This window comes from Rutidosis leptorrhynchoides, chromosome 2 (assembly GCF_046630445.1).
Source record: "Rutidosis leptorrhynchoides isolate AG116_Rl617_1_P2 chromosome 2, CSIRO_AGI_Rlap_v1, whole genome shotgun sequence".
Taxonomy (NCBI): domain Eukaryota; kingdom Viridiplantae; phylum Streptophyta; class Magnoliopsida; order Asterales; family Asteraceae; genus Rutidosis; species Rutidosis leptorrhynchoides.
In genome coordinates, this window is record NC_092334.1 from 456,851,299 (window position 1) to 456,923,387 (window position 72,089).

General features: G+C 31.3%; 1 protein-coding gene across 1 annotated transcript; it reads left to right on the top strand.

The window, feature by feature from the left end:
* The first annotated feature begins 31,137 nt into the window (after positions 1-31,137).
* Positions 31,138-31,590, top strand: LOC139889305 (uncharacterized). The gene has a single exon (XM_071872264.1). The coding sequence runs from the start codon at positions 31,138-31,140 to the stop codon at positions 31,588-31,590; it is 453 nt and encodes a 150-aa protein (XP_071728365.1).
* The last annotated feature ends 40,499 nt before the right edge of the window (positions 31,591-72,089 follow it).

The following is a 72,089-nucleotide window of genomic DNA, read 5'->3' on the forward strand; positions in this document are numbered from 1 at the left end:
TTCTAGTTCTAACGGTAAACCAAATGAGTGTAATATCATATTAACTCAATAAATCCATGATTACATCTGAAGAAAATATATATGTATATATGTTTTCATAAAGATTGTAATTAAAAATTCTTTCGTACAAAGTGTTAATGGTGAAAATATTTTAACGGGTAGGTAATACCCGAGGAATATTTAGATTTCACATTAATAAGTTACACTGTACATTCTTCAAATCTAATTCAACAGTCATTTACTATCCTATTTACAACCACCGATATACGTATCCGTTCACCGCAGAAAAACCATGTTCACTCAATTTTATATTTGGATTTTGATCTATCAGAATCCAACAAGTGGCATAATGAAGAAAATATTGGACAAAATAAAATTTGTTAGAAACAAACAAATTAACTATGAGAAATTTTGTTAAGAAACCACGCTAACAAAATCCTAGCTAACTGTTCCTAGCTAGCTGTTAATTCCTTATTACATTTTATTTATCGCAATTTTAATTCTCGCAATTTTATTTATCGTCATTTAATTTCTGTTATTTATTTTACGCACTTTAAATATCGGGACACGTATACAAGGTTTTGACATATCATATCGACGCATCAATATATATTATTTGGAATAACCATAGACACTCTATATGCAGTAATGCTGGAGTTAGCTATACAGGGTTGAGGTTGATTCTACAATAATATATATACTTTGAGTTGTGATCGAGTCTGAGACATGTACACGGGTCACGATACGTATTAATTAATTCAAATATTATATATTAAACTATATATGAATTATTGGACTATTAGCTGTGGACTATCGACTGTGGACTAATAACATTGGACAATTAAAATGAATTAAAATATTGATTATAACATATGAAACTAAATATTTCTTCAAGTTTGCCACTTGATTTCAACTTAAACCTCATTTGTATCTTGACGATTACAATCTGCGTTCAAACTTTTCATAATTCTTGAAAACACATCAATCGAGAGGATGATCCAACCACACGTTATCTACGAAAGGGAGAACTTATGCATATGGGCATGCACCTGGAAAACTCTCGGAACCTGAGTAAACTTTTAACATGTATATGTGCTAGATCCTTTAGCATTATTATTACCCAAAATAACTTTACAATCCCTTTTCAAGGTAACCAATTTTGTCACAGCTCCAGCAAGTCAACTTCGACTTTTCATTCGAGACAACCATATTATAATCTTGATATATATGCGTACTCTTTTATTTTTACCGGGGAACCTTTATTATTCCACCATATTACCAGCAGACGTATCAGCAACCTCGTTGCTCCTTGGCTTGAATCTCTCCAACGAATCACTATAATTATCTATTGAAGTCTTATTATGAACTCATCGACATCTTGTAACAATAATTACCCTACCAAATACCGGGAAGCATCAATCGATAATCTCAAATTTCTCAGCGATTCTACGATAACAATTATATATATATATATATATATATATATATAAGTTCTATCTCCTGGATTTACGAACTTCAATTCTGAATTTCTGAAAAGCGCTTTAGCTTATGAATCAGTTTTTCTGAGTTTTGAAAAGCTGATGAAGCAGTGATAACTAAAGACTGCCTTAACAGTCAAAAGTTTGACGATAAAGAATAGAGTGTTGAAAAAGCTCAAAGATTTTGATATAGAAAAATGAATTGAGCAAACCGTGAAGGAGACTCTGAACAAATCACAAGGGCTAAACTTGTACATAAAGAATCCAGATGATTTTGTCTCTGATGAAATTTTTAGCGAATACTTTGCTCCTTACTCTAGACCCTTGTGGACGATATTCTTCATCATCCACTGATCTTAGAAATTCTAAGATATTATCTTATCTTTCATTATAAATATCCTCGATATTTCTGAAAATATTTTCATGACTATTCTTATCTGAAATCATTTATCTCTCCGCGTTATCTATATTACATCATAAAGGAAACTACTTTAGTTTCTAAATTTCTTCAAAATTCGAGTTTGAATTATGAATGATTTTGAAGTAGTGTTGGAAACTGATGCATGACTTAGTATAATATAATAACACTTGATCAACGTGATTATATTACAGTAAGTCATGCTGAGTTTCTAATGGAACTTGATGATTCACAGACCATAACATCATCAGGTACCATGTTACACGACTCTTACATTCTACCTAATCTCCAAACATATCGAGAATATATCTTCCTTTTCTCTTGAATTCTGATAACTTAACCAATCAAGATCATGCTATTACAATCTCTCCCTTGGAACATTAGTCGTGTTCATTCGAAACTTCATACCTACGAATTCTGGACTATTATTCACTTGACTTAAAGTCGGGAAGAGAAAACAAAAGTATGGAACTCCAAAATAGCAAAGAAAGGAAGGAAATGGATATATAGTGAAATATCTGACAGAACAATTAAAACAGATTATCACATTTAACCAAAGAGGATCCTAATTTCCTTAATTACCGAAGAACCAAATCATATTACGAAGATTTTCTTTAAATCCCTTGAATTCCGGAATTCATTCAGGACAACGTCAAAAGTTAAGACGCACCTTATTTTCTAAAATCAACCGTGACTACGTCATCGGTTAAGTCGAATCTACATTTATCCATTTCACTCTTTTGTGATAGCTTCATTCGTGCTTTTCGAGTAATCGAATTGTTTTATCCATATTATTCAATGATGATAAAACTCTATTTACCAAATCATATTCGTCATGAAAACATTTTTATTGTTAACCATGACAACCACGTTCAAATTTTGAGACGAAATTTCTTTAACGGGTAGGTACTGTGACGACCCGGGAATTTTCCACCAAATTTAAACTTAATCTTATTATGATTCCGACACGATAAGCAGAGTCTGTAATATTAAGTCTTGAAAACACTTGAACAATTTACATGAATGCAATTGCCCTTTTGACCACTCCCGACGATTCACGAACTATTGTTTATATATATATATATATATATATATATATATATATATATATATATATATATATATATATATATATATATATATATATATATATATATATATATATATATATATATATATATATATATATATATATATATATATATAAGTATATATGATAAGTTGAAATAGTAAGGTACAACTAAATCAATTGGAAGAGAAAATGTAAAATAATAATAATTAAGTTACAATTAAAATGAATATATGTATAAATATATATATGATATTATTATGAATCCGTATGTGACTCCTATTAATAATTATTAATATATTATAATATATAAAAAATGTATAAATAATAAATTTCAATAAAAGTTGTTATATAATATATCACATGATAAAAATTGTTGTAGTAATATTATTTCTTTCACTATATATATTAAAATACATAACAATATTAATAATATGATGATATAAATATAAAAATTTGACACATACAAATTGTTATATTATTATTAGTATTAATATTATTATTATCATATTAATATTATTATAATTAGTATTAGTATTAATATTAATAATATTATTGATATAAATCTTATAACTAATATTATCAGCAATATTATTTATTTGTATTCTTATTAATAAAATCATATACTTAGTATTATTATGAAATTATTTAATTATTAGTTATTAATTATTAATTATTAAAATTATGGATATCGTTATCATTATTATTAATTTTATAATTATTATTACTTATCTGCTTATTATTAGTATCAATACAAGTATATCTATTAAAACAGATATATATAGATTCAATGATATAAATACAATTATATAAAGAGATATATATAAATAGATATACAATCCTGATATATATATACACGAATATATCACAGGTAATTTTTTCTACTTAAGGATTCTGTTTCATGTCGTTATACTACTGTTTAATTTGTCCACTTAATTTAATAATAGGTCGACCTTAAGTCAAGAAATCGTACTAGTTGTTAGCAGTCTCTATCGTTTTTTATTTTTAATTTATTTATCTTCAAACATTATTCTTAATGACAACAGAATCAATATATAAAAATCATCTTGTGTTGTGGAGAGAAGCATTCGAGTCTTTCTTAAACACAATCATTTATCAAGCTTAATTATTTCAAACCAGTTGAATTAAACAGAGATATGAGCGAAACCAAGAACAGACACCCTGTTCTTGAACCTTTGTATCAATACTTTGAATTTCAAATCAATTTAAAAACCATTAATGTAGGATTGTTAGAAATCTTTTATTGAAACAATCTGTGAAATCTAAGCTTTTAATTCCTTCTTTTACTTACGAATTTTGGAGTCAAAGTTATCTTCTAAAAACTAAACCTTATGTTCATCACAAAATTGGAACTCGTTTTTATGTTTTAAGTCTAATTAAGATTACAGAAAGTTTCTAGGAGGGATTTGAAAGATATTTCATGTTGATATTGTGAGCTATAACACTCTAATTTATCGATTATGATTTGGAGTTTGAAGACGGGTTTCAGGTCTGGTAAAAAACAAATTTTTTTATTTTTTTTCTTTAATTAATCTAATACATTCTTTAAATGTTTGAGTCTTAAAATTAACTAGATATGATGTTATAATTATAGGCATAAATGTCCTAAAATTTTAAATTGATTTACACTCATATTTTTTATTTCGAAGGCTGTTACAGCCATTATATAAATATATATATAAATATATATGTATATATATTTTTTGCTATCCTAGTTAAACAAATTAATTACAAATGGTATTTTAGTTTCAATTAAAAGCCATAAAAAGTTGTTGATTTGTATTTGAATGGGGATTTAACCCTGTCCATTAAGTTTGGAGTGAAGAAGAAGGGGGAACAGAATTATAGGATATATGGATTTAGATTGATATTAAAACAGAAAAACAGATATAGCAAAGTGGTTAATGTGTGATTTGGGTTAGCGGGAGGTCAAGGGTTCGAGTCTTGGCAATGACGTTCTATTCTTTTTGAAGCCTAATTCGTATGAGGAAGTAATTTTGTTATTTTATTTTTATTTTTAATATTATTATTATTATTAGTATTATTATTGTTATTAATTATTGTTACTATGTTAGGAATTGTTAGTACAAACGATAATAGAAATAATTATGTTATCATTAATCAAATTAATAATAATATCATTATTGTTATTATTATTATTATTATTATTTAATATTATAATTATTATTAATGTTATTAAGACAAGTATTAGTTATCAGTTATTATTATTAAGATTAAGACTATTATTATTATTTTTATTATTTTTATTACGATGAATACATGTATCATTTTATGATTATTAGTATTATTATTATTACTAGTATCTAGTTATTATTAGTATTATCATCATACTCACAACCATTATTATCATTATCACTAATATCAGTAGTAGTAAAATTATCATAGTTATTATTAATATCGGTATTGGTATTCTTATTATTACCTTTATTACTAAAAGTAACATTGTTTGTAAATCTGTCGATTTGTTAAAACTAGTAATATCTTTAAAATTATCATATTTAGTATCATTATTATTATTATTATTATTATTATCAAAAACTATCTTTCCAAATAGATAAATATTTTGTACATAAATATACTTATTACATATATACTATAATTATAATAAAATTTCATATAACTATATATATCAAACCTATTAATATTATTTATATAGATACATACAAATAACAAACTATCGATTTCTAAATATAACATTAAACAATTATGTATATAAGTATGGATATATTAAAATAACTATATAAATATTAACCATTATGAATATATACACAAAATAAACATATATAAAATATAAATTAAAGATATAATAAATAAATTTGTTCAATTTTGATTATATATTTTAATATATATATACAAATGATATTGGTTCGTGAATCCAAGGCCAACTCTGCATTGTTCAGTTGTTTAATGTCGTCATATGTATTTTTACTACAAAATACAGTTGGTGAGTTTATTTGCTCCCTTTTACTCTTTATATTTTTGAGACTGAGAATACATGCGCTACTTTTACAACTACTTTATTAAATGATTTTGAAATACATTTTGAACTGTGAATACATGAAATGCTTTCATAAATGTTTGACGAGATAGACACAAGCAAAACATTCCTCGAATGAATTATGTGGACGTGATAATTGCCACCATTGAATTATGTGGATGTGATAATTGCCACAATTGATATGAATATTTTTCCCCTGATTATTATTGCTTGGTAACCTAAGAATTAGGGAACATCACTAATTTTAAGAATTAGTGCACGCCTAATTGACACGAATCTTAAAGGTAGCTACCGGGTTTAACACCCCCACCCAGAATGTTCACTAGACGGAAGGGCTAGTGGGCGTGGTGTTTAGTACTTCGAATTTTATATGATTATTATACAGACGAGATGTTCTGTTTTGGGGATATTATTATGCGCATTATATGTTAAGGTCGGTTACCAAGCCAAGCTATGAAAGTAATGAAAAGTGAATGTTATGTATCGAGAGAATGATTTTATACACAGGTTATGTGTATGTTATTTTTGTGCACGAGATATGTGTACGGTTACTAAGATTTATGAAAGATGATTTCGTACACGAGAAAGGTGTACTTATTTAAAAGATATCGCATGTACATTACAGGTGGGTATAGGATTCGGGCCCATTTGTACCATGCAGCATTTAAATCTTGTGGTCTATCAAAATAATGAATTTTTTTGTTTTATGATAAACTTATGAACTCACCAACCTTTTGGTTGACACTTGAAAGCATGTTTATTCTCAGGTATTAAAGAAATTTTCCGTTGTGCATTTGCTCATATTAGAGATAATACTTGGATTCATTTATGGCATATTTCAAAAGACGTTGCATTTGAGTCATTAAGTTCATCAAGATTGATAAGAAGTCATTGATAGTTTGATATATTAGGAAATGATATGCATGCCTGTTAACTTTCATTGTAAAGCAAGTTTGTCTTTTAAAAAAAACGAATGCAATGTTTGTAAATGTATCATATAGAGGTCAAATACCTCGCGATGAAATCAACTATTGTGAATCGTTTATATTGTATATGAACGGGGCATTTCAGTTTTTCCCCCCAAGCAGAGGGAAACACTCGAAGATTTGAGGTTCGACCTCAACTTATTTCTATTTTTCCAACCTACCGAGGTATGGCTAATGAAGAACCCTATGAGCACATCACCGAGTTCAACAAAATTTGTGCTACAAAACCAGGTAAACGGATTCACCGACGATGAGGTACACCTTCGTTTATTCCCTTATTCATTAAAAGACAAGGCAAAATGTTGGTTCCTATCCTTACCCGCCCGGAGTATCAATAGTTGGGCGGAAATGAAAAAACGTTTTTAGAAGAGTTTTACCCGATAAGTAAGACCTCGGATATGTGTGCGCAAATAAAATCTTTTAGACAATTGCCTGGTGAACTATTTCATGAAGCGTACAAGTGTCTCAAGGAATTACTTAGGGCATGTCCACACCATGAAATACCAAAATGGGAATTAGTCAAGGTTTTTTTTATGATAGTTTGGATTCTCAAAATAGATAATTCCTTTTGGCAGCTAGTGGTGGGGCATTCCCGAACTAGTGATGATGAGTGGACCTTCTTTGAACAGTTAAGTAAGGGTTCGAAAACCCAAGATTCGGTCAATAGGAAGCAGCCTAGTACGTCCCGAGTGAATCATGTGTCCAACTCGGGCGGTTCATCAAGGAACCTTGAGCAAGAATTAGATGATTTGAAAATGCTTATATTTAACAACCCAAACCAGGGTATTTCTTGTAATGTTTCGCAAGTTCAGAAAGTTTGTAAAATCTGTGGATATCCTTCTCATTTGGCACACGGGTGTAGGAATGGGATTCCACCAGTAAATCAGCAAATGATGGAAGAACGGGTTAATGAGGCCCAAGGGAGGAGATATGATCCATTCTCCAACACTTACAATCCGGTTTGGAGAAATAATCCGAACTTTAGTTGGAGCAACAACAATGCTCTAAATTCTAATAATAAAGGAACCCAACCGAGTCCTCAAAATAACTTCCAAAACCAGGGAAACTTCCAAAACCAAGGAAACTACCAAAGAAACTACCAAAACCCCTATCCCAATAACCGAAACCAAAATCAAAACAATTACCAAAATCAAAACCAAAACCAAAACCAAAACCAAAACCAAAGCAATACTCCACCAACTTAACCATCGAGTTCGGATGCAAAGATAGATGCGTTTATTTCCGAAATGCGAAATATAGTGGAGGTGCAAAATAAGTTTATTGGTGCATTGGCTAAAGAAACTGGTAATGTAGCAGAAAGTAAGGGAACGCGGAAACCGGGTACTATTCTAAGTTATACGGTGTTAAACCCAAATCACAAGGATCCCGAGAAAGGACATAGTGTAAACATGGTAGGGACCTTGCGTAATGGAAAGAAGTACAACAATAAAGTCGGTGAGAAAGAGGAAAGTCAACGTGACTCAGGTAAGTCTCTGTAACGACCCGTCAAAATTGCTATTGACGCGGTACGTTATTCATTGATTTCTTAGTGAGGTTTTGACCTCTATATGATACGTTTTGTAAACATTGCATTCTTTTGAAAAGGTACATCATAAATGAATATATAAATCCAAGGTTTTCTACATCTGATGATTTCTACGTATAGATAATTACCGTAAACAATAGTTTACAATACTACATCCGTTGGCAATACAGTCAAGATAAGTAACATGGTGATGATTTTGTGAATGCAAAGTTTTCTCGAATAAAGCAAGTATGACTCCATGCACATAGCTTGTATAACGTATAAGCAAACAGCGGAAGACTTCTAGGAACCTGGGAATAAACATGCTTTAAAGTGTCAACACAAAGATTGGTGAGTTCATAGTTTTAATGTTGCGCATAATCTGTATATAAAGGTGGATCACAAGATTTCAGTTGTTTCATCCAGAAACGTTTATCAAAATATTCTACGAAATTGAGCACCCTGGTAACTAAACTTAACGTATATATAATAAGTACCTCTGTTTTAACATACATGAAACCAACATGTACAATACACGCAAACCAACGTGTACTAAACTTAAATAGCATACATCCGTTTTATAGTTCAGGCTAGGGTCTCTATACCTGGAATGGACGGGGATGTCAAGCCCTATGGATCCATATACAACTACTCGTGCCCACCAGTTCTTATAACCGACAGTTACTAGTTACCAAAGCTAAGGGATTTTCGGTTCAAACTCAGTGTAGAATTTAGTATGTACTTGTATCCATTGCGTTTAAAATAAAGTGCATGTATTCTCAGCCCAAAAATATAGATTGCAAAAGCATTTAAAAAGGGAGCAAATGAAACTCACGTATCAATATTGTAGTTCAATATTATCGGAAAAGTATGCAGACGCAAAAGAGATGATAAATGCAAAGTTGTCCTTTGATTCACGAACAATACCCCCGAACAATACCCATAACATCCTTAGATAAACTATTTGAAAAACCCGTTTTGAAATCACTTGAACATAACCCAGTTGTAGTATTTTATGTATATTACTAATAATAATAATAATAATAATAATATTAATTAATAATCTTCATAATAATAATATTAATATAGAGAATATGAATATGTATATATGTTTGTTTTAGAAATGAAATTATGCAGAGTGTTCAGTAAAATGATCTTCGAATATATAAGCTAGTATGACCATGATGAAGCATTAAAATAATAAAAAAATTAAAACGTGTGAATTATTAGCAGCCATCGAATTTGTATGTTTCTCTGCCGACAACATTTTATATATATATATATAATAATAAAATAATAATATAATAATATATTATAATCGAATGAATTCAATCGAATGAATTTAAATTTTAAAAAGTCGTATTTTTTAAATACTTTAGGGGTATGTTATGTAACTTATAATTAATAATTTATATCATGTCGTTTTAATGTGAATAGTAAATTAATTAATTTCGTTTTATTTACTATTCATATGAATAGTAAATGAATTAATTTCGATTCAACTATTTAAGTTACATTGTTGTACGTTGTGCTTTACAGCTTGTACATCTTTGATTTAATTGCGTTTTTCTTATAAATTAAGAAAAATTACATCATAAAAATAAAACGATTAAATACGTAAAAATTTTAATTTGAAAATTGCATCATTCAATAGTAAATTTTTATCATTTCATATATAAATATTATTCGCATGTTTTCGTGTGTATATATATATATATATATATATATATATATACACACACACACACAATTATATAATTATCACAAGTTATGATGTTCGTGAATCGTTGGACAAACAAGGTGGTCAACCGTTATATAAAACTCATTTACAAAAGTTTTAAAACTTGTCAAAATGCATTGCTTATCATGATGAAAATATTAAATCATATAGAGAATTGGTTTAAGTTGAAATTTTTCGGGTCATCACAGTACCTCCCCGTTAAAGAAATTTCGTCCCGAAATTTGATTGGGATCGTCATGGCTGACAATAAGTATGTTTTCATGATGAATACGAGTTGAAGATTTGAGCTTTATCATCAGTGAGTAGTATGGATAAAATAATTCATTTATGTGAAGAGTATGAGTGAAGCTATCACAAAATAGTGAAATGATGAAATCAAAGGTTCGTCTTAATTCTTGACTTAGTCACGGTTGATTTTTGGAATTCAAGAAAATTAAAGAAGATCTTTGTAATCTATATATGATTTGATTCTTCGGTGATTAAGGAAATTATGATTTTCTTTGATTAAATGCGTAATCTGCCTCGATTGCTATGTCCGTTATTTCGCTATAAATCAACCTCTTCCGTTCCATTATTTTCATCACTCGTGCACCTTCTTCCTCATTTCATACCTTTAAAAGATTGTGAAAATGCTTCATCCAGTTCTGATCCTTGATCTCATTCTGACTATCATCACAATCATCCTTCTATTTCAACTCCCACAGGAGGAATCTGTTTACTTCTACTTCGCTCTTGAGGTAGTGGTTTTCATAATCCTTCTTTGCATATGTCTTTCCATAATTATTGACATCTACGGTTAATGATCTCTCCTATTTGTTTTAATTTATACTCCCATTTTTAGTTCGAAGCTTCATGCTTTTGTTTTCTCTTCTTGCCATTAAGTACAGCAAGTAATGGTCCAGAATTCGTAGGTATGAAATTTGGAATGAACATAACTAATGTTCTGAGAGAGAAATTGTAATAACACGATCTTGATTGGTTAAATTACCAGAATTCAAGGGAAAAGATAGAACTATCAAGAGAATATGTTCTTGATGTGTTTAGAGATTAGATAGAATGTAAGAGTCGTGTAACATGGCACATGATGACGCTATAATCTGTGAATCATTACGTTCCATTACAAACTCAGCATGACTTACTGTAATATAATCACGTTGATCAAGTATTATTATATTATACTAACTCATGCTTCAATTCTCAACATTACTTTAAAAACATTCATATTTTAAATTCGAATTTTTCAGAATTTTATAAACTAAAACAGTTTTTTTATGATGTAATACAGATAGCACAAAGAGATAAGTAAATTCGGATAAGAATAGTTATGAAAATATCTTCAGAAATATCGAGGATATTTATAAAGAAAGACACGATGATGTCTTAGAATTTCTAAAATCGGAAGATAATGAAGAAGATTGGTCCGCAAAGGTTTATAGTAAGGAGTAAGGTATTCGCTAAAGACTTTAGCAGACACTGAATCATCTGGATTCTTTGAAGGTAGATTTAGTCTTTGTGATTTGTCCACAGCCTCCTTCATGGTTGCTCTATTCATTTTTCAGTACCAAATTTTCTTATTTTCTGAACTTCTTCAGCCCACTATTCTTTATCATCACACTTTTGACTGTTAAGGTCGTTTACAGTTTTTACTGCTTCATCAGCATTTTTTAAAATTCTGAGAACTGATTCGTAAATCCATGAGATAGACGTTATATGTATATATATTACTGTTGATGTAGAAACGCTGCGAAATTTGAAAATAATGATTGAAGCTTTTGGTATGGCAATTATCGTTACAAGATGCAGATGGATATATGATAGGGTTTCAATGAAGAGATTTAAGTCAAAGAGCAATGAAGTTGCTGGTAAGTTTACTGCTAATGTGGTGGGATATAAAAGGTTCCCTAGTAACGATGACAGAGGGCAAACTTATATATCAAAGTTATAATAAGGCTTATTTGAAGGAAAGGTCGATGTTGATTTGCTGGAGATGTGACAAAATTGGCTACTTTGGAGAGGGATTGTAAAGTTATTTTCGGTAATAACAACGCCAATGAATCATAGCTTTATTTTAAACTTCTACTTAGATTCTAAGAGTTTTCCAGGTGCATGCCTATATGCATAAGTTCTTCTTTTCGTAGATAACGTATGGTTGGATTATCCTCTCGATTGTTTCTTAATTGAGTGGTTTTCAAGAATCATGAAGGGTTTGAACGCAGATTGCAATCGTCAATATACATATGATGTTCTAGAATTTTGAATGATACGAATATTTTTCTGGGTTTTATGAATAAAAGTGATGTTCTAGTACAGTTTTGAAGTCAAAGTATAGTTTTGAAAGATGTAGGGATCTAAGAGTGATGATATCGGTTATATCTCGACTTGGATTCTGATATGTTAAAATCAGAATGTGTAATTGAATTTGAATGAGTATGGTTGTTTTGTTTTCTATGAAAGAATGTATATTGTTGTGAAAGTATTGAGTATAGTTGATGATTACTGAATCAAAATCGAAAAATGTAACATATTAATTGTGAATTTATATATCACTCGGGTATTACCTACCCGTTAAAAGTTTCACAAGTAATATTTTGTACAAGAGAATTTTTTATTACAGTCTTTATGAAAATATATATATATGTATATATTCTGCAGATGTAACATAGATTTAATGAGTTAATATTAAATTAAACTCATTTGATTTACGGTGAGAATTATAATTAAGAAATCTCTAAAACTTTAGAAATTACATAATCTTCGCGGATTATTTCTTCAACGTAAATGAAATTATGAATCAATACTTCATTATTCATTTTTATTGATTTTTCCTCGGTGAATGATTTTGGTGCCTGTGGAATTCTTGCGAACTTCGCAAGATACGAATGATGTTGTCTAGAAAGTTTCGAGTATATCGATGATGAAAGTGTAAAATCAAACATATAATTGAATAATATACTTGGTTTATTATGAAATGGAATTCATTGAATTGAAACAGAGATTGTAGTTAACGATGGTTAAGTTGTTAATGACGGATGTACATCATAGCATATTAGTAACATGAATTAACCGAGTAGTATCTACCCTTATTTAATTCATACATAATAGCTTAGTACGAAAAGTTATATTATATTTTCCAAAATTCTTTGAAAATAATAAGTTAATATTTCCATAACTCGTTATTTCAATATATCCATTGGTGATTGTGGTGTTGATATCGTTGGTGGTTATGTAACTGGTGGAGCTTGTAGTGTTACAGGTGTTGCTGGTGTTGGTGATACTGATGGTGATGCTGGTGATACTGACAATACTGCTAGTGCTGCTTGCATAACAAGTCTATTTTGTAACGCACGCATCATTCGTGTCAGGGTTTCTATTCTCCCTTATATCATCTCTATCCATCCACTCATCTTGATTTACGGTTATGATTCGAATAAATAATCTGTAACTTTAGAGATTACATAATCACCGTAGAATATTTCTCTGATGAAGTTATGAATCAATACTTCATCGTTTGTTGTTGTTGTTGTTGTTGTTGTTGTTATTCCTTGGTATTTACAGGGCGTATGACGTTGATGCTCGTGGGATAGATTGTGATGTTGAGGCTTGCGATATGGATGTTGTTGGTGGTGGTAATGGTACTATTGATGTTGATGCGGGTGGTGTAGTTAGTGTTTGTGGGGCTTGTGATGCTTGTAAGTTCTGCATCATATTCTCTAAAGCCACCATTCTAGTGCGAAGCTCGTTGACTTCTTCTAGTACACCAGAATGATCGGTGGTTCGAACGAGCAGGTGAATAAGATCTAGAATTTGAGATAGTATATAATCGTGGTGAGATACTCTGGAAATGAGAGAGAAAATGGTGTTTCAGACTGGTTCGCCGGTAAGCGCTTCAGGTTCTTCGCCAATAGGGCAATTTGGTGGATGAAATGGATCACCTTCTTCTTGTCTCCAATAATTAAGTAGATTACGAACCCATCCCCAATTCATCCAGAATAGGTGATGGCTGATTGGTTGATCCATTCCTGTCACACTGCTTTCGGAGCTCAGGTAGAATTCCATATCGAAAGAGCTATCGAAATCTAGGGAATTTAAACTAGATACGGGATCTATCTTGTAGATTTTTGATATGAAATAGATTATAGGATTTAGATTGGTATTCTTCAATACATAATTTACATATGTATATATAATACCAAAATTCCGTAAATCACGGAGGAATCTTTGGAAGATGTCAGGTAAAGTTTACAGTAACAGATATGCTAAGATATGAATTCATCTGTACACTATTTATTTATGCAATAAATATAGGAAAATGTGTCTATACTTAAGAATGATAAGCAAGTAATTTTCAACAAGAAATGATAAGCTAAAATTGGTAAAAACAAATACAGTCATAGTCCAGACTCACTAATGCATCCTAACAATTATCAGTTAAACACACTAATACAAATTCTGGTTCCCTATGACCTCAAGCTCTGATACCAACTGTAACGACCCGTCAAAATCACTATTAACGAGGTACGTTATTCATTGATTTCATAGTGAGGTTTTGACCTCTATATGATACGTTTTGTAAACATTGTATTCTTTTGAAAAGGTACACCATAAATGAATATATAAATCCAAGGTTTTCTACATCTGATGATTTCTACGTATAGATAATTACCGTAAACAATAGTTTACAATACTACATCCGTTGACAATACCGTCAAGATAAGTTACATGGTGATGATTTTGTGAATGCAAAGTTTTCTCGAATAAAGCATGTATGACTCCATGCATATAGCTTGTATAACGTATAAGCAAACAGTGAAAGACTTCTAGGAACCTAAGAATAAACATGCTTTAAAGTGTCAACACAAAGGTTGGTGAGTTCATAGTTTTATGTTGCGCATAATCTGTATATAAAGGTGGATCACAAGATTTCAGTTGTTTCATCCAGAAACGTTTATCAAAATATTCTATGAAATTGAGCACCCTGGTAACTAAACTTAACGTATATATAATAAGTACCCCTGTTTTAACATACATGCAACCAACATGTACAATACACGCAAACCAACGTGTACTAAACTCAAATAGCATACGTCCGTTTTATAGTTCAGGCTAGGGTCTCTATACCTGGAATGGACGGGGATGTCAAGCCCTATGGATCCATATACAACTACTCGCGCCCACCAGTTCTTATAACCGGCAGTTACTAGTTACCAAAGCTAAGGGATTTTCAGTTCAAACTCAGTGTAGAATTTAGTATGTACTTGTACCCATTGCGTTTAAAATAAAGTGCATGTATTCTCAGCCCAAAAATATAGATTGCAAAAGCATTTAAAAAGGGAGCAAATGAAACTCACGTATCAATATTGTGGTTCAATATTGTAGGAAAAGTATGCAGACGCAACGGAGATGATAAATGCAAAGTTGGCCTTTGATTCATGAACAATACCCCCGAACAATACCCATAACATCCTTAAATAAACCATTTGAAAAACCCATTTTGAAATCACTTGAACATAACCTAGTTGTAGTATTTTATGTATATCACTAATAATAATAATAATAATAATAATAATAATAATAATAATAATAATAATAATAATAATAATAATAATAATAATAATAATATTTATTAATAATCATCATAATAATCATCATAATAATAATATTAATATAGAGAATATGAATATGTATATATGTGTGTTTTTAAAATAAAATTATGCGGAGTGTTCAGTAAAATGATCTTCGAATATATAAGCCAGTATGACCATGATGAAGCATTAAAATAATAATAAAAAAATTAAAACGTGTGAATTATTAGCAGCCATCGAATTTGTATGTTTCTCTGCCGACATCATTTTTTATATATATATAATGATAAAATAATAATATAATATAATCGAATGAATTCAATCGAATGAATTTAAATTTTAAAAAGTCGTATTTTATAAATACTTTAAGGGTATGTTATGTAACTTATAATTAATAATTTCTATCATGTCGTTTTCATGTGAATAGTAAATTAATTAATTTTATTTCATGTACTATTCATATGAATAGTAAATGAATTAATTTCGATTCAACTATTTAAGTTACATTGTTGTACGTTGTGCTTTACAGCTTGTACATCTTTGATTTAATTGTGTTTTTCTTATAAATTAAGAAAAATTACATCATAAAAATAAAACGATTAAATACGTAAAATTTTTAATTTGAAAATTGCATCATTCAATAGTAAATTTTTATCATTTCATATATAAATATTATTCGCATGTTTCCGTATATATATATATATATATATATATATATATATATATATATACACACACACACACACACAATTATATAGTTATCACAAGTTATGACGTTCGTGAATCGTTGGACAAACAAGGTGGTCAATCGTTATATAAAACTCATTTACAAAAGTTTTAAAACTTGTCAAAATGCATTGCTTATCATGACGAAAATATTAAATCATATAGAGAATTGGTTTAAGTTGAAATTTTCTGGGTCATCACAGTCTCCTATCGTTATTGATGAGGGGGATGAGGTAAGTGCAAGTAATGACCAAGGGAATGGGGTAAAAACAAAAGAACCAATCGTTGATGAAATTGAGAAATCAGAAACGGGACCAAATCAATTCCCTTATGGGAAGAAGGGACCACAACCGGAGGATATGTGGGAAACGTTTAAGCAAGTTAAGAGTAATTTACCCCTTCTTGATGCTATTAAGCAATTCCCGTCCTAAGCTAAGTTTTTGAAAGACCTTTGCACTCAAAAGAGGAAGCAAAGGGCATCTTTACCCAAAAAGGTGGAGTTAACCGAGCACTTAAGTGCGGTTGTTTCCGGTACACTTCCACCTAAGTTTAAGGACCCAGGGACCCCATTAATAGCAGTGATTGTAGGTAATGTGAATGTAAATAAAGGTGTTGTTGGACCTAGGAGCGAGTATTAACATCCTACCTTTTTGTCTAGTTGACCGTTTTGAATTAGGTTTAATGAAAAGAACTGACATAATCATTCAACTAGCGGACCAGTCAATTAAAATGCCTAGAGGAATGTCTGAAGATGTGATTGTGAAAGTAGAAGATTTCTATTACCCGGTTGATTTTGTTGTGATGGATATCGAACCTAGGAATAGAGATGCCCAGCCCACCGTAATCTTGGGGCACCCGTTTTAGGCCACAATAAATGCCCATATAAATTGTAGAACGGGTTCCATGGACATATCATTTGAAAATAGGAAAATGAGGATTAATATCTTTAATTCTCTTCATGCCCCATGTGTCCATGAATGTTACCAAGTAGACGTAATTGATGAACAGGTTGAGAAACATGTTTCCCATTTGATAACAAATGATTTAGTGGAAGTATTTTGTCTAGGTGAAGAGGATGATACTGATTGTGAGGAAGTTAGGGCAGTTGAGTTGGCTATAGCAAGTACAATGGACTCTAGGTTACCACCTTGGACTCATAAATATGAACCATTGCCTAAGTCCATAGATACGAACACAAAGCCTTCATTAGAATCACCACCGACCCTTGAGCTTAAACCATTACCATCCCATTTAAAGTGTGCATTTTTGGGTACTAATGGCACCTTGCCAATTATTATTGCATCAGATTTGATAGGTTTGCAAGAACAAGCTTTAATGGAGGTGCTTAATAAGTACAAGGCTGCGATGGGATGGACAATAGCATATTTAAAAGGGATAAGTCCCTCTGTGTATATGCATCGTATTGTTACAAATCCTGAGGTTAAACCTACTCGTGACACTCAACGAAGGTTAAACCCGAATATGCAGGAGGTTGTAAAGAAAGAAGTTTTAAAGTGGTTGGATGCAGGGATCATTTTCTCTATTTCAAATAGTCAGTGGGTGAGTCCCACTCAAATGGTGCCAAAAAAGCGGGAATCACGGCTATGGAAACAGAGGAAGGAGAGAAGATTACAACTTGTCCCGTGACGGGTTGGAGGGTTAAGCATTATATTTGGGAGGACCCAGTTCTTTACCGAATTGGACCCAACCAAATCATACGGAGGTGTGTAGCGGAAGACGAGCATAACGACATTCTAGCTCATTGTCATACTTTTGCATGTGCAGGGCAATATGGAATAAAGAAGAGCGGGTACAAAGTACTCGACTCAGGTTTCTTTTGGCCTCCTATTTTCAAAGATGCATGTGAGTATGTTAAAAATTGTGCTAGGTGTCAACGGATGGGGGGAATTTATAGATGCAATGAAATGCCCATGAACCCAATTATGATTTGTGAAATTTTTGAAGTTTGGGGTCGAGATTTTCCATAATGCGCTTATTACCAAATTTTAGCTACAATGTGGTGCATTTACTAATTATCCTATTAGTTATAAAACTAAAAATTATATAAGTTATCAAATTAATAGACTTTTCTGATTTTGTCCACATTTCGAATAGCCAATAGATGCAGCAGGTAGCCAGGACCCTTTAAATCGGAAGCCCACAACTCGCCTCTAACAAATCCAACTATTACTACGAACCAGAAAATTTGGATGTATATCAATTTAACCGCTTAAAATAATTTTTCGTTTGGAATTTAAAGAAATTTTAGAGAAGAAATAGAAAATTCTATGTCCTAAAAACTAGAGCGGCGAAAAATAAGAAAGAAAAAGATCGCGTCGGAAAACGTCGAAAAATAATAAAAAGAACGTAGTGCGTCGAAACTTAAAAGTCTAAAACTAAGAATTAAAGGTTGCGTCTAAAGGTATTAAAGCTTAAAAGAAATTATATATCCAAAACGGCAATTACTTAAAAAGGTACTAAAATATTAAAACGGCGTCGTAAAATTCTAAAGCACCTAAATCTTAGTCTAAAGAAAAAGCACTTAAGAGATTTTACGATAAAGCCTAAAAATCTAGAAATAAAAATAACTATGGCAAAAACTATGACATAAAACTAATTACGAGCGAAAAATACAAATATTACGAATAAATGATAAAAATACAAATTGTAATTAAAATGATAAAAATACAAATTTTATAAAAATATTATTTTTATATTAAATATTTTAAAAAAGTATTAATTTTTTTATAATTATAAAACTAATTAAAACTTAAATTACAAATTAAATTAAAACTAAAACTAAATATTAAAATAAATAACCCTAAATAATAATAATAATAATAATAATAATAATGATAATAATAATAATAAATAATACCCTGTAATAAATGCTGAATAAGGGTTTCTGGCGTGTCAGATCAGGCCATGCGACCGCATGGTTTTAAGGCTCCCAGCTCATGCGACCGCATGGGCCTGGATTTCAGGTTTTTTTTTTATATTGTTTTTCTAAAAATTATATATAAATATATTTACACAAATATATATCAAAAATATAGCGTTTCGCCGAGTCCCCGGCAGCGACGCCAAAAACTTGGTGATGTAGCGTGGGGGTACGAAATATACTATATATTTTTATTACAAAATACGTTACGAATTACACAAGTTTTAATTATTTATTTACAGATGGGATATACCTAAACCTTGCTACAACACTATAGGCAGTGTACCTAATCGTAGAGTAGTATAGTTTTTAGTAAGTCCGGTTCGTTCCACAGGGAGACGACTTATTTTACACTATATTTTTAAACAATTATATTTGTACAAAATATATTATATATAGTAATAATATATAAAAGGGGGTTTACCGTTTAATGACCGGTTTGTCGATTTTAAAACTTAAGCGTAAATATAAATGACAATAATTAAAGTGCGTAAAATAAATAACAATATAATAATTATGCTTATTTAAACTTTCGTAACCATGATGTTTGACGTTTTGATTATTTATTACCCTGGGTTAATTGTCCTTTGTCCTGCATGTATTTGAAACCTATCTGGTTTTTGTCCATAATAGTTCATCGGTCATAATTATAAAATGCTCGGCAAATTTAACCTTATACCCGAAGTCAAATATTCCAACTAATTGGGGATTCGAACTGTAAAAAGGTCTTAATACTTTGTTTAATGAATACACCAGGTTATCGACTGTGTGTAAACCAAGGTTTTAATACTTTGTTAACAATTACACCAATTACCCTTGAATGTAATCCACCCCTGTTTTAATGAGTCCATTGACTATTAATCCATCCCCGTGTCCGGTTAAATGAACAATAATTTGTATTTATAAATATCCCGCCCATCGTATCCGATTAAGCGTATGTGGTTATATATAGATACGTAAAATTGTAACCTTTATATTAAATTAACGAGTAACGTTAATTTAATATAAAGCCCATTAATAGCCTATAGTCTAATTTCCGCAAGTGTCGTTCTTTTGTCCAAACCCCAATTATGGTCCAAAGCCCAATTACCCCATCTTAATATTTAGCCTAACATCACGATTACTTCGGCTAAAATAAGCATAATAATAACTTAAGTACGAGACATTAATTTAAAAAGGAGAACATAGCTTACATTGATTATTTATCACGTAGTGTTACATGGGCAGAGCTTTGACTTCAAAACCCGTAAAATAACCTTTACATAACCCAAACTAATCTAATATAAAACTAACCTATACTATATATATATATATATATATATATATATATATATATATATATATATATATATATATATATATATATATATATATATATATATATATATTATATATATTTATTATATTACAGAGGGAGTATGATAAAAATTGGTGTGTTTAAACTGGCCAAACTCGTTGCCTTTTATAGATGTGGCCTGATTTCTGAAGCCATGCGATCGCATGGAATTTACTCTTCCAGGCCATGCGATCGCATGGCCAGCTGGATCCAGCCACATTGCTTTGTTTTCTTCTTTGTCGACGTTATTTAATATAATATATAATATATAAATAATTTATATAATTATTTAAATATTATATTATATTCTTGTGCATAGTAGACTTGTAATTTTTGGTCCGTTGAGTCGGGCGTTGATAGTTGGCTCAGGTCCCTGTTCCGGATTTTCGAACGTCCTTTCGTATAATTTAATATCTTGTACTTTGCGTTCCGCAACTTGTACTCTTGTCATTTTTAGACGTTTCTCATCAATAATTTGAACCACTTGGATTGTATCTTGTACATTTGAGCTTTTTAGACGTTTGCGTCTTCAAATCTTCGTTTTTGCCTTTTGTCTTCGCACTTATTTATTTAAACGAATATTACTTGAAAATAGAACAATTGCAACTGAAAACTTTTCATATTGGAAGGATATTGCGCCTAAATATATGTTCATTTGGAGCACTATCAATTACATTACTAGTTCTTAGGGTTAGATGAGTGGGAAAAGGGTTCACAAAAACATCTGAACTAGGAAAGATAAATTTTCCAAGTCGGTACAGCGAATAGCAGACATGTAGCAAGAAACAGCATCAACAATAACCTAGGTAGTCTATTGCAGTACACAAAACTATAGTAGATAGTAGTGTCATGCAGTAGTATCTGGTAACCAGTAGCATGCAGTAGTAATAAGCAGTAACATGCAGTAATATATAACAGTAGCATACAGCAGTTTCGCAGAAACAAGTAAACGAGAAAGTTGTAGATTAGCCCTATTAGTGAATCCTACTCGACTCGGTCAAGACTCACTAATGCAACCTAATTCCCTAAAACCAATGCTCTGATACCAAATGTGACGCCCTGTACAATATCAACTGTACGGATCATCAACAACAGGATCATTACACGGTTACAACACTATATGCTGTTTAAAAACAATTTTTGCATTCATGAAAAGATAACGTCTTTACCAACGTCAAATGTTTTACAAAAGATAACGTGCTTCTACGAATAGAAAGCATTAACATAAGTACGTGACACAAAGGTCATTACAAAGCCATTGTTCAAATATAACATAAGTTGTGAATGCTAAATAAAAGTTCCATAATTGAGACAACTCTAAACAATGCAGCGGAAGTCTAACACAGCGAGTCTGTAACAGCAAGTCTATGTGTAACAACCCGACTTTTTCCGTAACTCGTTACTTGTCCGTTAAATATTTAACGGTGATTACTTAGAACCTTATGTGTTTAACAGAACTAAATGCATATTTGATCCTAGTGGATTACTTGAATTAAAATGTTATATTAGTTTATGAACTTATTTCGGATAGCGAAATAACTAGAAAACGTTACGATTAAGTTAATCGCCTAGAAAGCTTTTCAGTTTACGGAACTCGGAAAAATGACGAAATAATTATTTTCAATAATTATTGACTTTAAGAAAAACTTATTTAATTTATTATTTAATTAATGGATTAAATCCGGTGATTTCGTTTTAACGACAGTTAACGTTCCGGAGATCCGATACGGTTAACGGCACTCGAAACGGACCACGTGCACTTTTAATAATTATTTTATGCAATTATTATGTTTTAAACATACTTTCAATTTATTAGAATTTATATAGATTAAAAACGCGAGAAATTGACGTTTAACGTTTTGGTTTACGTATTCGGCTAATGACACCTAACGGGTTATACAAGGAATGCATCAACTAGTCAAGACAAGCCCATGGACTCCCTCTTGGACCCTCATGGCCTAAATTCCCCTAACCCCACCCATTTATGTGATTAATTTTAGCCCATGTGTGATTAAGTAGTGATTTAAGCCCTAACCTAATTAAGGAAATAAGTATAAAAGGTATTTAATCACATCTCTTTCACCCTAACCCTAAACCCACGACTCAAATCAGTCCCCAACACCCCCATCATCGAATTCATCATCATCATCATCCTCCATTCAATTTTGATTATTTGCTCTTGCGTTCTACACGAAAGTGCTTCCTTTGATCGTCCTCTACACGCTAGTACTAATTGATTTGTGTTTTAAGGTATAAACACTAAACCTAATCTTATTAGATCTGATTTTTATTCAATTACATAGTGTAATCAAGTCTAGTGCTCAATTGATGGTGTTATGTGATGTAATTTATCGTTTGGTTGCGTAATTAACGTTGTATGTACGAAAAATGAATTTGTATTTTAATGATCTAATTTAATTAACATGATATCTGAAGTTGTAATATGTTTAAATAGAAATATATCAAAAAGTTTTTAATTTTAGACTCCGATTTTGCGTGATTTCGTTATCGTATGCTTAAGATATGCTTAATCGAAGTTTTCGTTAGGGTTTGCATGATATCCGAATTTTCTGAGTTACATGTTTTGTGTTTTAGATTATATAAAGTGTACTATCGTATTCCTTGTGAAAAGTTATTCAATTTAGACTTAAGATTTCGTCAAAAGGTTATGTAATGTTACTGTTATGTCAAAACGAAGATTTGGTTTTTAAAGTGAGCTGAATCGTTTTTCAAAGTTACATAAAAATTTTTAGAGTGAACTAGGGATTGTTTGAGAATTTTATCTTCTAGAATATGTTAGTTTAAGTGTTCCTTGACATGTTTTATTTGTATGCAAACTTGCAACAACATGATTTGCCATGAGATATATGCTCGTCTAAATGATATGTATGTTTGATGAACAAAACTGGAAGGTCTGTAAATGTTTGCAAATCTGTACAAATTGACTTAAGAGATGTCTTTGGTTATTTTATCACCAATATTTTGAGATGTCTGGAGTAATCTCCAATTAGCCTTTCATCAAAATCTATTTTCTATATTTTTTTGAGAAATATTAAAAAACTGGTGCGCATGCTGAAACTGATTTGATAAACTATGACAAGACCCTTTCTGATATTGGACTTTTATTTATTGTATGAGGCTTTGGCCGGACTTTTTAGAATCTATTTTAAGTGTAGTTAAGATCTGAAGTTGTTCATGATTTAATGATTTATGTGCTATGAGCTATAGTTGGATCTTTCTACGACGTACGAATTTCTAAGACGTGCTTTAAAGTGTGAAAGTGCAATATGCTTAATTATGACTTGTAAAGTGATACTTGACCTAGGTTTGACTTGTTGACCATGTTTGCATGATGAACTGAGATGTTTGACTTTAGTTAACCACTTTGACCGAGTTGACTTTAGGGTTGACTTTGGTTGACTTGCTTGGATTAGTTGACTTTTACTTGTTCATTGAGTCAGTCTGAGCACTAAGACTTTCCGTACACTATGGGTTGACATGTTTTAACCTATAAGTGTATACTTAAGATGATTTACTTATTTAGGTTGCGTTTTTCAGTCGAGATTGTTCAACAATCGTACGTTTTGCTAAGAAATTACAAGTGCTTTTGTTAAGGTGAGTCTACAGTCCCTTTTTCTTTAACATTTTTGGGATGAAACTTGACATCTTACAAACAGTTTATTACTTAGCATTTGCTATACGCAAACTTTTGAGATTAAACCTTAGCGGTTTATTCAGATAAATGATTTTCATAAATGATTTTCGACAAACGATTTATGAAAACTGTTTTATGAAACATACGAGAACTATTTACTCAAACCTGCATATTCACTCAACTTTATGTTGATCCGTTTTGCAAGTTTTATATCAGGTATTAGTTGCTTCCGCTGTAGAACATTGCTGTTATGTAGAAGTCGAGCCAAGCATTGGGACCAGAGTTAATACGCCGTTTAATTAGAGAGATCCTAAATTCCTAATTTGCCGAAGAATCAAATCTTTTAGATTTCGAAGATTTTCTTTAAATCTCTTAAATTCCGGAATTCAACCCTGTTTACGTCAAAAGCTAAGGAAAATCTTATTTTCTTCAATTCACTCTTTTGTGATAGCTTCATTCGTATTCTTAGAATAATCTAATTATTTTATCATTATTATTCAATGATGATGAACCTCTAATTAGCAACTCATATTGGTCATGAAAACATTTTTATTGTTATCCATGACCACCTCACTCAAATTTCGGGACGAAATTTCTTTAACGGGTAGGTACTGTGACGACCCGGACATTTTCGAACAAATTTAAACTTAATCTTCATATGTGTTCGATACGATAAGCAAAGTCTGTGATGTTGAGTCTCAAAAATTCTGAACTCTTTTATATATTAAATTACCCTGTGACTATTTTCAATGATTCACGAATCTTTAATCGTAAATAAGAATGTACATATATAAATAACTATACCTATAACTAATTATATATTATAAATTAAATATATTAATGAACTATTATAGGATTTAGTTATTTGAGAGAAAACTTAAACTGATTAATCAAAACTATTTATTTAAATATAGAGAGTAGATTTGTCAATGATAACCAAGTATTAGATGATATATTCTAAGATTATTTGTTTCAATATATATATGAATAATATATTTATCTACTTGATAATTAAATTATGGTTATATATATAATAGTTAAAATATATATACATACACATATACATATGATATCCATACATAATTATTAATTATATGTACATTGTAAAATATTAAGATGAATAAATATTCAATATGTGTTAATATATAATATAATATATATTATATAAGTAGTAAATATTATAAAATTAATAATATGAAAAGTTAATATATTAATAAGTTAAAATATAGTTGTTATAGTAATATTATTATTACTTTCATTAATATTAATTATATTATTATAGATTAGATATAAATATGAAAGTTGATATACATAAATTGATATATTATTATTGTTATAAATATGATTTTTATTATTAATATGATTATTATTATTATTATTAGTATTATTTTGATATTATTAATTAATATCTTTATTATTGGTTCTATTAATATTTAAAAGTATTATAAATATTAAGAATTAATTACAAAAATTAAAAAAAAAATATATATAAACAGATAGAGATCGAATTAAGCTGGCAATCTCCATCAAACTGTATTTATCTCTTGTCATTGTCTCTAATTCCAGTACCAACTACGATTGAATTCACAATAACATCCAAGAATCAGTTAAGGGTACCTATCGATTTTATTTTTTTTATTTCATCCTTTACACAGTATTAGTACTTCTTGTCTGTTACAGCTAAGCATCCTAATCCAGCCAATGCAGACTAATTTGGAACTATTATAAATAATACAATTTAGTAAATGATTGAGAGTAATTCAAACATCACAGTAATTCATGAATTAAACAGAAAGAAACCCATATCGACCCTGTTCTTCATCCAATTTTTCAAAACAGCGAAATTGAATTTAACTTCAAAATCCTTTAATGCAGTTTCGTTACAAATCTTTCAATTAAACTTTCTGGAAAGTTACAAATCCCAATTTATCATATTGAATCCAAATTTTGAGGTCAAACATAATTTTTCAAAAGTCAAACGTTTCGTTTTAGAAGAAATTCGAGTTGTGTGTTATGATTTGAGTTAAATTGATAATTTGTAAAGTTTCTATGAATCAATTAGCACCTTTTTCATGTTTTAATAATTGTCTAAAACACACTTAAATTTCGAAATTGAAACTGAGTTTATATCGGGTTTTATGTTTCCTGTTACAGCAAAAGTTATTTTTTTTTGTGTTCTGTTGATCCCAAATCATTTTAATCGGGTCGTATCTGTTGTTTATTGAAGTCCAAAAACCGATCAAATAATTAAACGTATTGATTTTTGATTACGGGCAATTTTATAAATGAAGAAGAAGAAAAGGAATTAAATAAAATACGGGATATATATTAATCGGTTCTGTAAATATTCAGAAACTGGGCAACAGCCCAACTGGTGTGAGGTGCTTTCGGGTTTATGAGGCATCACGGGTTCGATCCTCACTTGGTTCAATTCTTTTTAATATGGCTCCTTTGATAAGGTAGCCTATCTCTTTTAATAATAATAATAATAATAATAATAATAATAATAATTATTATTATTATTATTATTATTATTATTATTATTATTATTATTATTATTATTATTATTGTTATTATTATCATCATCATTAATGTTATTATTACGATTATGAGTATTATTATTTTTGTTAGTATTATGATTATAATTATTATCTCATTCATATTTATAAGTATTATAATTAATATTAGTGTTAGTATTATAATTACCATGATTATTAATAATATCAAAATCATTATTGTTATTATTATTATTATTATTATCATTATCATTATTATTGCTATAAGTAATATTAATATGTTGATTATTGTTAAATTGTATCATTTATGAAATATAGATAGTGTTACTAATATATGTATTAATATTATTATGATTAGTGTTATTATTATTATTATTATGGAATATAATACAAGTTATCATTTTCTCATTAATATTAGTACTAGTAACACTTTTGTAACTTTTATTATTATTATTATTATTATTATTATTATTATTATTATTATTATTATTATTATTATTATTATTATTATTATTATTATTAAATCATTAATATCATAACTACCATAAACAGTAAAATTAATACTGTTACAAGTACCATTATTAATATCATTGTTATATTCACTAATAGGGTTATTATTAACATATGTATATTATTAATGTTATTATCATTATTTATTTTTACTAATATTAACTTAGTATAATAGAATTACTATTTTGATAAACAAATTAAATACATACATAAATATATATATTTAACACATAAAATATAACAAAATTTAATATTTTTATATATATATAAACATATAAAACCTATATATATATATATATATATATATATATATATATATATATATATATATATATATATATATATATATATATATATATATATATATATATATATATATATTATTAACATAAAAATGATATAACTAATACATTCATATATATGTATATATATATATGTACTCAATTACAATTATGAATATTAATAAATACACAAATGATATAGGTTCGTGAATCCAAGGCCAATCCTGCATTGTTCAGTTGTTTAATGTCGTTATATGTATTTTTACTACAAAATACATAAGGTGAGTTTCATTTGTCTTTTTACCCTTTATATTTTTGGGCTGAGAATACATGCGCAATTTTTATAAATGTTTTACGAAATAGACACAAGTTATCGAAACTACATTCTATGGTTGAATTATCGAAATCGAATATGCCCCTTTTTATTAAGTCTGGTAATCTAAGAATTAGGGAACAGACACCCTAATTGACGCGAATCCTAAAGATAGATCTATCGGGCCCAACAAGCCCCATCCAAAGTACCGGATGCTTTAGTACTTCGAAATTTATATCATGTCCGAAGGAGGATCCCGGAATGATGGGGATATTCTTATATGCATATTGTGAATATCGGTTACCAGGTGTTCAATCCATATGAATGATATTTTTGTCTCTATGCATGGGACGTATGTTTATGAGAAATGGAAATATGAAATCTTGTGGTCTATTAAAATGATGGAAATTATTATTTATGTTAAACTAATGAGCTCACCAACCTTTTGGTTGACACTTTAAAGCATGTTTATTCTCAGGTACGAAAGAAATCTTCTGCTGTGCATTTGCTCATCTTAGAGATATTACTTGGAGTCATTCATGACATATTTCAAAAGACATTTCATTCGAGTTGTTGAGTTCAACAAGATTATTATTAAGTCAATTATAGTAAGATATATTACGAAATGGTATGCATGTTGTCAACTTTCGATGTAATGAAAGATTGTCTTTTCAAAAATGAATGCAATGTTTGTAAAATGTATCATATAGAGGTCAAGTACCTCGCAATGTAATCAACTGTTGTGAATCGTTTATAATCGATATGGACTTCGTCCGGATGGATTAGGACGGGTCTCTACACCAGGAGTCTGATCAGACCCCGAAAAACATAAACAAGTGCTCCGGTGGGTTTCTTGGTGCTTGATACTTATCACGGTTCTCATCCTTGATGCGTATAAGCCTCAAGTGTACAACTCTTTGATGTTTTAGCATCATTATGACCAAGTTTTAACCATCAACACACAACTAAAAGTAAAAGCTAACTTACTACAAGTTTTGAACATCAAGGTTGTCTCTTTATTGTATAATCACAATAAAGCTTCAACCTTTGTCCTTTTGATACAAGTTTATACATCTTCATCATATGAGATGATGAAGACTTGATTTTTATCACCATAAAACTCATAAAAAGGTTCCAAGTAAGTGAGAACTACAATAATAACTTAGATCTCAAGTGTTAAGAAACCCTAAGCTAGAAAGCTTGGATCTTTACAAGATTAATGAGACCATAAGCTAGAAAGCTAAGATCTAGTAAAAGTAATGAGATCATAAACTTAAAAATCTTAGATCTAAACAAAATAATGAAATCCTAAGTTAGAAAGCTTGGATCTTTAATGTTCTTGAAGATCCTTAAAGCAAAAAGCTAGATCTACAAGTTACATGAAGATTATAAACACAAGTTTTGATCTTTTAACAAAATAAAGTGATCTTAATCTTCAAAACTTAGATCCAAAAAAATAATGAAGATTCAAGCTTTAAAATAATGAAGATTCAAAGCTAAAAAGCTTGAATCTTTCATGTTCTTGAAGATTTCAAATCAAAGTTTGAATCTACAAGATGTACAAGATCAAAAGGCTAAAAAGCTTGATCTCATGATGATGATGATGATGATGATGATGTCGAAATTAAAGAAGAAAAAGAAGAAGAAATAAAATTCAAGAACTTACAATTTTAGTGTGAGAAAGACTAGAGAGAAAATTAGAGAGCAAGTGTGTGTAAAATGAGAATGAGATCAAGTATGAAATGAGAGAATAAGGCTTGTATTTATAGTGGTGGAGGTGGGGGTTTGGCCGTGGGTTTAGGGGACAAGGGGGGAGACAAACTTTACTTTTTGCATGGTGGTGGTCTAAAGGTGGTGCTTGTTGTTGGGATCCCATGCAACATGTGTAGTAATGGTTAACAAAAATGCTAGTATGTTGGCTCATCTTAATGGGTTTTTGTCCTAGATCCTAATGGATTATAAATCTATTAATATTTGGCTAATTTAATGGTCCATTAACTAGAGTAGGGCGGGCCTAAGTTCATTAAGGTAAAAAGTCCATTAAGACTAATTAGTGTGCATTAGTAAATTACTAAGCATAATTAAGCAACCAATAGGCCAAGTAATTGTCATTAGAAAATAACAATTAGTATTACGTAGTCATAGTATTCCAATTATGACAAAAGTTTAACGTGTACAAAGTACATAGCTCGTTTTAAACGACAAGTGATGCTAACGGTCGTAAAAGCATTCGGGGATCAAATTAAGTGATTAAGCACTTAATAACACACTGTAAGGTATTAACGAAAGTAATTAATCATGAATAAAGATCCCAGAGCATAAACTAGCTCAGTACGTACATATACACAGATTCGTGAAAGTATAGAGCTCAAAAATATAAGTCGAAAAAGTCGGGTCGTTATAGTGGGATGTGGCTTTATTGCAATCGCGGGTGGTAAATTAGATCTGGTGGCGGGTGCTATCACTTTTGAAGGAGGAAATGGAATTTTCAGATTTTGTAATTCGGAGAACATGAGATTTCCTTCGGCATATATAGTTGAAAGAGAGTTCATTGATGATTATGCTATGATGCTCGGAGTGCAAGAGGGTGAAACGAATGAAGTGTTTGATGAAAAAGTGGTTAATAATACTATAGAAATGGAGGAGGTTTATCAAAGTGTTGAGTGTGGGGGAAATCTACCCTATCAACGCTTAAATTTTGAATTGAGTGAAGATGAAAAAGGTGAGATTTGTATGATTCAATGAAATGAAAATACAAAGAATTCAAGAAATCTAAAGGTGACCATAAGTTGACCGAGAGAATGTTGTTTGAATTAAAACTGGAGGAACGAGACGTGCTTCTAGAACTTATTGAAGAAGAAAAGTCGTTTCAATTTTGTTTGGAAAGACAATTAAAGCGGAAGAGTGATGGAAGTTCAAGCAAAGTTGAAACCGTTCGGGTGAAAACAATAGAAGAAGCACCTAAAGAAGAAAAGGAACCGGATATAAATGTGGATGAGATTTGAGAAACACTCGAGCATATGTGGGGAAAAGAACAAACGGACAAGTTTATGAAACCCGCTAAGACTTCTTTTGTCGATGATGAAGGGTGGACAATTGAAGAGGTTGAGTATACGAAGCCCGTACCGCAATGTCAATTTAAGCCTCGGAGAAGGTTGAGAGATCCGGGTGAGTTCTTGGTAGTATGTCGGTTTTGGAATGAAAATACTTACTCGAAATTGTTAGATTCGGGTGCAAGTGTTAATACTATGCCGGCTATAATTGCTAAGTCTTTGGGTATTCGGGAGTTAGTTCGTACCAACACGGGTATTCGTTTTGGGAATCAAACTGTTGATAAGCCAATCAGAATCGAGAAAGATGTTGCTCTTATTATTCACGGTGTCGGTTACAAAGAAGACTTTTTCATAATGGATTGTGCACCGGATGAGAAAACTCCAATTGTGTTGGGGCGCGTTTTCTTGGCAACTGCGTGAATGTCATTAGATTTCGATATGGGAACATTGGTGATAAAAGATGAAGACATGATGATCACTCTCAATGATCGATTTGGATATGGATTTGACTTTAGCAACATCGAAGTTGAGGAGTCGAAGATTGATAGCTAAGGAGGAAGAGTCGAGTGCACGACTCTTAAAATAAAGACCGCACACATTTGTAAAGTTTGTAAGTTGTAGGGTAGTTTATTTTGCTTTTGTACATGCGGGCGGGGCAAGGAATCATTTTCAAGGAAGTAATTCGGGTTGGTTTAATGACTATCTCTAATTTTGAGCATTGAGGACAATGCATTGCTCAAAGTGTGGGAGGGGGTCAGGTTTTTAGTCCCGAAAAACGAGTTTGTGCGAAAAGGCGAAAAAATAAAAAATTGAAATTTTCCATCAGGTCAGTAACAAAGGCGTAAATTAAGCCAGGCTGGCGTAATTTACGCCAGGCAAGTTTCAAAATCAGGAAAAAAGACATTTTTGGGCGTACAATTACGCCAGTACAAGTATGGGCGTAATTTACGCCAGCACAGCGTAAATTACGCCAGTGTAAATTCGCTGGCAGTCGGGTAGGGTATTTTAAATAGCCGAAAATTAAAACAATATATACTCCCTCCAAGTGTAGCCACTACCATGACCACCAATACCCAAAACCCTAATTTTACAAAGTCTAAACAACACATCGAAGCTTAAACATCATCAATTCGTCATTACACGTCCTTCAAACACCCTAATCTTTACAAAATCAAACAAATTGGGTGTTGATTTGTGTTCTTGAACAAAAACTTAAGTTTTAGGGTTTCGATTTTGGGGTTTAATTCTTCAAGCATTCATCTAAATCAAGTAATATAACATCAAGGTAGTCATCATTCTCATGTTTTCATTGTGTTTTGATTATTAATTTTGAGTTTTAGTGATTTTTCATGTTTATGTGTTAGGGTTAATCCGAATTAGTGATGTTTACGCATTGTTTATGTTTTAGTTAGTATTACTTATGCTTAAACATGTGAATAGAATATGTATGCATGATCAATTTGGGGATTGATGTCAAAGCTAAGGGGTATAAAATACTATTAAATTTTAGCAGGAAATACTATTAAATACGATACAATTTTACACAAGATATTTATTTATTTATAGAATGGATATACTTAAACCTTGCTACAACACTTATAGGCAGTGTACCTAATCGTACAGTAGTGTAGTTTTTAGTAAGTCCGGTTCGTTCCACAGGGAATCTTTTTAAACAAAGCTTAACGCTATATTAGTTTACTTTTATAAAAATACAAATATATATATATATATATATATATATATATATATATATATATATATATATATATATATATATATATATATATATATATATATATATATATATATATATAAGTAATATTATTATTATAAAGGGGGTTTTTACCGTTTAATGACCGGTTTGTCGATTTTAAAACTTTAGTCGCAGTTAAAACCAAATGTAAAATATTAAAAATAAATACAAGACTTAAATTAAAGCATAAAGTAAATAACGATAATGAAATTGCGAATAATAAAAGTGCGATGAAATAAACTTGCGATAATTAAAAAAGTACGATAATTTAAAGTGCAATTAAATACAATAACAATAAATAAAAATGCGATAATTAGAAGTGCAATTAAATATAAAATAAAGAAAATTAAATATGAAATAAAATAATTATGCTTAATTAAACTTCCGTAATCATGATGTTTGACGTGTTGATTTTAGTTTTATGCCCATGGGTTAATTGTCCTTTGTCCTGGATTATTTAATATGTCCATACGGATTTGTCCATAATAGTCCATCGGTCATAAATATAAAGAGCGAAAGCCTTCGTCAAATTATTCTTATTTCCGAAGTCAAATATTCCAACTAATTGGGGATTCGAATTGTAACAAGGTTTTAATACTTTGTTTAATGAATACACCAGGTTATCGACTGCGTGTAAACCAAGGTTTTACTACTTTGTTAACAATTACACCAATTACCCTTGAATGTAATTCACCCCTGTTTCAACAAGTCTATTAACTATTAATCCAGTTCCGTATCCGGTAAAATGAATAATTATTGGTATTTATAGATATCCCCCCACCGTACCCAGTCAAGCGTATGTGGTTATATATAAATACGTCGAATTATAAGTTTGTATATTAAATTAACAAGGTATTGTTTAGTTAATATAAAACCCATTAATAGCCCATAGTCTAATTTCCACAAGTGTCGTTCTTTTGTCCAAACCCCAATTATGGTACAAAGCCCAATTACCCAATTTTAGTAATTAGCCCAACATCATGATTACTTCGGATTAAATAAGCATAATAATAACTTAGCTACGAGACATTAATGTAAAAAGGTTGAACATAACTTACAATGATTAAAAATAGCGTAGCGTTACACGGACAGAATTTCGACTTACACCCTTACAACATTCGCTAACATACCCTTATTATTAGGATTAAAATTAAAATTAAAATATAAATATAAATATATACGATATAGATAGAGAGATGGATATATTTTTGTAAATTTTTACGATCAGAATGCGCGAGCTTTATAGGGAGTTTCAGAAATTGGGGCTCCGCGACTCGCGGCCAATTTTGCCTTCAAACTCCGCGAGTCGCGGAGTTTACTTTTACAGCTCACCCATGTTTGGAGTCTTTCTTGCCGACGATTTATTTTATATATATAATATATATATAATTAATATAATTAATTATATATTATATTATATTTATATACATAGTTAACTTGTAATTTTTAGTCCGTTGCGTCGAGCGTTAAGAGTTGACTCTGGTCCCGGTTCCGGATTTTCGAACGTCCTTGCGTACAATTTAATATCTTGTACTTTGCGTTTTGAATCTTGTACTCTTGTAATTTCGAGACGTTTCTTATCAATAATTTGAATCTCTTTGATTGTCTTTTGTACTTTTGAGCTTTTTGGTCGTTTGCGTCTTCAATTCGTCGAATCTGTCTTTTGTCTTCACCTTTTATTATTTAAACGAATATCACTTGTAAATAGAACAATTGCAACTAAAAGCTTGTCTTTCTTGAGGAATAATGCTATGAAATATATGTTCGTTTTTAGCATTATCAAATATTCCCACACTTGAGCGTTGCTTGTCCTCAAGCAATATCGTCTTGAAATACTAGAATCACTTCTTTATTCTTCACACTTTGTACATCAGTGATTTCTATACGGCAGTATAAACAATGGTAGTAACGATATGGTTTACAGTCCCACATGACTATAAAATTTAGATCCATTAAGGAAATTGGATCTTTATGAAAACATTTGATCTTTTGAAAATTAAATCTAGTTTTTACCCTAGATAAGTTTTCCGGAATAACCCTTTACCGGTGTTTGCAAAATATTTTTGTGGGTTTGGTGGGTTTCAGTTTTGAAAATTTTAGCTCAAAACTTGCGGTTTTGTGTCACCCACTTGCTAACCTTGTATTTGGAAAGCAACACGTCCAGTTTACTTGTCCCGTATATTACCTTTCGGTAAACTACCGTCCGGTTGTAAAGGAAAGCGTTGAACAAGCAACTGTTAAGGCAATGTCCCCTGACATGCTTTTAATTATGGTCTATAACGTGTCGGATGCAATTACTATCCTTGGTAGGAGCAATAGTAAAGCTCACCCTTATAATTTTTCGGTCTGGCACAAGGTCCTGTCTTTGACCACTATACAACCACCGTTCTTACGGTTGACACCCGATTTAGTTCAGGTGACCTAATGAATTCCAGGTGAATTCCTAGGATTTTACGTTCAATGGTAATGAACGCATTGAAAATAGGGTTTTCAGAAAACAAATCGGTTTGTAATTTTGATCAAAATATTTTCTCGTTCAAGCTCGAGTTTAGATATCATTGAATTCCATGAGTTTGTAATTCTCAATCTTTAAGGTCAATCTCTAGGATTGAGTAATATCAGTCTTAAAAGATGATTTTTTGATCTTTTAAGGAGATTATCCTTTCTGGGGATCTGATTCATTAGTCTTATCAAGCTAATTTGCATGGTGCCCCCCATTGTACGAGATAAATCCTTCTCATGGTTAGGATAAATCTGACCACTTGGCGACCCTGTTTAATGCTGAGGTCCGTGGATTTCCTGCTGATTTTAGTGATGACTTTTCTAGATTTTTCGTCAACCTACAGCTGGTCTGGACGACAACTTTATGACCTAAATCAAGAAGCGCGTGTCTTTTTCGGAAGACTTTACTTCCTTTTAATGATGGAATTGATTCATCGTGTAGATCCATCTTTCTTACAGTAAATCAGGTAAAACAGTTTAGTTTAGTCCAAAGCAAAAGTATTTTCAGTTATTTGTTACAGATATATGTGACATATGTTTAAGATAACTTGGTAAATTTTCTCACACTTGGCTTTTATTTTCCTTTTTATCGTCCTCTATTCCATTTTAAATGAATTTTAACATTTTGGTTTGTTTCTCAATTTATGTCCTTTCCGAGGAAACAATAATTTCGGTGTTAAAACCTAGTTTTATCGTTCATAAATATGTATAAACATGATTTTGAGTTCATTTAATTGAAAAAAAAAATTTTAAAATTTTACTAGAATTGGGTAGTCAGTATATAAGACTATGGCTGTTCTTTATTATCAGAGAGCACTAGATTCTAATACAACTACTGCTTTACAAGTATTTTTAATGGTAACCAAGTGTATAAAGTAAAAAATTTTAAAATCCGAAAGAATTTAACCCCTTCCCACACTTAAGATCTTGCAATGCCCTCATTTGCAAGAAATCAGTAATAATTTAAATTATTGAGGGTGATTTGTGTGAAAATGATTAAATTTTTACCAAAGTTTCCAAATATATTGGCGTTTGTTTGCTGAATGATAAATGGTGCACATCATTTGTTCATTCCGTCTTGTTGTTATTTCACATATATTTTGCATCTTGTCGTCAAAATTAGTTGCTTTTGCTGAACTTAATGCCAGTCTTTGAAAATGCGTTGTTTTACCCTGTTGTGTACATAAGATAAACTGCAAACATATATACATATTTTTGAAGTTTGGTATATTACCCCACATTCAAAAATTATTAAAATCTAAGAATAAAAGTTAGACAATTATAAAAATGATTACAATATTAACAAAAGTATTAAACGTATCAATCATTACAAATTACAAAATAAAAAAAATAATAAGTAGACTAGGGATGATATTGATACCAATAGGGGTTCCAGGCATAACCATAGGTGCTATAGAATGCTTCGGCAGGGTTATACGTAGGATACGGTGGCTGCATCTCTATAGACCAGGGAGGGAAGATGGGTTTCGGTGTAGGAATATAGTTTCTACCTATATGTTGGCAATGAGCTATGATTTGGTTCTGATGAACTTGCCAATCTTCAAATGCTCTCTGTCTAGCATTTTCGTACTCCTGAGAAGCTATAAACCTTTGCATTTCTTGCATCTCATTCCCCCCTCCTACATTACCTTGCTGTTGGTTTCTCTCAACCTGTGGATGTCTACCATGGTATTGTACTGCGGCGTTATTTCGCCTCTTCAAAACTTTCGCACCATGGTATACATTTAAACCTATAGTATCTCGGGGTTCTGGTTCTTCTACTAATAATCCCCCCCGACTTATATCCACACCGAGATATTCACCAATCAAAGTAATAAAAATACCACCTCCTATTATGCTATGCGGTCTCATCCCCCGAACCATAGCTGATAAATAATAACCCACACAATACGGTATACTTACAGCGCTTTGTGGGTCTCGAATACACATATGGTAAAACAAATCCTGTTCATTTACCTTTTCCTTGTTCTTACCTCTTTGTGTAATCGAATTAGCTAAAAACCTATGAATCACTCTTAATTCGGCTCTATCTATATCCAAATAAGAGTAATTTCCCCTTTGAAACGGTGATGGCTTGTCATTTGACTCCACACACCGTGTGTATCAAAATTTTCATCTATCTTTCTACCGTTTAGTATCAACCCTCTACAATCGGCAGATGCTAACTCCTCAGGCGTATATATACGTAAAGCCTGAGCCATGTCCAGTAAAGACATGTGGCGCATCGAACCGCCTAACAAAAATCTAATAAAAGAACGATCGGTTAAACTAGCTACCCGATCATTCAACTCTATACTACACAACAATTCTTCACACCATACTTTATATACAGGTCTACGCATGGTGAATAAACGTACCCAGTCATTAAAAGTAGAATTACCATACCTCTGTACAAGTAATTCCCTAATTGGTCCGGCCAATTCTACAGCTTCTAAGGGTCCCCATTCTATGACCCTCAGTACCTCAACAACCTTAGAATGAAGAGTATGCAAACCCCTTTGATATTTTGGATAATCTATCCAAAGTCTGTCAAATCTCAGGTTCGGGTGCAACTCTTCCAAGTGCATATCAGAAAAGGTCATGACTGGAAAAGGTATATCCTGCTTATAGTAGTTATCCACCTCCTGTTGTTCCGCATTCTCAGCAGGAGCATTGCGGGCTTGGGATGAAGATTCACCCCTTTCAGTCTGCAAAACACATCAAACACAATTTTTGTGCATCCAAATATGCATTAGTGTCAGCAAAATCATCAATCAAAATAATTACAATGACATGATCAATTTATATCAAACTTAAGCTCATTTTCATATTTTCATCAAATCTACACTTTTTCAAATAAGCATATACGAAAATGTTCGTCAGGTTCATAAGCATTCAATTCAAATAACATGTCAAAATAATCATTACTAGCAATTAAACAAGTTTCAAATGGCATTATCTTTGAAAAATCAAGTTCATGAATTTTAGACTTGAAAAAGTCCACTTTAATTCTCAAAATCATGTTTAGGCTCAAAGTTTGGATCATTTAACTACCTAAACATGTTACACTACTTAATTTAGCAACAATTCATGACAAAAATCGGCCATAACCTGTTTATATCAAAAAGCCCCAAATTTGCTCAAGAACACAAACCCTAGATTACTCTAAATTTGAAGTTTAAGGCTTCTAATCATGTTAAATAGCATCAATCTAGGTTATACAAGCATAATACATAAACAATTTAATCATAATTACACTAAAAAGCATCAAAATCAAATTGGGGAAAAAATTGCTCAAGAACACTAATTTCGGATTAAATGGTGTTTAGGTGTAGAAATTTACCGTTTTTCTTAAGTAATTCCTAGATAGCATCCTTCTCAACATGATTTTAGTAAAAAATTTGGTGATTAACGGTTAAAAATTGTGATTTTGGGGTGTATTTTTCGGGTTTTTGCGTGTTTATGTTCGCAGTATTTGTGTGTTTTGTGGGTTGGGACTGATCTGTTCCAGCTCTTTATTTTTTTCTGATTTTCGGTCCTCCCGCGACTCGCGGGGATTAAACCTCCAAACTCCGCGAGTCGCGGAGTTTGGTATATTTTTTTTTTTTTATATAATCTTTAACTTATAAAACAATTAAGTAAATAATTTTTAAAATTTTGTTTTCCTTATTATTGAGGACGAGGTCGTTTCGGATCGATGTCCTAGTCCGTCCCTCGACAAAATTTTAAAATTTGTCTTTTTGTAGCGATTGTTTTAAAAGCTAAGATTTTTGGTTTTTTTATGTTTTTGGCATACTTTAATTCAATAAGATTAAAAATAATGATAATAAAAGTTCTCGTCCCTCCCTTGGGTAAAGCAATTTCGGTTCAAAGACCTAGTCTTCAACTTACGACGAATTTTAAAAATCATATTTTTAACTTAATGAGATAAAGTAAATTTTTGTTTTTAAATTCACACAACTTAAATATAAAATTCAAAATTAATATTAAAAATTCATACCAAACTTAAAATTTGAAATGCATAAAATTAAAAATTCATATTTTAAAAATTAAAAATTCACACCAAACTTAATTTTAAAAATTCATATTATAAATTCACACCAAACTTATATTAATTTTTCAAATATTTACAATTTTAAAAATATTGTTTTTACAAAGTTTACAATATTAATTTAAGATTTAAATATTAATTTTAAAAACATGGTAAAAATAAAATTAAAAATCTTTTTGGCTTTTTATCCCACTTTAATTAATTAAATATTATCAAAAATATGCGCCCCTCTTTTCGGTAAAGTAATTTCGGTTCCAAGACCTAATTTAACTCATGACGAATTTTTAAAATATTTTGGGTTGATTGATTAAAGATATTTATACCTTAAGAATAAACGTTAAATTTCGCAGTGATGTAATAAATTTTTGAATGATATCAATAATTTCGGTCGCCAAACCTAATTTTATTCAATACCAATTTAATACTTTTTAGCGAACAAATTAGCGTTTATTATCAAAAGGTTAAAAATAAAAATAAAAATAAAAACTGTACATACTTACCTGTGAAATAGATTTCTTAGTTATATGATCTATCCCATTCATAAGATAGTCGGTTTAATTGGTTTTCCATGGCTACATAGGCGTAACCTCGAGCATTCAGTGTCTTTTCTTCTAAACATATGAACGGTCCGTCTCTGCATAAAGTAACAAATTCGGTATTTGAATAGGTTTGATTATTTGAACATTTACCTTCATGTGATCATTTTCCGCATTTGTGACATCGTTCTAGGTGTCGTGCTCTTCTTTTCGCTGCGGATTTTGATTTTCCTTTACCAAATTGTAACTTATTATCTTCGCATCTGGATTCTTTTCTAACTCCGTCCATTCTTTCTCTGATTACTGATACTAATTCACTCGGTAGTATGTCATTATTTCGTTTAGTGATCAAAGCGTGTAGCATTAGACCATGGTTTAGTTCACAGGCAGTCTTCATTTTGTAAAAACCTAAAAAAAAATAAAAATTCAGAATGGGGGGAGAAGAGTAGTTCTTTAGGGTCTGCTAGGGAAAGATCATTCGGGTTCCATTTTCGAGAACTACACGAAAATAGACAATCTAACTCTAACAGAAATACATAAACCCCTTTGATTCTCCCCACACTTAGTTGGCTGTGGTATCGAAATTGTGATTAACATTATTTTCAATTGAATCATCAACAACTTGTATATCTTTGACTTTTACTTCAATCCATTTGTTGATTTTCTCCGTAACTTTCACAAATTCAACTAACATTGCCTTTTCTTTTGACGATAAATTGGATATTAATCGGTTATATAACTTAAAGTTTCCTTTAATCTTAGCATCGTGAATCCGTTTATAAAGTTTCTTCATTGAACTGTTAAAAATGGATTCATCTAATTTCGTATCATCAACGGCATTCTTTGTGATTGGATCATCATTAAGTGTTTCTTCATCTTCCCCACACTTATGCATTTTTATTGGTCTAACAGTTTTGGTTTGTGGAGATCTAAACTTTCGGTTCACAAAGGTGATCGATGTATCACCATTCCTAAGTGTTATTCTACCTTCTCTTACATCAATGAATGCCTCGGTGGTTGCTAAAAATGGGCGACCTAGAATTAGAGGAATATCAAGGTTTTCCTCCATATTAATCACTATGAAGTTTGCAACAAAGATCAAACTTCCCACGTTAACAAGTAAATTATTTGCTATTCCAACCGGGTGTTTAATGGTTTGGTCAAATGATTGAACACCTATTTTGGTTGGTTTTAATTTACCCATGCCTAATCTTTTGTATAAGGAAAGAGGCATAATATTTGCACTTGCTCCTAAATCTGCGAGTCCATTATATACAGCACCATCATTAAGTAAGCAAGAAATGATAAATTCACCCGGGTCTCCTGCTTTAGTAAGTCGAGTTGGTTTGTAAACCTTTTTCGGGTGTTCTTTCCTTGGTTCTTTCATTTCTATTTGAATTTCTTGTTCACATTTTTCTTCGTTTCTTGGAATGGGAGGTTTGTATAGGAATTCTTCTTCATCACTCAAATTTGAATCCTCCCTATATTCCAGTTTTGATTTTTCATATGTTGTTGATAACATATTTATGTTTTCATTTTGAAGGTTTTCTTGGGTGGTGAAATTATGATTAACTTCATTGTCAACTTCCATCGGACCATGTATGTAATGTTTAACTCTGTGACCATTAACTTTAAATTCAATCCCATTTGAATTTATCAATTCTATCATTCCGTATGGGAAAACTCTTTTGACTATGAATGGTCCAGACCATCTTGATTTCAATTTTCCAGGAAATAGCTTGAATCGTGAATTGAAAAGAAGAACTCTGTCTCCTTCCTTAAATTCTTTTGAACTTCTGATTCTTTTATCATGCCATTTCTTCGTTCTTTCTTTATAGATTAACGAATTATCGTATGCTTCATGTCTTAATTCTTCTAATTCGTTTAGTTGACTTAATCGTAGACGTCCGGCTTCATGTAAATTAAGATTACATGTCTTTAAAGCCCAAAATGCTTTATGTTCAATTTCTACTGGAAGATGACATGCTTTTCCATAAACAAGTCTAAAAGGTGTGGTTCCAATTGGAGTTTTGTAGGCTCTTCTAAAAGCCCAGAGTGCATCCTCCAATTTAATGGACCATTCCTTCGGATTTGATCCTACGGTTTTCTCTAGAATACGTTTTAAAGCTCGGTTGGTATTTTCAACTTGTCCACTTGTTTGTGGATGATATGCGGTGGAGATTTTATGAGTTACTCCATATCTTTTAAGAACTTTCTCAAGTTGATTATTACAGAAATGAGTACCCCGATCACTTATTAAAGCTTTTGGTGTTCCAAACCTTGCAAAAAGACGTTTTAAAAAGTTGACTACAACTCGTGCATCGTTAGTTGGGAGAGCTTGTGAAAGGACCCGTTCATATACATTATAAACGATTCACAATAGTTGATTACATTGCGAGGTATTTGACCTCTATATGATACATTTTACAAACATTGCATTAGTTTTTAAAAGACAAACTTTCTTTACATCGAAAATTGACAGGCATGCATACCATTTCATAATATCCACTATCCAACTATAAATTGATTTAATAATAATCTTTGATGAACTCAATGACTCGAATGCAACGTTCTTCGAAATATGCTATGAAAGACTCCAAGTAATATCTTTAAAATGAGCAAATGCACAGCGGAAGATTTCTTTAACACCTGAGAATAAACATGCTTTAAAGTGTCAACCAAAAGGTTGGTGAGTTCATTAGTTTATCATAATCATTTATTTCCATCATTTTAATAGACCACAAGAATTTCATTTTCAGTTCTCATAAATATACGTCCCATGCATAGAGACAAAAATAATCATTCATATGGTGAACACCTGGTAACCGACATTAACTAGATACATATAAGAATATCCCCTATCATTCCGGGATCCTCCTTCGAACATGATATAAATTTCGAAGTACTAAAGCATCCGGTACTTTGGATGGGGTTTGTTAGGCCCAATAGATCTATCTTTAGGATTCACGTCAATTAGGGTGTCTGTTCCCTAATTCTTAGATTACCAGAATTAATAAAAAGGGGCATATTCGATTTCGATAATTCAACCATAGAATGTAGTTTCACGTACTTGTGTCTATTTCGTAAAACATTTATAAAAGTTGCGCATGTATTCTCAGCCCAAAAATATAAAGGGTAAAAAGGCAAATGAAACTCACCATACTGTATTTCGTAGTAAAAATACATATAACGTCATTGAACAAGTGCAAGGTTGGCCTCGGATTCACGAACCTAAATTAATTATATATATTTATATGTTGGTCAATATTTGTCTAACAAATTAGGTCAAGTCATAGTGTACCACAATCCTAATGCTCGAGACTAATATGCAAAAGTCAACAAAAGTAAATTTGACTCAAAATAATTTCCAAAAATCTATACATGATTAGTATATAGTTTAAATATCGTCGTTTTATATTTTTAAATATTTTTAAATGATTTATTAGAGTAAATAATATAATTTATTTATTAATAAATAAAATTTTATATTAAATTTATATAATAAAATATACTTTTATATATATTAAGTAATAAAATTTATAGGGTTCATTTAATATCATAAAGATAATATGATAGGTATTATTAAAGTAAGTTATTACACGTAGTAAAATATGTTTGTATCACATATTTATTTGATAAAATAATATCTATAATGATAGTAAGTAAAAGTTGTATTATTTTGTAATAATAATTATTATTATAAAAATATCAATATTTATAATTACTAAGATGACATTATGATAAAACGATAATTCTAATTATGATAACTTTAATATTTACGATAATTTTTAATATTATCTTTAAAATAATAATTCTATTTAAAATAATAATAATAATGATATTTTATAGTAACAATGACATTTCTATTAAAATGATAATTTTTGTTAAAATGATAGTTTTAATACTAACGATACTTTTAATAATAATAGTAATGATAAAAATAATAAGAACGATAATTTTATCTAAATTAATATCTTATAATATTTTAATTTCATCATGATACTCTTACTCATTATTTCCTAATCGTTTCGTTTAATAGCTTTTAATCGTCTTTTATATCGTGTTCATAATAATGATAATAATAGTAATCAAAATATTTAGGTGTTACAATTATTTGTTTTAATTACACTAATATTAATAATGATAGTTACTATAATATTATTAACGATAATACTAATAATTATCTTAATGATAATATAGTAATAATAATAATAACAATAACAATAACCATTTTTAAATAATGATATATATATATATATATTAATAATGATAATAATAAAAATAATACTAATAATAATAATAATAATAATAATAATAATAATGATAATTGGATAATAATAATAATAATAATAATAATTATAACTTTAACGATAATAACGATAGTAATAAAAAAAAAAATTTTTAATGATAAATCCCTTTTATTGATAAAGATAATAATAATGATAATAATAAAATAAAACTAGAATGACGATAAAAACGACGATAATAATAATCATTTTTAATAAAAATATCGAAAATTCAATTGATTATAACTTCTAATCCGTTCATCGAAACCATTAGATATCTAAAGGAAAAGTTCTTAATTTTTCGCTAGCTTTCCAAGGACATGCATATCTTATACCTTATCTCAACCGGAAGTGTAACTAATTCAAGATTCAACCTAACCTGTCTAAGGGCAATATCAAAAGTACAAGCATGCATAATCCTAAATACTCGAGCACTAGTCAGGGATACACTATTAGTATGTAAAAGTTAAATTATGAGTACTCACGTATCAATATTAAGATTCAATATTGCAGGAAAGGTACGTAGACGCAACGGAAATGATAAACACTATATTGACCTCACGAGCATACCCATGAACCATACTCAATCACCTCCATAGCTATAACCCATAATTTCCTTAATCCTATCCTACTCGAAAAACAATTTCGAAATCACTCGGACAACACTCCGTCGTAATATTTTATGTATACTAATAATATCTTGAAATAATACGGAGTAAATATATATATGTAAATCGATTGAGAGAGTTTAGAGAAAAATATTTTCAAGTTTCTATGAAATAATGAAACCTATTGAATTCTATTTATAATAGATTTTTGAATTATTAAAGTGAATTATTAAAGTATGAATTATTAAAGTGAATTATTAAAGTATGAATTATTAAAGTGAATTATTAAAGTATGAATTATTAAAGTGAATTATTAAAGTATAAATTATTAAAGTATGAATTATTAAAGTGAATTATTAAAGTTAAAGTAAAGTAAAAATAAAGTAAAGGTAAAGTTTAAGTATAGTAAAAGTATAAAACTATGTACGTATTATACGCGTATAAATATATATAATATTAATTTAAATCGTTATATATATTTAATAAAATAAAATATAAATATCGTTATCTTTATCATACTAGTTAAATAATGAGTTGTCAAAAGTGGTTCTAGATATTTATAAAAGTTATATACGTTTTAATAATAAAGTTCTTTTTAAACTGAAAACGTTTTTGTACGTTTGAAACTAAATAGATCAATCGAGTCTTTATGAGATTCAATCTTCCACTATCCTTTGTCTAGTTCTCAATGATTGACAATTTGTTCTTATTTATAAATTACTTTACCATTTTCCGAATATTGTTAAAATGGAAAGATTTCTCAAATCAACGTGGGCCTTTCAACAGAGACTTGTAATCATAATTTAATATATCTGATAATTCAATCATTTGATCTTATCTTCTAATTCCATTGATAAACATTTTGAAACAGATACAATCATATAAAGTATTTAATCTAATATTTTGTTTACGTTTCAAGTTATAATATATATACACATATACATATATAATCATATTCGTTTAATGGTTCGTGAATCGTTGGAACTTGGTCGAGGTTGAATGAATGTATGAACATAGTTTAAAATTCTTGAAATTTAACTTAACAAATATTGCTTATTGTGTCGAAAACATATAAAGATTAAAGTTTAAATTTGGTTGGAAATTTCCGGGTTGTCACAGTACCTACCCGTTAAAGAAATTTCGTCCCGAAATTTAAGTGGAAAGGTCGTGAATGATAATAAGTATGTTTTCATGATACATACGGGCTGAAAATTAGAGTTTTATCATCAGCGAATAATTTGAATAAACAATCCATTTATATGAAGAGTACGAATGAAGCTAACATAGAAGAGTGAAATGAGTAAGTGTAGATTCATCTTATCATTTGACGTAGATATGATTGATTCCCAGATTTCAAGGGATTTGAAGAAAATCTTCTTAATAGATTTGACTCTCCGGTAATCAAGGAAATTAGGATCCGCTTTAAATGCGATCGTCCATTTTAATTATTCTGTCGGAGATTTTCTTATAAATTCACCTCCTTCGTTTCCTTACAACTCACACCTTCTGTTGATGCATTTTATGCAAGTCCCTAGACATCTACCCACGTCCATTGCAGGTACAACAGTTTACAGGCCACCATGATTGCTCATTATTATCCTGTGTTTGTATGTGGTTCCTCTGCAGGAACGAGATTTAGATTTTTTGACTATGTTAGACTTAGTAAGACGTACGAGTGAAGCCTCACTAGTACGGCTGACAGGCTCATACGCACGGTTGATGCTGAGCTAAGTCACAATTACAACCTAAATGAGAAGACACGAGTGAGTGATCACCCGTACGGCTGATGAAGCCAACTTGTACGTGTGATGAATGAATCGTATGGGTGAGTCAACAGCAGGGGTATATAAAGTCTTATGCTCTTCATTTTAGGTTAAGCCTCTTATTTGTTACACACACTCAGATCTAGTGAGCTCCTCCGATTCTCTCTCAGTCCAAATCACCCATGTGGTGAATAATAGCTCTAGGTGTTGATCTAATCACACTTGATTTAGTTGCGGTTTGACTAAATTAATCAAAAAAAAAACTTAACCTATTCACTAGAGGGTTTGATTCACTTATTCTGCCATTGTGTGAGTTAAATCTGTTGATTTCTAAGTTCCTAGTCATGTTTCATCACCTTCTATTCTTTTCCCCTCAACTCATATTTTAAAGTATTCATCAATATGCTCCATCCAGCTCTGATTCTCGATATACTTCTAACTTTCATATCGGTCATTCTTCTTTTTCATCTACCGCCGGAAGAATCTATTTACTTCTACTATACTCTTGGGTTTATAGTGTTTCTAGTTCTCCCGTGTCTTTATATTGCTATATGCATCGATATATGGTTTATAATTTCTGGTTTGTCGTTGGGCTTTATATGTTCCCTTATATTTCAAAGTCTCTGCTTCTGTCTTCTATAATCATTATCATTCACAGTTAATGCTCTCTTTTATTTGCTGCAATTTATACCCCAATTTCTATTTCAGAGTTTTGTCCTTTCGTTTCTTCTTCTTGCGATTAAGCACCGCTTGTAATGGTCTAGAATTCACAGATATGAATTTCGGAATGAACATTGTTAATGTTCTAGGAAGGAAATTGTGATGGCACGATCTTGACTTGTCAAATTACTAGAATACCTTGGAAAAGGCCGAATCATCAAGAAATATTTTCTTGATATTTTAGAGGTTAAATAGAATACAAGAGTCGTATAACATGGCACATGATGATGTTATGATCTGTGAATCATCACGTTCCATTTAGAAACTCAGCATGACTTACTGTAATATAATCACATTGATCAAGTGTCATTATATTATACTAATTCATGCTTCAGTTCTCAACACTACTTCAAAATATTCCTATTTTAAACTTGAATCTTTCAGAATTTAGAAACTAAAATAGTTTCTTTTATGATGTAATACAGATAGCGCGAAGTGGTAAATGATTTCAAACAAGAAAAATTAAGAAAATATCTTCAGAAATATGGAGGATATTTATAATGAAAGATATGATGATATTTTTAGAATTTCTAATATCAGAGGATGATGAAGAATATTGTTCGCAGGGGTTTAGAGTCAGGAGCAAGGTATTCGTTAATGACTTCAGCAGGTACTGAATCATTTGGATCCTTTAAAGTCAGGTTCAGTCTTTGTAATTTGTCCACAGCCTCCTTCCTACTTTGCTCAATCCGTTTTCCAGTTCCAAAACTTCTCTTTTTCTGCGCTTTGCCAGCACACTTCATCATTATCATCCAGCTTTTACCATTTAAAGTCGTTTATAGTTTTTGCTGCTTCATCAGCATTTTTTCCATTTTCGGAGAACCAATTCGTAGTTCGGAGTGTTTTTCAGAAACTTCACGTTCAAATTAAGTCCAGAAGATAGACGTTATATATACGCATATAACTGTTGGCGCAGACATGCTGCAAGATTTCAAAATACTGATTGCTAATTTCCAATGATTCGTATGGCAATTCTCATTACAAGATGCGAATGAGTAAATGATGGGGTTTCAATGAATAATTATGATGACTTTTTGGAGAGGCTAAAGTCAAAGGGTAATGAAGTTGTTGGTACATCTGCTAATAATATGGTGGAATGTAAAAGGTTCCCTGGTAACGATGGTGTATATCTCAAGGTTATAATAAAGTTAGTCTGACTGAAAAGTCGAAGTTGACTTGCTGGAACTGTGACAAGACTGGCTACTTTGAATAGGAGTCGCAAAGTTATTTTTGCTAATAAATGCCAAAGAATCTGACGCGGATATGTTGTTTAAACTTTTACTTTGGTTTCAAGAATTTTTCGGGTACATAACTGTGGGTAACATGTGGTTGGATCATCATCTCGATTGCTCATCATTCGAAGTGTCTTCAGAAATTTTTGAAGGGTTTGAACACAGATTGTAATCGTTAACATACATTTGATGTTCTAACACAGTTTTGAAGTCAAAATATAGCTTGTGAAAGATGTAAGGATCTAAGAGTGATGATTTTGGTCATATCTCAAGTTAAATTTTGAGATTTCAAAATCAGAATATGTAATTAAATTTTGAATGAGTATGGTTGTTTTGATTTCTATAAAAGAATGTATATTGTTGTGAAAGTAGGGAGTATAATGGATGATTTTCTGAATCAGATTCGAAGAATGTAACATATTAATTGTGAATTTATATATCTCTCGGGTATTACCTACCCGTTAAAAAAAAAATTCACAATTAATATTTTGTACAAAAGAATTTTATTACAGTCTTTATGAAAATATATATATGTATATTTTCTTCAGATGTAACATAGATTTAATGAGTTAATGTTAAATTAAACTCATTTGATTTACGGTTGAAACTAGAATTGAATAATCCCTAAAGGCTTTAAAAAGTACATAACTTTTACGCAGTATTTCTTTAATGACATTGAAATTATGAATCAATACTTCGTTATTTGTTGATGTATGGTGTTCGGTTCGTGGAATTCTTGTGAATTTCGCAAAGTACGAATGATGTTATCTGAAAAGTTTCGGGTACATTGATGATGAAAGTGTAAAATCAAATATATACTTGATTTATTATGAATTGGAATTTGTTGAATTGCGACAGAGATTGTAGTTAACGCTGGTTAAGTTGCGGCCGAAGGACGTACATTATTGCATATTTGTAATATGAATTAACCGAGTAGTTAAGATTCACACACAATAGCTTAGCACTGAAAGATTTATTTCAATATATATATATATATATATATATATATATATATATATATATATATATATATATATATATATATATATATATATATATATAATATACATATAATTTCTTCAGAGGAAATGAGTTAATTCTTCATAACTCGTTGATACAATATAAACGTTATTGATTCGTAATGATGTCCACAGTGATTCTTGAACTGACGGAGTTTGTGATGTTATCGGTGTTGTTGATTCGGATGTTGACTGTACTGACGATGCTGGTAACGCTGATGGTACTATTGATGTTGTTGGTAAAGCAAGTTTAGCTTGTTAATCACACACCATTTTTGTCAGGGTTTCTACTCTTCCTTCCATCATTTTGGTTCGCTTAACTGATTTATGGTTATGGCTAGATTAAATCATCTCTAAGACTTTAGAGATTACATAATCACCGCGGAATATTTCTCCAATGAAGTTATGAATTAATACTTCGTCTGTTATTGTTGTTGGTACTCCTTGGTATCTATGGTGCGTATGACGTTGATGCTCGTGGGACAGATTGTGAAGTTGAGGTTTACGACGCGGTTGTGGTTGGAGGTGGTATTGTTACTGTTGGCATTGATGATGGTGGTACTGGTTATGTTGCTGATGCTGCTGCTGGTGTTTGTAATCTCTGCACCATATTCTCCAAAGCCACTACCCGAGCGCGAAGCTCGTTGACTTCTTCTATTACACCGGGGTGATTGTCGGTTCGGACGAGCGGATAAATAAAATCTAAAATTTGATGTAATATATAACCGTGACGAGATACTCTGGAAATGAGCGAGAAAATGGTGTTTCGGACAGGTTCGTCGGTAAGTGCTTCAGGTTCTTCATCAAGAGGGCAATGTGGTGGATGGAAGGGATCACCTTCTTCTTGTCTCCAATGATTGAGGAGGCTACGAACCCATCCCTAATTCATCCAGAATAGGTGATGACTGATTGGTTGATCTATTCCAGTCACACTGCTTTCGGAGCTTGAATGGGATTCCATTTCGGAATCTGAGTGACTTGAACTGATGACGAATTCCATTTCGTACGATTGGATAAAGGATTTTTTTTTTCGATATGAAATGATTTTGGCTAACGGATGGTATTCTAATTACATAGAATATATATATATATATATATATATATATATATATATATATATATATATATATATATATATATATATATATATATATATATAGATCAAAAGATTTCGTAGATTACGGAGGACTTTGCGGGATATGTCAGGCAAAGTTTAAAGTAACAGATACGATAAGATATGATTTAGCAGATATGCTAAGATATGAATTTTTGTCTATACACTATTCATGCAATCAATACAGCAAGACGTGTCTTAGACTAAAAATGATAAGCAGGTAATTTCCTGAGGATGATAAGTAGTTAATTTTTGACACAAAATGATAAGCAAAACTTTTGACATGCAGATACGGTCGAAGTCCAGACTCACTAATGCATCCTATCGACTTATCAGTTAGACACACTAATGCAGACCTGGTTCGCTAAGAACCTGGCTCTGATACCAACTAAAAGGACCCGTTCATATACATTATAAACGATTCACAATAGTTGATTACATTGCGAGGTATTTGACCTCTATATGATACATTTTACAAACATTGCATTCGTTTTTAAAAGACAAACTTTCTTTACATCGAAAATTGACAGGCATGCATACCATTTCATAATATCCACTATCCAACTATAAATTGATTTAATAATAATCTTTGATGAACTCAATGACTCGAATGCAACGTTCTTCGAAATATGCTATGAAAGACTCCAAGTAATATCTTTAAAATGAGCAAATGCACAGCGGAAGATTTCTTTAACACCTGAGAATAAACATGCTTTAAAGTGTCAACCAAAAGGTTGGTGAGTTCATTAGTTTATCATAATCATTTATTTCCATCATTTTAATAGACCACAAGAATTTCATTTTCAGTTCTCATAAATATACGTCCCATGCATAAAGACAAAAATAATCATTCATATGGTGAACACCTGGTAACCGACATTAACTAGATACATATAAGAATATCCCCTATCATTCCGGGATCCTCCTTCGGACATGATATAAATTTCGAAGTACTAAAGCATCCGGTACTTTGGATGGGGTTTGTTAGGCCCAATAGATCTATCTTTAGGATTCGCGTCAATTAGGGTGTCTGTTCCCTAATTCTTAGATTACCAGAATTAATAAAAAGGGGCATATTCGATTTCGATAATTCAACCATAGAATGTAGTTTCACGTACTTGTGTCTATTTCGTAAAACATTTATAAAAGTTGCGCATGTATTCTCAGCCCAAAAATATAAAGGGTAAAAAGGCAAATGAAACTCACCATACTGTATTTCGTAGTAAAAATACATATAACGTCATTGAACAAGTGCAAGGTTGGCCTCGGATTCACGAACCTAAATTAATTATATATATTTATATGTTGGTCAATATTTGTCTAACAAATTAAGTCAAGTCATAGTGTACCACAATCCTAATGCTCGAGACTAATATGCAAAAGTCAACAAAAGTAAATTTGACTCAAAATAATTTCCAAAAATCTATACATGATTAGTATATAGTTTAAATATCGTCGTTTTATATTTTTAAATATTTTTAAATGATTTATTAGAGTAAATAATATAATTTATTTATTAATAAATAAAATTTTATATTAAATTTATATAATAAAATATACTTTTATATATATTAAGTAATAAAATTTATAGGGTTCATTTAATATCATAAAGATAATATGATAGGTATTATTAAAGTAAGTTATTACACGTAGTAAAATATGTTTGTATCACATATTTATTTGATAAAATAATATCTATAATGATAGTAAGTAAAAGTTGTATTATTTTGTAATAATAATTATTATTATAAAAATATCAATATTTATAATTACTAAGATGACATTATGATAAAACGATAATTCTAATTATGATAACTTTAATATTTACGATAATTTTTAATATTATCTTTAAAATAATAATTCTATTTAAAATAATAATAATAATGATATTTTATAGTAACAATGACATTTCTATTAAAATGATAATTTTTGTTAAAATGATAGTTTTAATACTAACGATACTTTTAATAATAATAGTAATGATAAAAATAATAAGAACGATAATTTTATCTAAATTAATATCTTATAATATTTTAATTTCATCATGATACTCTTACTCATTATTTCCTAATCGTTTCGTTTAATAGCTTTTAATCGTCTTTTATATCGTGTTCATAATAATGATAATAATAGTAATCAAAATATTTAGGTGTTACAATTATTTGTTTTAATTACACTAATATTAATAATGATAGTTACTATAATATTATTAACGATAATACTAATAATTATCTTAATGATAATATAGTAATAATAATAATAACAATAACAATAACCATTTTTAAATAATGATATATATATATATATTAATAATGATAATAATAAAAATAATACTAATAATAATAATAATAATAATAATAATAATAATAATAATGATAATTGGATAATAATAATAATAATAATAATAATTATAACTTTAACGATAATAACGATAGTAATAAAAAAAACAATTTTTAATGATAAATCCCTTTTATTGATAAAGATAATAATAATGATAATAATAAAATAAAACTAGAATGACGATAAAAACGACGATAATAATAATCATTTTTAATAAAAATATCGAAAATTCAATTGATTATAACTTCTAATCCGTTCATCGAAACCATTAGATATCTAAAGGAAAAGTTCTTAATTTTTCGCTAGCTTTCCAAGGACATGCATATCTTATACCTTATCTCAACCGGAAGTGTAACTAATTCAAGATTCAACCTAACCTGTCTAAGGGCAATATCAAAAGTACAAGCATGCATAATCCTAAATACTCGAGCACTAGTCAGGGATACACTATTAGTATGTAAAAGTTAAATTATGAGTACTCACGTATCAATATTGAGATTCAATATTGCAGGAAAGGTACGTAGACGCAACGGAAATGATAAACACTATATTGACCTCACGAGCATACCCATGAACCATACTCAATCACCTCCATAGCTATAACCCATAATTTCCTTAATCCTATCCTACTCGAAAAACAATTTCGAAATCACTCGGACAACACTCCGTCGTAATATTTTATGTATACTAATAATATCTTGAAATAATACGGAGTAAATATATATATGTAAATCGATTGAGAGAGTTTAGAGAAAAATATTTTCAAGTTTCTATGAAATAATGAAACCTATTGAATTCTATTTATAATAGATTTTTGAATTATTAAAGTGAATTATTAAAGTATGAATTATTAAAGTGAATTATTAAAGTATGAATTATTAAAGTGAATTATTAAAGTATGAATTATTAAAGTGAATTATTAAAGTATAAATTATTAAAGTATGAATTATTAAAGTGAATTATTAAAGTTAAAGTAAAGTAAAAATAAAGTAAAGGTAAAGTTTAAGTATAGTAAAAGTATAAAACTATGTACGTATTATACGCGTATAAATATATATAATATTAATTTAAATCGTTATATATATTTAATAAAATAAAATATAAATATCGTTATCTTTATCATACTAGTTAAATAATGAGTTGTCAAAAGTGGTTCTAGATATTTATAAAAGTTATATACGTTTTAATAATAAAGTTCTTTTTAAACTGAAAACGTTTTTGTACGTTTGAAACTAAATAGATCAATCGAGTCTTTATGAGATTCAATCTTCCACTATCCTTTGTCTAGTTCTCAATGATTGACAATTTGTCCTTATTTATAAATTACTTTACCATTTTCCGAATATTGTTAAAATGGAAAGATTTCTCAAATCAACGTGGGCCTTTCAACAGAGACTTGTAATCATAATTTAATATATCTGATAATTCAATCATTTGATCTTATCTTCTAATTCCATTGATAAACATTTTGAAACATATACAATCATATAAAGTATTTAATCTAATATTTTGTTTACGTTTCAAGTTATAATATATATACACATATACATATATAATCATATTCGTTTAATGGTTCGTGAATCGTTGGAACTTGGTCGAGGTTGAATGAATGTATGAACATAGTTTAAAATTCTTGAAATTTAACTTAACAAATATTGCTTATTGTGTCGAAAACATATAAAGATTAAAGTTTAAATTTGGTTGGAAATTTCCGGGTTGTCACAGCTTGTGCTTCCGCCCATTTAGATACATAATCAATGGCTACGAGTATATATAGATTATTATGAGATTTTGGAAATGGACCCATAAAGTCAATACCCCAAATGTCAAATACTTCACATACTTGGATGACATTTTGTGGCATTTCATCACGTTGACTTATTTTTCCGGCCCTTTGACAAGCATCAAAGGATTTGCAAAGAAGGTGTGCGTCTTTGTAAATTGTAGGCCAATAGAATCCAGCATCATAAACTTTTCTTGCTGTTAGTTGAGGCCCATAATGCCCTCCTGTTGGTCCTGTGTGACAATGGTTTAAAATTTTACTAGCTTCATCTCCAAATACACATCGGCGTATTATTCCATCGGGACAACTTTTAAACAGATGTGGATCTTCCCAAAAATAGTGTTTTATATCACTGAAGAATTTATTTCGTCTTTGGTACGATAATCCTTTTTCAAGGAATCTACAAACTAAGTAGTTTGCATAGTCTGCAAACCATGGAATTTCATTATAATCTATCTTCAATAGATATTCGTCAGGAAAGTTGTCTTGTATGGCCGATTCATTTAGAACTTCTAATTCAGGATTTTCAAGACGAGAAAGATGATCAGCGGCGAGATTTTCTGCTCCTCTTTTATCTCGGATTTCAATATCAAACTCTTGTAAGAGTAAGATCCAACGGATTAATCTTGGTTTAGCATCTTGTTTCGAAAATAGGTATCTAAGAGCATAATGGTCGGTATAGACCACCGTTTTTGCTAGAACGAGATATGATCGAAATTTGTCAAAAGCAAAGACAATAGCAAGGAGTTCTTTTTCAGTAGTTGTATAGTTCGTTTGTGCTCCTTGTAACGTCTTACTAGCATAATATATAGGTTGAAATCGTTTTTCAATCCTTTGTCCTAAAACGGCTCCCATTGCAAAATCACTTGCATCGCACATTAGTTCAAATGGTAGATTCCAATTTGGTGTTATCATGATCGGCGCATTAGTGAGTTTCTCTTTAAGAATATTAAAAGATTTGATACACTCTTCTGAAAAAATGAATGGAGCATCCTTTTCTAGGAGTTTATTCATAGGAGTGGCAATTTTAGAAAAATCTTTTATGAAACGTCGGTAAAAACCGGCATGCCCTAGAAAACTCCTAACTCCTCTAACATTGGTGGGATGTGGAAGTTTAGCAATTACATCTACTTTAGCTCTATCCACTTCAATTCCTTCTTTTGAAATTTTATGACCAAGAACGATGCCTTCTTTAACCATGAAATGGCATTTCTCCCAATTAAGAACTAGATTTGATTGTTCGCATCTAATTAGCATTCGTTCCAGATTAACTAGACATGATTCAAATGTATCACCGAAGACTGAAAAGTCATCCATGAAAACTTCCATGCATTCTTCTATCATGTCGTGAAAAATCGCCATCATACACCTTTGAAAGGTTGCAGGGGCATTGCAAAGTCCAAATGGCATGCGTTTGTAAGCAAAAGTACCATAAGGGCATGTGAATGTGGTTTTCTCTTGATCTTCGGGTGCTATTGGAATTTGAAAATATCCGGAAAATCCATCTAGAAAACAATAGTAACTATTTCCGGCTAATCTTTCCAACATTTGATCTATGAAAGGTAAGGGAAAGTGATCTTTTCTGGTGGCGTCATTTAATTTTCTATAATCAATACACACACGCCATCCTGTTACAGTCCTAGTAGGAATAAGCTCATTTTTCTCATTTGTAATGACAGTCATGCCACCCTTCTTAGGCACGCATTGAACTGGGTTTACCCATGGACTATCAGAGATTGGATAAATTAAACCTGCATCTAGCAATTTAATAATCTCTTTCTTAACTACATCTTGCATATTAGGATTTAGTCTTCGTTGGCGTTGCACATACGTTTTATGACCTTCTTCCATAAGGATTTTATGTGTGCAATACGAAGGACTTATTCCTTTAATATCATGAATCTTCCATGCAATGGCTGGTTTATGGGCTTTCAACACAGAAATGAGTTGTGATTTCTCATTTTTAGTAAGAGAAGACGATATTATTACAGGTAATTCAGATTCACCATGTAAATAAGCGTATTCCAAATGGTTTGGAAGTGGCTTTAACTCTAATTTCGGAGGTTCTTCTATCGATGATTTGTATCGAAATCTGTCTTCTTCTTTTAGGATTTGAATTTCTTCTGTTGTTGGTTCATATCCATTAGCTATTAGTGTAGCTAACATTTCAGCTTCATCAATTGGTTCATTACCTTCTCCTAAAGAACATTCTCCTGTTCCTTGTAATTCTGGAAATTCTTCTAATAATTCTGCATGTGCATCTATAGTTTGAATATAATAACATGTATCATCTGCAGATTGCGGTTGTTGCATTGCTCTATCAACTGAAAAGGTAACACTCTCATCCTCTATACTTAGGGTCAATTTCTTACCGAACACGTCTATCATTGCTTTAGCCGTGTTTAAGAATGGTCTTCCTAATATGAGAGGAACTTGAGAATCTTCTTCCATGTCCAGAACAACAAAATCTACTGGAAATACTAAAGTACCAACTTTAACTAGCATGTTCTCCATTATCCCTCTAGGATATTTTATTGATCTATCGGCTAGTTGTATGCTTATTCTGGTTGGTTTCAATTCTCCAAGGTCTAGTTTAGCGTATAGTGAATACGGCATTAGATTTATACTAGCACCTAAGTCTGCCAATGCTTCTATTGAACTAAGACTACCCAGAAAACATGGAATTGTGAAACTTCCTGGATCAGATAGTTTTTCTGGTATCTTATTCAACAGCACTGCTGAACAATTAGCATTCATAGTAACAGCCGAGAGTTCTTCCATTTTCTTTCTATTTGAGATTAGATCTTTCAAGAATTTAGCATATCTAGGAATTCCTGAAATCACATCAATGAAAGGAAGATTTACATTTATCTGTTTAAACATATCCAAGAATTTGGATTGCTCGGCTTCAAGTTTCTCTTTCTTCATTTTACTCGGGTAAGGAAGTGGTGGTTGGTATGGTTTAACATAAGGTTTAGCATTAACTGTGTTATCTTCATTAACCTTCTCAACTACCGGTTCTTTTTCCTTATCTTGATTAGGTTGTGGTTCTTGTGGAGTAGGAATAGCTTCATCAGAAGTTACAGGTATTTCAGGTGGTTTAAGTGTTGTACCACTTCTTGTGGTAATGGCTTTAGCTGTTTCATTCCGGGGGTTAGCATTTGTATCACTAGGTAGACTTCCCGGTTTTCTTTCACCTATTAACCTTGCTAGGTTACTTACTTCTTGTTCCAGATTTTGAATAGAAGCTTGTTGATTTCTAAATGCTTGAGCATTTTGTTCATTGGTTTGTTTTTGAGATGTGAAAAACTGCGTTTGAGTTTCAACTAGCTTCGTCATCATATCTTCTAAATTCTGCTTTTTATCATCGGTTTGTTGTGGTGGTTTGTTTTGAAAATTAGGTCTTTGCTGATTGTAAGTATTATTGGATACTTGTTGATTGCTAGGACCTTGTTGGTTGTTGTATGGAATATTTCTGTTATAATTCTGGTTTTGATTGTAAATTGGTCTTGTCGGTTGATAATTATTCTGATAATTATTTCCAGGCCTTTGGTTTATGTATGAAATATTCTCTCTTTGTTCCATTGTTAATTCAATACTGAGACAATCTTTTGTCAAATGTGGTCCTCCACACTGCTCACAACTAATTCGTATTGAGTGAATATCTTTAGTCATCTTTTCCATTCGTCTCTCCACAGCATCTATCTTTGCGAAAATGGAATCTAAGTCATGGCTAGAATCGGCTCTAGCTGCTTTAGATGATCTAACAATATCTTTTTCTTGGTGCCACTCATGTGAGTGGGAAGCAGTGTTATCAATAATTTTGTAAGCATCAGTTTCGGTTTTCTTCATAATAGAACCACCAGCTGCTATATCTATGTCTTTCCTTGTAGTGATGTCGCATCCTTGGTAGAATATTTGTACTATTTGACAGGTGTCTAAACCATGTTGCGGACATCCTCTTAATAACTTTCCATATCTTGTCCACGCCTCATATAGAGTTTCATTCGGCTTCTGTGTGAATGTAACAATTTCTGCTTGAAGTCTTACGGCTTTAGATGCCGGAAAGAATTGTTTCAGAAATTTTTCAACTAAAACGTCCCATGTATCGATCGCCCCTTCAGGTAACGATTCCAACCAATCTTTGGCTTCTCCCTTTAAAGTCCAGGGAAATAACATGAGATATATCTGTTCATCCTCCACTTCTCGGATTTTAAATAGTGTGCAGATCCTATTAAAGGTACGTAGATGTTCATTTGGATCTTCCTTCGGCGCACCACTAAATTGGCATTGATTAGTCACCATGTGTAGAATTTGTCCTTTGATTTCATAATCTGGCGCATTAATGTCTGGATGAGTAATTGCGTGACCTTGGCCAGTGCGTTTAGCTCTCATTCGGTCTTCCATACTTAAAGGTTCCAGATTCTCCATAATTGAATTTGTTGAATCGGAATCACTAGAGGATTCTGATTTAATGGTTCGTTCCTCAACAATCTCTGTTTGAATGATTGGTGGTTCCAGAGGAAAGTTTAATGGTTCAGGATCTACGAACCATTCCTGAATATTCTCCGGATTCTCAATTGTGAGGTCGGGTTCAAAAAATGGATTATCGGAAATTTGAACTGAAGTACTTGGTTGACTGGATGACGATTCTAAAGAAAAATCAACGGCGGTTATATTTGCTAAATGTCTTGATCTAGTTACAGGTGGTGAACGTACAAAAGGTGGTGATCGTCTTGCTCGGTGCATTCACTGAATATCCTATTAGTTTTAAAAGGAAAGAAAAATTATAATAAGTTATCCAACCAATAGACTTTTCTGATTTTGCCCACGTTTTGAATAGCCAAAAGATGCAGCAGAGGGGCAGGATTCGTTTGGTCTCAATATAATTGAGGACTGTTTGGCTTCAATAACCCGGTCCACGTACAAATCCAACTATTACTACGAACCAGAAAATTTTGATGTCTATCAATTTAACCACTTAAAATAAATTTTCGTAATTTTAAGAAAATTAGATAAGAAGTAGAATAAAAATCTATGTCCTAAAACTAGAATAGCGAGAAATAAGAAAGAAAAAGAGTTCGTCGAAAAAGATCGAAAAAGAAAAATGGTTGAAAAATAAAAGGTGACGGAAAAATAAAAGAAACTTATAAAACTTAAAAATACTTGACTAACCTAACCTTATTACTACAACTAACTTAAAATTATAATCGCAAATTGAGATTACTAATTGGAATGATAATTGATACATAGGTAAAAGTCGTCTAAAAATATTAAAGCTTACAAGTAAAACTATATTCCAAATGGAAATAACTTAAAAAGAAACTAAAACTTAAAAAGGCGTCGCAAAATTCTAAAGTACCTAAATCTTAGTCTAAAGAAAAAGCACTTAAGGAATTCTACGGCAAAGCCTAAAAATCTAGGAGCAAAAATAACTATGGCAAAAACTAAGTTTAAAACTAAATATGAGCTAAAAATACAAATATTATGCTAAAACAATTAAAAAGGGACAAAATATAAAAATATACAAAAAGTTGTAAAAATTACAATTTTTATAAAAATATTATTTTTATATTATTTATTTTATAAAACTATTAATTTTATAATTTAATTAAACTAATTTACTAAATAAAACAAATTAAATAAAAAGTAAAACTTAAAATAAAACTAATAATAATAATAATAATAATAATTAGGGTTAAATAATAATAATAATAATTAATTACTCGTATTTAATGCAGAATTAGGGTTCTGTCGCGTGTCAGGTACCCTCCGCGAGTTGCGGTATTCAAGGCATCAAACCCCGCGAGTCGCGGGGTTCCAGTTTTCAACTGACAGGTTATTTAAATTCGACGCGTTTTTCTTTATTTATTTTTTTTTCTTATTTTCTGTTTTTAATTTTTCTGTTTAAAAAAAAAATATGTGTATAATAAAAACTTATATTTAAAACTTAAATAAATAGAATTACTTTATAATTTTATAAATAAAAATCTTAAAACTAGATTTATATATATATTTTTTTTGTTTATATGTTTTTAAATAAAAACAAAATACTTAAATAAAACTTATATAAAAATAAAGAAACTTTATAAAACTTAAATATTTAACAAAATCTTAAAAATACTTATATTTTTGTTTTTCTTTTTATATTTTTGAATAATTAAAAAAAACGTAAATTTTTTTTTTTTATATTAGCGTTGCGCTTCCGGCATTTAAGAGTCCCCGGCAGCGGCGCCAAAAATACTTGATGTCAAAGCTAAGGGGTATAAAATACTATTAAATTTTAGCAGGAAATACTATTAAATACGATACAATTTTACACAAGATATTTATTTATTTATAGAATGGATATACTTAAACCTTGCTACAACACTTATAGGCAGTGTACCTAATCGTACAGTAGTGTAGTTTTTAGTAAGTCCGGTTCGTTCCACAGGGAATCTTTTTAAACAAAGCTTAACGCTATATTAGTTTACTTTTATAAAAATACAATATATATATATATATATATATATATATATATATATATATATATATATATATATATATATATATATAAGTAATATTATTATTATAAAGGGGGGTTTTTACCTTTTAATGACCGGTTTGTCGATTTTAAAACTTTAGTCGCAGTTAAAACCAAATGTAAAATATTAAAAATAAATACAAGACTTAAATTAAAGCATAAAGTAAATAACGATAATGAAATTGCGAATAATAAAAGTGCGATGAAATAAACTTGCGATAATTAAAAAAGTACGATAATTAAAAGTGCAATTAAATACAATAACAATAAATAAAAATGCGATAATTAGAAGTGCAATTAAATATAAAATAAAGAAAATTAAATATGAAATAAAATAATTATGCTTAATTAAACTTCCGTAATCATGATGTTTGACGTGTTGATTTTAGTTTTATGCCCATGGGTTAATTGTCCTTTGTCCTGGATTATTTAATATGTCCATACGGATTTGTCCATAATAGTCCATCGGTCATAAATATAAAGAGCGAAAGCCTTCGTCAAATTATTCTTATTCCCGAAGTCAAATATTCCAACTAATTGGGGATTCGAATTGTAACAAGGTTTTAATACTTTATTAAATGAATACACCAGGTTATCGACTGCGTGTAAACCAAGGTTTTACTACTTTGTTAACAATTACACCAATTACCCTTGAATCTAATTCACCCCTGTTTCAACAAGTCTATTAACTATTAATCCAGTTCCGTATCCGGTAAAATGAATAATTATTGGTATTTATAGATATCCCGCCCACCGTACCCAGTCAAGCGTATGTGGTTATATATAAATACGTCGAATTATAAGTTTGTATATTAAATTAACAAGGTATTGTTTAGTTAATATAAAACCCATTAATAGCCCATAGTCTAATTTCCACAAGTGTCGTTCTTTTGTCCAAACCTCAATTATGGTACAAAGCCCAATTACCCAATTTTAGTAATTAGCCCAACATCATGATTACTTCGGATTAAATAAGCATAATAATAACATAGCTACGAGACATTAATGTAAAAAGGTTGAACATAACTTACAATGATTAAAAATAGCGTAGCGTTACACGGACAGAATTTCGACTTACACCCTTACAACATTCGCTAACATACCCTTATTATTAGGATTAAAATTAAAATTAAAATTAAAATATAAATATAAATATATACGATATAGATAGAGAGATGGATATATTTTTGTAAATTTTTACGATCAGAATGCGCGAGCTTTATAGGGAGTTTCAGAAATTAGGGCTCCGCGACTCGCGGCCAATTTTGCCTTCAAACTCCGCGAGTCGCGGAGTTTACTTTTACAGCTCACCCATGTTTGGAGTCTTTCTTGCCGACGATTTATTTTATATATATAATTAATATAATTAATTATATATTATATTATATTTATATACATAGTTAACTTGTAATTTTTAGTCCGTTGCGTCGAGCGTTAAGAGTTGACTCTGGTCCCGGTTCCGGATTTTCGAACGTCCTTGCGTACAATTTAATATCTTGTACTTTACGTTTTGAATCTTGTACTCTTGTAATTTTGAGACGTTTCTTATCAATAATTTGAATCTCTTTGATTGTCTTTTGTACTTTTGAGCTTTTTGGTCGTTTGCGTCTTCAATTCGTCGAATCTGTCTTTTGTCTTCACCTTTTATTATTTAAACGAATATCACTTGTAAATAGAACAATTGCAACTAAAAGCTTGTCTTTCTTGAGGAATAATGCTATGAAATATATGTTCATTTTTGGCATTATCAGAGATTTAAGTTAAAACTTGTTGATTGCTTACTAGTAGTTGACTAGAGTTGACTTTTTGACCAAAGTTGATGATGTCTTGTGATTAGAATGATTTTCTTTAGTTTTAAGTGTTGATTCGGATTAATGTTTGCTATGTGATGAGGTTAGTGTTTGTTTTGTTTACGGATGATGATTGCAATTGCTTATGATGATTAAGATGAATTGGGTTGGCTTATAGTAATGGGTGATTTAAGAAGATTAAATTAAGTGGCCTTTAAGTTAATAAATGCAAGAGTAGGTTGTTAAGATTAAGCACATTGATATTTGTGGACTTTGTTGAGAATCTAGTGTACAAGCTTAAGATTTACATGTATTGCTATGTGTTTGTAAATGCTATTTGTCATGTAATAACATGTAAAGTGTTTTATTCAAGTACTAAAGCGCTTTTTGAGCTTGTGTGATTGCAGAAAATGTTTGGAAGAGGGCGAGCTAAGAGAATACGTGGTAACCAACAATAAGAAGCTACCTCAAATTAGATGAATAAGAAATGGTTGAGCGAGTTACCTTATGATTGGCAGGTGCATTTATACACGGAAAAGAAGGAGAAACTTCTGAGAAATGCCTTTTATGAGCGGTACATAACTACAAGTGTTTGGAGGAATTATGGGGTTTTTCAGGTATTCACAGATTGGGGTTGGGAAGCTGCATTGCAACAAGTTCAGATGGGATTTTCGAAAACTCAGTTGAGTTGTACTTGGGACATGAGTTACCTTACTCAAGTGTTTAAATGGATGTCGACGTTAAAATGGATTCCGAGGGATAATTTTCCACAAACGTTGATTTTGGAGGGTAAAGTGGGGAACAATGTGGTTCTGATGACAATGGAATCTTTTAATCATTTAGCACATCCAGGTATTCCATATGATGCGGGGATATCGATTGCGGGAAAGAATGAGTATGATTATCCGACTTCTAAACAACTGTTCGAGGTACAGGCTAATATGTATGTCACCATGGTTGAAACACTGCTTCATGTTGATCGACCCGATATTGAAAACTTTGAGCTTTCGAGAAGTAAGTTAAGGATTATTTCGAGGTTGTTGTCAATAGTAATCCACTACAACATACTTCCAAGGAGGAGTGATCTTACTTTGATTCGGATTCATGAGTTACCTCTACTGTATACTATGGTAACTAATTCGATGGTACCTTCATTGCGACTGGTTACGATGAGTTGGATTTAGGAATGTAGAGAGCAGTTGAAGACAAGGGCGGTGATCCCTTATATGAGGTTTTTATCCTTCTTTTTATGGAGGAATGGGTGGATTGTGAACAACCCAACGATAAAGAAAGAAGCTATTGCAAAAGTGAAAGAAACTGTACCCGACCTTGAGTTTATGAAGCATGGATTAGGGTTTGTGATTGAGGATCTGTCTCACTTAGAGCGACATACATTTGGGGTAGAGGATGATGATCTTCCTGTCGAGGAAGAAGATTATGATACGGCAGATACATTTGAGCGGATTGATCGGGCTGTGGATGATACAGTTGACGGGGATAGCGATCCGGATTATAACCCTCATGATGAGGGAACAAGTAGCGGTAGGAGGTTTATTCAGGTGGATGAACAGAGGTGAGTCTGGATTTCCACCCTTCTTGATGCAGCTAGAGCTCAGATTTATTTGACTGAGCGATATCAGCAGGATATTTTTGTTAGGGATAATCGGAGACGTCAGTATGAGGATATTATTTAGCAACAACCAGTTACACCATACGATGAGCCGGTTGATTATACGACTTATACGTCCGGGTTTGCAGCAGGTGTTGAGTATGTTGATCCACCTGCGCCATCTGTTGCATCACCGTTATTCTATCAGCAACCAACACCGTTACCGCCAGATATGGAGAGAGCAAGGGAGGAAGGCAGGAAGTCGGTGTTCGACATGGCACCATTATCGAGGAGTTTGTTTGAGAGCATATTTGGTCTCGATCCTAGGATGTGATGAGCCTCTCTGATTTTAATCGGGTCCTGTGCTCCGTTTGTAATAACTACATGTACACTTTCTTTTCTTTTTATTTTTTATTTTCTTTGTAGTTAAATAAACTTTGTGGGTATATTCACTGCAAGCCCTCACGAGACAAAACTCGTTCATCCGAGGGAATCGGGTGGTTTAAATGCTTCTTGCACACGCTAAGTGCAAGCGGGATCCCTACGAAAGTGGGCTAGTTAGATTTTATGTTTTCGTGTTGTTTTTGTTTTGTAAGAATAAAGATTGATGGATGGAAGGAAACATATTATGTGATGAAATGGGAAGTTCGTGTGCTTGTTATGGTTGTTATGGAAGTTGATTTTATCCCTGGGTAATATTGTTTCTTTTTCTTCTTCTTTTTGTTTAATTTCCTCACTTGTGTCAAAAATTATTTTAACAAGCACACGAGGACGTAGCATGACTTAAGTGTGGGGGGAGAAAGGAAATTTGCACATTTATCTTAGCTTAAAAATGATTGTTGTTCAAAGGTTTTCTGAAATAAATGGTTTTTAATTGCCTAGGTTGTCAAAATTTTTAATTTTAAGATAATTGAGATGTTGACCCATGAGAGTACCCATAGTGATTAAGAATTAAATTTGAAGTTTTCGAACTTGGCCGGTGAGGAATGATAGTGTTAGGCACTTTATTGAATGCATTTGACCTTGTTGACCTCGGCTGATTAACTTTAAGAATTCGTATTCTCATGGAGAAAAGAAAGGATGAAAATGAGACCCCATTGTTGTGCTCTAGGTAAGATGAATGATAAAGAAACACCTTAGGATTTTATTTGTAAGCCATTTTTTATTTTAAACCATTTTTAAGTCAGTCCACCCAGGTCGTTAGTACACAATTGTGTACTAGAATCAACTAGTTACCATTAGCAGCCTGAGCCTTTAGATTGAAAACCAAAGAAGAACCAATTTCCCATTCCTACCCTTATTTTTGGTTATTAATGTCGAATTTAATCTTACTTTATCTTATTTAGACTTAGTAACAATAAGTGACAACGCAACTCATTTTTGCTAGGACATAATTGGTTTAAATTAGAATCGCAATTATAACTAGCTATCATATTATAGTGTTTGTGGCTTGACGATTAGTTTGACTCATAGTGGGTTTCTAGGTTTCACATTGGAATCCACGATTTACTCACTAGTATGAATGTGCATAATAATGATGATTGTCATCAATGCAACACTTGTAGAGTTTACTCTTCCCTAAGCAAAGGTCGAAAGGAAGTACTTTATATCACAAGTTATGACAATGATATTCACCACATCCTACACCCATCACCTACATCATACATATATCTATATATCATAGTCACCATCACCATACATTCACTGTTACATCCTAAATGTTCCAAATGTGTATATGTTGTGCTATCATTAAAAAAGAAATGGAGGAAGTTGAAAGAGACGAATTTAAAAAAAAAAGTAGAATAAGAGTATGCCAAAAATTGTGAAACGAGTGCCTTATAAAGCATGGACCACTGAGGCATAAAATTCGTTCTCATTGAAGTGTAAAGTCAAAATCAAAGTAAGACTTCTCATACCCTCACAAAAGTGCCTATACCTTTCATATGATGCCTCGTACAAATGGGCAATGTAACCAAAATACGCTTCACCTAGCTTGTGGTATGGGGTATTTCTAACTAGACTTAGGGGGTTCATTGGTGTCGGGACTTAAAACCTATGCACTTAGTACTACTGTAGACAAGGGCATGAGTTTGGCTAGTTGAAAAGTTAAGGTGGATAAAAACACAAATATGTGTATGATTCTAGTTACGATTAACATTACGATTTGAATTTAATTTATCTTTGTACGAATGAGGGTCACGTTAAAATTTCTAAACCTTATAAAGTTTGATTGATTCCACATTCATAACGACTTTACACCAATTTTTATCCGAGTCATGACCAACCTGATTAACCCAACCGGATGTAATTTAATCCATTTTTGTGTTTCTTTTGACATGCGACCTAGGTACATTTGTATTTGTTATTTAAAAGATCAAGTATGGATCATGAGAAAGTTTGTGAAGAATATATGCTTCAACTTAGTTCTAAGTGTTGATCCATTTGATGAATTTGGGAAATGATTGAGGTTTATAATGTTATACATAGCGTTGGAATTAGTAAGTTAAGGAAATGTGCTACGAGGAAAAGCTTTGTGGTTGATGTATTAGAGGTGAAAGAAAGTGTTCAAGGTATTGAGTGATTGACCCAAATTGCCTTTACATCTCAATTAATAGTCAAAATTGTTTTGCGGAAAGTTGTTTGAATGGTACAAGGGAGATCACCTAGGTGTAGTTGTTTTGTAGTTAAAAACAGATTTGCTTGAGGACAAGCAAAAGCCAAGTGTGAGGGATTTGATCGGTCATTATTTGACACGCTCGTTTATACTTAAACAGGGTAAAAGTGGTCACATTTAAGTGAAAAACAAGATACTTTGATGTGATTTTGTGTTTTACAGGTGAGAAAAGGAGTTGGTGCAAAACGATGCGGAAAACAACATTTGAAGTCGAATTGCGGAAAAGATTGGAAAAATCAGAAAAATGAATCAGCTTTCTAACACTGGTGTAATTTACGCCAGGTGGGCGTAAATTACGCCCATAGTCAGCTCAAGATCAGAAATTTGGGGACTTCCTGGCGTAGAAATACGCCCAACACTTCACAAGCGGCGTAATTTACGCCAGGCTGACGTAAATTACGCCAATGTATTTTTGTTGATGCCGGAAATTTTAAGTTTTTGCTTTGGGAACAAGTTAGCTAACCCCTATATAAAGGGAGCCTTAGGGTTACGAAAACAACACTTTTCCAGCAGTTTTTAGAGCAGAGATCAACACTAACATCCAAAAATTCACCATCTTTCAAGAATCAAAGGCAAGGATTCCATGTTTCATCATCAAATCACCATGATCATCATCACCAACATGTGCGGCTAGTCTCCTTCACTTTATTCCTTGCATGAATAATTATTGTATGCTTAGTTCTTCATGTACTTAGGTGATTCTTGATCTTGTAATCCTTATGTCTTTTGGTTTATGATTTCATTGAATCTCTTGAATTATCAATTAATGCAAGTTTAAGTTTATTGATTGTTGCAAGACAAGTGATTGTTATTTGACATATTGTGCTTAATCCAACCTAGTGATAATTTAGTATATGGATAAAGAGAACCTGTGTAGGTAACATTGTTTGTGCTCAAGATAATCATATATCGTAAAACTGAAGAAATCTTTTCTGTGAGGTTTAGTTGATAATTCGATAGCATAAAGACTTGTTTGAACTAGTGCATGCATAATTGGGTTTGTAAAGAAAAAAAAGCTTTAAAACTGTTTACAACTTTTCCATTTAGTTTATTGTTTTATGCTCTTAATCTTTAATCATTTCAAGTTGCGTTTTGCTTAGTAATCGTTAAATTAGTAGCCACTTTAGTTAATCTTAGTTAATTACCACAAACTAATTCCTGAAAATTGATTGCTTTTAACCACTATTTTCCGTGGAACGAATCCTGTTTATCCTATCTAAAGTAGAGTAATTAGGTTCATTTTTGACCTGTCCTTCGACACTGATCACCTTGCGATTTGTCTTGTTCTACAATTACTTTTGTAGCGTAACCACTAAAATTAAAATTATCTAATAGAATCAAACAAAATATCTTTCTTCATTCTTAAAGATCCTAAAGAACGCTATTAAGAAATCTCTAAATATGTCATACTAACAAAGCGATAATGATCTACAACCGAATTTTGTCAATGATACAATGAAGTAACATATTTCAAATGATAAAATGAAAAATATTGCTATTGTAATTCACCTTCTTACACTAAGGAATCGACTCTTAGAGGTTGTGAGTTGTGGAATATCGTTATTCTTTGGTATGTTTGTTCTTGGTACATTCAACGTTGACAAAAAATAAGTTGAATTAGATTGGTTTTTTTTTGGTAGTTTTATTTCTGTAAAAATTAATTAAATATTTAAATTACCATATTGAAAAGATATTTTATGTCACAAAAAAGTATAATATTCTACTACTATATTCGTTTCAAACAAATTATTATTTGTAAAAAAATAACTAAACACAATTATCAGAGTTCACCGCGTAAAGTTTTTTTTTGAAAAGCAAACACTCATCCTACACGAACTTCACTTGTATATTTACAAATGTTCATCACTGAAGTCAAACCCACAACCTCTTGTTTGGAGGAGTTTTTCGATATCGTTAGGCTAAAGGCCCTGTGGTTCACTGCTTCAGCTTGATTTGGATGAAGAAAATGTTTTTATTATGTTTTTCAAATTCAAGTGGTTTGACACAATGCTTTGTAAACTAGTCGAGTCGAATATAATGTTGAAGGTGTGAAGAATTTGATCAAAGGAACAAGTCGAAGAAAGCTTGACTTGGTGAACAAGTCGTAGGAAGCTTGACTTGATGAATAAGTTGTAGGGAGCTTGACTTGGTGAACAAGTTGTAGGGAGCTTGACTTGGTGAACAAGTCGTAGAGATTATGTTGCCTTAATTAAATCTTCTAGTAGGAATGGAGTATGGAGCAAGTAATAGATATTTATGGAATGTCTTTTGTTTGAAGGACAAGTTTAACTTGGTGGACAAGTTTAACCATTCCTATAAATTGCAACCCCTAGCCTCATTGTAATGTGTGCACAAAATGAATAGTAGAAAATCTCTGGTTTGCGCCCGTGGAGTAAACCATTCTCCGTGTTTTGGAGTTGGGATATAACCACGTTAAATACCCGTGTCGTTTGTACTTTATTTATCGTCGTTATACTTTAATTATTCGTTTGTCGTTTGTGGGTTAGTGATTATGTTTAATCACTTGTCTTGTTGGGGCCTACCAATTCCTATCAGAGCTCAAGGTTCGAGTATGGGCACGATGGCGAATTGAAAGTATGGTGATCGAACGACGGGTATATGATGTAATGCAACATGTATCAAGATCATGGGATCAGTCAACGGGGTCGATGATCGGATAGATGCGTTTTGTTGCACAAAGATTTTCGAGTGAGATCCGGGTGTTGGATCTAAGTTATCATTCCTTGTAGTCCCGTTCGAGGGAATGATGAACTTTTCAAAATTCGGATTCTATTGTGCAGCCGGAGAAGAAAAATTGTAGCGCGTTCGTTAACCGTTGGATCGGTTTGAAATTTTTAACGAAGTTGCTGGAGGCATAGATCTAGTAGCTATAAAAATTTTAGGAACATCGGACCGTTAAATTTCAAGATGTTATTTTTCGAATGCTTCTGTTCAAGGTTAAGTTACAGAGCTGTTAAAGAAGAAAAATTACTACGGGTTCGTTAACCGTTGGATCGCCTTGAAAATTTTACTGTAGATGTTAGACTCATAGATCTAGTAGTGATCAAAATTGGACAGTTATCGGACCGTTAAATCTTGAGTAATGTTTTTTCGAAGTTGCAGTCGTTCGGGTTTAAAGCAGCTGAACGAGAAAATTCATAGAGGGTTCGTCTACTGTTGGATCGACTTGAAACTTGGGCTGTATGTTTCAAATTTATTGATCTAAGAGTGGTAAAATTTTGGTGATAATCGGACCGTTGGATCTTGAGATACGATTTTTTAAGAGGCAGCAGTTTTTTTTGGAAGAGTTCTGGTTTTGATGTTGCGAGTGGCGAGACGTTTTGTCTTGCGAATCTTCGGGCGATAAAGGCTGTGATTTTTTTTAGAGATGTAGGTTTGTTACGGGAGCCAAATATATTCCAGATGTGATGGACGGCGTCGTGGGCGCACCTCTCATCGCGCGTGTGTTCTCCTGGTAACGTTGAGTTGATCCTGGAGTCTTGTATCGAAATATCACTGGTCCGCACACATACAGTTGGAAGTTCCGTTTGGCGGCGGTAAAGATTGGGTCCGAACTATCGTTGAAAGGGAGGCTCATATGGATTTGGGTTTGAGAGGAGGTTTGTTTTGGGTACAAACCTTAGTCATACATCGAATATTGGGAAGAAACAAGTGTGTGTGCTTAAAAAGTTGGTTTCTCTCAGGTTTGGGCGGTAAGGTAGCAAATAGTGGGACATTCGTTTGAAAATCAACAGTGAGAGTTATTGTGAAGGTTGGATACTCGCAGGTTGTAGTCTGGATGTGTGGATAGCGCAACGTGACATTTGCAGCATGTCGACGGTTGGCTTAACCCCTTGATTGGCACACGCGGTTGTGCATCCTCGGTTGATGAGTTGATCTTGGAGCCTTGTATCGTAAGTAGACTTGATGTGGTCCCATTCAAGTTGTGTTCCGAGGTTGCGGCAGGTAATAAAGAAGGTCGAATCTTGTCTATCATTGGAGGAAGACCTAGTTGAACTTAGGTTTGCAAACCAAAGTCCAACATCATATTATTAAACGGGTCGACCAATGTATTTGTTTGAATATTCCATAGTATTTTGGAGTATGTGGGCAGGGTTAAAGCTTCTCTCACTGAAAAATTGGTTTGAAGTTGTCGGATAGGAAGGGTTCGACTGTGGCTCGGGTTTGGGTGATGGTTTGTTCAACAAAGCAAGCAGTTTCTTCGGGTGGACCAACTAGGAATCTTTGGGTGATGGAGAAAGTGGATAATCTTGTAAGTCCTGGAACTTGAGCTTTCTAGAGGGTGTCGGGAACTCAGTTGGAGTTTGATAGCCGACGGAAGTACCGAGCTAGTGGGAGTTTGAAGACTAGTGGGAGTTATGGAGATGATTATGCGACGTGTGTTGTCATAACCCGTCCTTAACCGTAAGAACGTGTTAGATAACGTATGATTTCATTGCGAGGTATTGACCTCTATATGCGACATTTTTAAAAGAAAAACTGCATATATTATACATTACAAACCATGATTCTTATTTTTGATACAAGCTTTGGACGAAATAAAGATGATTATCGTTTAGCGATAATCTTCGACTTACAAACTTTACAAATGA

Bases quoted from the DNA above. Each gene is read 5' to 3' on its own strand.
- LOC139889305 (XM_071872264.1), top strand. From the start codon at position 31,138: ATGTGGGGAAAAGAACAAACGGACAAGTTTATGAAACCCGCTAAGACT.